The sequence below is a fragment of the Camellia sinensis genome, chromosome 9, assembly GCF_055761805.1.
Source record: "Camellia sinensis isolate YWXY chromosome 9, ASM5576180v1, whole genome shotgun sequence".
In the NCBI taxonomy this organism is placed as follows: Eukaryota; Viridiplantae; Streptophyta; class Magnoliopsida; order Ericales; family Theaceae; genus Camellia; species Camellia sinensis.
Genome location: NC_138969.1, coordinates 52,431,131 through 52,503,219, shown reverse-complemented (window position 1 = coordinate 52,503,219; position 72,089 = coordinate 52,431,131). Strand labels below are relative to the sequence as shown.

At 38.3% G+C, this 72,089-nt stretch overlaps 1 protein-coding gene and 1 long non-coding RNA gene across 5 annotated transcripts; both read left to right on the top strand.

Moving 5' to 3' along the window:
• Positions 1 to 35,153: 35,153 nt before the first annotated feature.
• LOC114263900 (uncharacterized) lies at positions 35,154 to 39,193 on the top strand. 2 transcript variants are annotated; one of them, XR_014341088.1, is made up of 7 exons: positions 35,154 to 35,377; positions 35,521 to 35,643; positions 36,793 to 37,070; positions 37,399 to 37,435; positions 37,540 to 37,777; positions 38,836 to 38,903; positions 38,987 to 39,193. It is a non-coding gene; the product is annotated as an uncharacterized LOC114263900 (long non-coding RNA). The 2 variants fall into 2 exon arrangements; XR_014341089.1 differs by lacking the exon at positions 38,836 to 38,903 and having other exon boundaries at positions 35,157 to 35,377.
• Positions 39,194 to 42,654: 3,461 nt separating this feature from the next.
• Positions 42,655 to 55,455, top strand: LOC145799086 (uncharacterized). 3 transcript variants are annotated; one of them, XM_082888648.1, is made up of 6 exons: positions 42,655 to 42,713; positions 52,664 to 52,741; positions 53,545 to 53,623; positions 53,738 to 53,784; positions 53,907 to 53,954; positions 55,075 to 55,455. In XM_082888648.1, the coding sequence occupies exons 3-6, from the start codon at positions 53,560 to 53,562 to the stop codon at positions 55,138 to 55,140; spliced, it is 225 nt and encodes a 74-aa protein (XP_082744774.1). In that variant the 5' UTR covers positions 42,655 to 42,713; positions 52,664 to 52,741; positions 53,545 to 53,559; the 3' UTR covers positions 55,141 to 55,455. The 3 variants fall into 3 exon arrangements, 2 of the variants coding, with proteins under 2 accessions (XP_082744774.1, XP_082744773.1); XR_014341087.1 differs by lacking the exon at positions 53,907 to 53,954; XM_082888647.1 differs by lacking the exon at positions 52,664 to 52,741 and having other exon boundaries at positions 42,660 to 42,713.
• Positions 55,456 to 72,089: the final 16,634 nt, after the last annotated feature.

The following is a 72,089-nucleotide window of genomic DNA, read 5'->3' as shown; positions in this document are numbered from 1 at the left end:
TGATCCTTTGGAAGAACTTTTGCAAGGCGGTGTAGTGGCCCTCTCTTTCTTTGGACTTGACAATCATGTCGTCCACGTACACCTCTATCTCTTTGTGGATCATGTCATGTAATATTGTGGTCGCAGCCCGTTAATATGTAGCTCCAGCATTCTTCAACCCAAATGGCATCACCCTATAGCAGTAAGTCCCCCATGGAGTGGTGAAAGTAGTCTTCTCCTGGTCTTCAGGTGCCATCACTATCTGATTGTAGCCCAAGAATCCATCCATGAACGAAAGCAAAGCATGCCCCGCTATGAAGTCCACCAACTCATCAATATGCGGCAAGGGAAAGTCGTCCTTCGGACTAGCTCTATTCAAATCCCTAAAATCTACGCATACCCGGATCCTGCCATCCTTCTTCGGCACCGGAACAATGTTGGCCAACCAAGTTGGGTATTCGGATACCAGTAGGAACCAAGCATCAATTTGCTTGGTGACCTCTTCTTTAATCTTGAGGGCCCAGTCCGGGCGGATCCTTCTAAGTTTCTGTTTAACGGGTCGGGCCTCTGGGTCAAGGGGGATCCGGTGCTGTACAATCTCAGGATCGATTCCAGGCATGTCTTCGTAGGACCACGCGAAAACATCTTTGAAATCTTTTCATAAAGCGACTAAGCGCTCGCGTTCCTCTGAAGACAACGTGGACCCGATCTGGACCAGCCACGGGTCCTCCTCAGTACCAACATTAACAGTAGTGATTTCATCAACTAAAGGTTTAACAAATCTTTCCTGCTCTTGATCAATTAAACGTTGCAAAAACAGAGGAATTTCTTCCCCGTCGTTTTCATCAAAATTTTGAAAGTCCTGATTAATACAATAAATCAAGGGCATAGAAAAGGACTCAGAAACCACATCCATTCCATTCTCATTAAGCATTTCCAAATCGTCCGATTCTTCTGTTACAACAGACTCAAAAGAGAAAGAAAAAGATGACCTAGACAGGACTATGGTATCCGGGTTATCACACCCAAGACTACCGGACTCAGACTCAGACAAGCTGGAACTTGATTCCGACTCACAAGACTCGGTGGAATCAGATTCCGACTCACTACCTGACCTGGTGCTGCTTAACAAAAATCCCTCATCGCACTGCCAGATGAGAGAGGGTGCGATGGATGCATCCAAAATGCTTGACGGTGGGCTCGCAGCCGTTTCATTCCTGATCATGGATACCGAGAAGTTATCCCCTAAGCATTTCTGTTCGATCGAAGGATCTGAAAGTAGACAAGCCAATGCTACCCCCATTTCAATTCCAGCGCTTTCGGAATCCACTTCCTTACATTGCTCAACCTCAGCTGATGGGTCTGTCTACTCTTCGATAACATCATCCCCGGATAACTACAGGTCAAAGAAGATCTCAAAACTTGGCACGCACTTCCTCTCCGCATTCAACCATGGCTCTGGGAAGCCGCAAAATGGAAAATCCTCCCCCTCCCAGATGAAGCATCCGTTTAGGGTACCCTAAATGGGTCGGTGCATTAACTCATAAGGCTTCCCTACCCGCTTTGCTCTGGCTCTCCCAACCATCTCCTTACCTTTTCTCACCCAATCCACTTTGGTGGGCAGATAACCTAAACCAAAGGTGTGCGGGTTGTACGGCACTTCGGCCGATATTGCGATGCCCTTCCGGCCACTTCTTCCTAGTCCCATCCCGAGAATATGCTGTAGCTTGTTCATGAGATACACTGACTGTGCGCTGACATACACCCCCTCATCAACAGCCAAGATGTTCTGAACGACCCGAGCCTCGGCCAGGGTGAATCCTGATAAGAAGACGTCCTCCGTGCCGTGCTCGATTTCCAAAACTAGTGTGGACACCTCTGGCGGTGGATGGATTGACGAATTCCCAAAAATTATAGCCACCCCTTTCCCATGGGGGCATTTCAACATCTGATGCAGGGTGGAAGAGACCGCCTTTACCTGGTGCAGCCACGGCCGCCCTAGGAGTAAATTGAAGGTTGCAGGAACATCCAAGACATGGAAGTTAATCTCATGCTGTCCTGGACCAACCTTATTCTGAATTTTCACCGTCCCCATTACTTTTCTGCTTGTGTTATCATATGCCCTTATCACCTGAGCTGTCGGCACAAAGTCTGCGGGCTTCAACCCGATTGCATACGCTGTCCTTGCCGGGCACACGTTGATGGCGGATTCGGTATCGACAAGAACCACCGGTACCAACTTGCCTCTACATTCCACAGAGATGTAGAGGGGTTTGTTGTGATTTGTGCCCTCAGGCGGTAGTTCTTTGTCAGAAAAGGTCAATGCCGAGGAACCTCCTCCCGGAAAAACCAATCCAACTAGCTGCTCCGGCATGGTGTCTATCGAGAGTTTGGCCTTGTCCATGGCTGAAAGGATGGCCTGTCTATGTACTCGAGAAGCTATAAGCAATCTCCAGATGGAGATGTCTACTTGTATCTTTTTCAACTATTTCAACACAGCCTCTTCTTCGAGTTGCTTTTCTTTCTGCTTTTCTGCCTCCTTGTCCTTTCCAGACGCCTCTGGCTGATCTAGATGCGGGGGCTTGAAATACCACCCACTCCTGGTCATATGATCGACTTCGCTGATGTACCAGGTATCATCTGGTTGATTACTCCCCCAATCCTCATCCGTGTGGGCAAGACATAGATCATCGTCTTCCCACAACATTCCATCGGCAGCCGACAGACACCTGTCCGGCTCTGTTACAAAAATCTCTGTGCCCGTAGCACCTTGCGTTCCTGTATTCGCAGTACATTCTGTTCTTGTGCACACAGCACTTTTAACCCCCACAGGAGCTTTAGCCTTTCTAGCTCTTTCAGAATCTTCGATCCCTTCTTGTTCTAACTGCTTCAACACAGCCTGCTCAACATTTCCTGCATTCACAATGCCCAAGTCCCGAGCTAAATTCTTAGCACCGGCGCTCTCCGGCAATGTATTCTGATCCCCGGCCCTTCCGGCCACAATTGATGTCCTTGCCCTTGACGGGCCCTTTTCCAGCTGAGATTCCTCAACAATATCTGGTTGGTCGTCAAGCCACCCTGTGACCTCTCCTGACTCCTCAAAATCGAACCAGTTGACTGTTATGTCCCCCGGATCTTGTTCGTTGAAAATCTGCATGTCAGCAATGTCCCCTTCCAGAACTGCTAAGTCATCTATCCTCTGATCAAGTCCATCCCCCTGTAATACACAAATTTCTGCCCCTGCTGGTAATTCAAAGTTTGGCCTAGCCTGGCCCACTGATGCAATATAGCCGTTCAGATTGTACACCTCCTCAGCAAAGCTCTCCAGTTCCTCAGTCCTTGAATCTACTGTACCACTTTCCTCTGAAATCATCCCTATTCTGTCTTCGACAGCCACCACTATTGGTTCGGGTTAGGTTCGGGAGATGTCCAACATGCATAAGTCAGTGCTGTTAGGAAGGAACACCTCCGGCTTGGGTAGGTGAGATGGGGTAATATATATGCTGGGGTCGTATGACATGACCCCGATCTGGATAAAATTGATGAGTTTGGAAGGTGGAGCTTGGTTGTGTGATGGGAGAGGGTTGGTTGTGACATTGGGTTTCTCTGGGGGCACAATCACCCTATTATCAATGAGATCTTGAATCTTATGACGTAATTGGAAGCATTGGTCGGTGTCATGACCGTGCTGTTGGTGAAAGGCGCAGTATTTGGCTGGATTATGTGAGGGGGGAAGTGGATTCAGCAATGGCCGCGGCTCCAAGGGCTTCAAGTGCCTTTTCCTGATTAATAACCTTAGAGCTTTGGACAAGGGCATATATAGTGGGGTGAAGGTTCTTTGGCCTTGGGGTGCGAATTTGGTTGTTTGTGTATTACTTCCGGACGCACCGGAGAATGGGGTAGCTGCCAGGGTTCTTGGAGGGGTAGTGGTGACCATGCTTACTTCCGAAGCTCTAGTAGTTGCAGCGCTGCTTGTGCTTGCATTGTTGTTTCGGTTGAAGGTTCTCCTAGGTTGCTCTTTGTCATTGTCAATCAAGCCCTGCTTCAAGGCATCCTCGATCTGTACTCCCATCTCATGCAGATCTGAAAAGCTAGGGAAGGGAAGCACGATCATTTTCTCCATCAATTTGGGTTGGAGGTTGCGCACAACCATCCGTATTTGATCCTTATCCGTCGGCCTTATGGTCATCATTGAGGCCTTGGCCCTCCAGCGGGTTACAAATTTAGAGAAACTCTCCTTAGGCTCCTGCCTTGTTGTCTCGAGATCACGGGTTGTAATCTCGATTTGCGTGTTATAGGAGTACTGTGCAACGAAAGCTTTGGCCATCTCATCCCTGTTCCGCTTGACATCATCTTCCAATTTTGCGTACCAGATGGCCGCCACACCTGACAGGGTCCGGCCAAACAATGAAAGCTTCTGTAGTCTGGTGAGGCCCATCGACCTTAGTGTGTCCGAAAACAAACGTAGATGCACCATGGGATCCCCGGACTCGTCAAAGCGGTCGATTTGTGGCATCTTGAACCGATCTAGCAGCGTCACAGCCGCGTCGGTATACCCGTCCTCAATGTCTGGGATGGACTTTACCCCTTAGGATTTCTTGAATAACTTTTCAAGCTTGCTCAACTTTAACGCTGTAGGGTCCACCTCGAACTCAAAGGGAGAGTCCGGTTGATTGATAGGCGTAGGTGCCTTGGATAACTGAGGTAGAATCGGGGGCGAAGTCGGCCCTGTTGGGATGTCTGTATCCTCCTGGATATTCTGGACATTTAGTGTCTCCCTCGGTAGTGGGACCCTTGGTGGGGAAGGAGCTTGATATGAGGCTGATGCTCCGGCTTGCTACTGTAGCCGGGTAATTAGCTCTGTCTGCTGGGTCATGACCACAGCCTGCTGTTTGGCAAATTCCGCTTGATGAGCAGCGTCCTCCTGCATGAGTTTCATACTTTCTTGGAGTTGACGCATCATTTCCTCCATCCCTGCCATGTTCTGCTGTTCCAGCTGACTGACTGGTATATCTATCTCTGTGGTAAAAACTGAAGCCTCAGCCTGACTGTCCATTGACGGGGTAAACCACTGTTATGGCAACCTCTGCTCAGATACACTGCGTCTTCTCGACCTCCGTCTGATAACCGGGGGTAAGGAATAAAATATTGGTTGTCCGTCGACCAGATCCTTAGATCGATTAAGTCGGCGACCTCTAGTCCAGAGTGCTTGGGGAATATCTTCTTGGTCGGAAGCAATTGTGCTAAACTACCCTAGCAAAAAGATAAATAAAGCAATAATAAGGAAATAAACAACCAGACAAACGGATAGCATAACAGCGTAAATAAACACACAACAAACAGTTGGGTATCACAACACACAGTTGATAAGTTGAATAGACTGTACTCAAACACTAATCATTGTTCCCAAATCACTGCCCCCAAAACTGGATCTGATACCCGCAGATAACTGATTCCCAAACACTGATACTGATGTTGATGCTCGCAGGCTTGATACCCAGACTTGCAAACTGATACATGCATTCCTGTAGAGGCCAACTCTAAAGCACATAACAAACAAGTGAGAGCCAAAACACCCCTATGGAGGGGTAGGGTTTCCCTGTCCTAGTTTCGTCAAGAACTAGGGTTTCACTACGCATGCAGCTGTTTCAAACAACCAACAATCGAGTAAGCAACCTGTCCTAGCTTGGAATAGTCCCTATGGATTCCGAATATGCACTAGGTCGAATGGTCAAAAAGGGTGCCCCGGTAAAAATCGAGGTTTGTGTTCCTATCGTGGCAGAGCTCGTAACCGGTCAGTCTTATGGCACGCAGCCTCCGGTAAACCGTTCAGGAATAGCAGATGGCAAACACGGCGTCCTAGGTGCACCAATGCACATGCAATGCAAAGAAACACATAAGTGCAAACAAAACAAGATATCATGAGTTCGAGTCAAGTTCTCTAACTTCCCAGCAGAGTCGCCAGAAACTGTAGACGTCCCCGAACGTCCCGGGAGGGAACCCATTTTGTTCACTGGGGTTTACTACAGTTCGGACTCAAATGTCACGGTCCTGTATCTAATCTCGCGGAGTGCAATACAAGACCGATGAATCATCAAAGAGCCCAAATTCGGCAAATCGTTTTGAAAAATTGATTTTTAGAAAGAAGTGCCAAACATGGACTGCTTTGCCAAATACAGAGTCGCCACCTAAATATTTTATTTTTGGGAAATTTAGGAAACCCTGACTCGTGCCTAAGGCCACGTGTCCGTCATCACCAAAGTTGCCTCGACTCGGGAACTTGGGTACGATTGGAAAAGGTCACTTCGTGAGCACCCCCGCTCGCCCAATCAAAGATCGGCCTCTACTAACCATGATATCGAGTTTTGAAAACATTATGTGCTCTTATTCCAGTTATTAACCTAGAATTACTATGTGATGCGCACAGCATACAAGTATAGACTAGATCGTCTAAGTTGGAACAAAACATCTCATGTTTGTTTTTGAAAGCGGTTTGCTACTCGTAAGTAGGCTAAAATGCGGATTTTGCCACCCTCAAGTGGGCTTAGAAAACATGGTGATTTGCCACTCTCAAGTGGGCTTAAAACTCACAATCAATGAATTATTCCAATTTAAATAATCCAACCTTCACCCACAGGCATTCAGGCAGGTATATCACATAAGCAGTTAGCCTCATGGCAAGCATGCTATCATGGCAATCACTCACACACATGCAAGGATGCTAAAGCATAAACACTCACCGAGTACTCCAAGCCAAAACAGAAGCTATGTTAGAAATCAATGCATGATCCTAGCTATGTCAAGAATGCCTAATGCAATACATACAAAAATGCAACTAAGGTAGGCTTGGCTATTCTAAAATGTCATGTGAGATGCTACAGATAACATGTATTCAACTTGGAATTGAAATACAATGCAGTTAGTATGATGCGTCGAGCCTAGTGCATGCAAGATAGATAAATGGATGCAAACATGCGAGCATAAGTATGCTAATTGAAACGTGCCCTAAACTAACCATCATAAGCTGGTAAATAAAAGGGAGAAAGACGTGGGGTTGGAAGGCATGCATCACACACATACGCACACTTATTACAACATTGCCCTCCTCAGAGGGTCCGAATAAATAATACAGAACCAGTTAGCTAATCTAAGCTAAACTAATTAAAATAATTATTACACAACCCAAATGAATAACGAATTATAGCTAATTATTACACAACACTAGCTAATTAACAAATTTCACTAAGTAGCCAATTAAACTAGCATGCAAACAACATGAAAGTGGACTGCCTCAGCTCCGCCTTGAATGATAAATGATGCATGCATGCTCGAGTCGCCTTGTCGATAAATCCATCGTGATGCCCCAACTTGCCTCTGTTTGCAACTGTTTTCAGAACACTTCACCAAGCTTCACAAAGCTTCAACTCCACCTAGGAGACCTCTAGGGATACTGCCGACTAGTTGTGCTGCAACAGAGAGCAAGAAAGGGCATGGCAATGTATTTGCAAGATATGTGTGCACAACCACGCTCCCTATCATTTCATAAGCTCAAGGGAGTATGGTTTTTGATCCTCGGGCCACCAATCACGCATCTCGATGCATGATAGCCGAGGAGTCGAATTGCACGACTCAATAGGACATGAATGCACATATAAGCAACTAAAACCAACAACTCTATCATGGATGGTCAAGAGTGTCGGCGACCAGGAATTGAGGTACGTTTCGTCACTTTGAGTATGAAACATTCCTCGTTTCCCGTGTTTGGACTAACTCCTATTCCAAACACAATGCAACAAGTATGGCATGCACAATGTGACTCTAGCATGCAAGCTAAAAGTAATGCAACTTGGTCATGCAAGCATGCAAGAGGTGAAACATGCAAACATGTATCTAGCATACACAATGTCAATATGGAATGCAACATGAACAACCTAGCAAGGCTAATGGCATACACATTGCACAATGCTAATGCTAATGTACACATACTCAATGCGAGTCAATCATAAGCATGCAACAATATGACAAAATGAGACTAGCATACACAATGCGAATGTCAAATAACATACTCAATGCGACGAACTACATGGCATGCGCAATGCTGAATGGACTTCAACCAAGGTGGATAGGCCTCAGCCATGTCCAACTCAGTGGCCAAACATGATGAGATTAAGGCAACAACACTTATGCAAACATGCACAATGCGAGGGACCAAACCTAAGGCACAAAGTGCAACTCTACTAAGGCATGGCAAGGGATGAAACATGGCATACAATCACACATTTTTCAGCTCTGAAATGACATGCAAGATGGTCCCAAATCATGTAAATAGCTCACACAATGCATGCTAGAAGGCTCAAATACCGAAACTAGTGAAGTGCATTACACTAGAGGTATGCAAAGCAATGCACAAATGACCAAACCAGCCCCAAACAGTCCCTATGCAAGCCCAAAACAGTAGGAAAATGGACTAAAATGATGGCTCGAAAGGCATGGAAATGAAGCTCATGCAATGACCCATAAATGAGGTATTTAAGCACGACTCTCAAACACATTTAAAGAGTGGAAAACATGAGAATATGGCGCAAGTATAGGCTCTAAAATGACATGCTCAATGACCCCAAAGCACGAAAACACCACTATCCAAGCATGCAAGAAGCTTCAAAACTCAAAGCTAGGCATGGGCATTACACTACAACCATGCATAGCAAGCATGATTCGACCATGAGACATGAAAATAGAGCTAAGCTAGTCCAAAACATGCACAAAATCAGTTTAAGGCATGGCTGAAAAGTGCTAGAATCAATGGCCAAAACGACAACGGTGGCCGACTCAAGATCGATTAAACAAACCCACCCGTACAAAACCGTCGGTAGCAAAAGAGATGTCTCAACAAAGGTGCTACACAGACTTAACGTCCCCTAGTACGAAAGGACGCCCCAAGAATGTCATCAAAACAAACATAATACCACTCGCCATAACCTGATTTCCTAAAATCCGATAACACTGAAGCAAACACACGAAACATATTCTGATTAGTCGAGGATAAATATTCAGTACTGTTTACAATCAAATCAATCTGTTGTCATCGGTTTCCGCAGCATCAAATGAGCAAGAATATGGTAATTCAGAAGCATCGTTTCTTAAGACACCTAATCACGGGATTGTACAATTCTATTCATTTATAACACATATGTCCCAATAGTTGAAGGTCGGTTCTTAATGGCGTTCATGGTTAGATCAATCTGTTGATAGCCCACAAAAGGTCTTTCAAATAAGTCAAGTATTCCAAACGGATTCAAGTTTTAGGTCTATCCGTTTTTTTGCCAAGAATAATCTGGCTATTTATTTACAAGCAATCCTTAATCCCCTTCTACAAAATCAAATTAGATAGAGGGTTTTACCAAATCGATCTACGCAAAGGTCTTATCAAATTAAATCAAACAAAGGTCCCATCAAATTATATCAAATGAGGGTTCTACCAGGCCAAATCAGACAAAGGTTCTATCGAATCAAATCAGATAAACGTTTTCTCAAATAGGGTTCATTTGGTTCTGTAAGGCATAATTCGTTTGCTTAGGTACATAGTCAATAGTTGCACAACTGTCCTAAGTTCATCACTTCCTAAGTCATATCAGAGTCGTTCATCACAACCGTTCATATCAAAGTGTCTCAAGTCATGTACAATACGGCATTGTTCACATAAGTTCAGGTGTAGTTGCATATGCATGCAGTTGTTCACATCAAGGGGTATGTATCATAATCAATATAGCAGTTCTCAAATAAGTCTTAGATGCAAGCACATGGTACACAGTAACACATTAAACAAAGTTCTTCGATTACACATAATATAGGATTTGTCACGCAGAGGTTCCAAATCAGTCACAAAACATAGGTTAACGAGTCAAGCTTAATATAGTCACATAGTCCAGTCAATTTTCTACCAATCAGAATACATGATCTCACAATTTATAGAGTTCATTATTTGGGGTGTTCAACCCGGTCACACAATCACAGAGTCATAATTCCAGTGGTTCAGTCTTTAAAAACAGTAATAGAATAAATTACCCCGAGCATAGGTCTAGATGTACATGTGCATGTACAAGGTTAATCGATATCCCAATACATTCAATGAATATGGTCTCGATCTTGTGGGTCTAACCAATCTATATACACATGCAGCAAATACGAAAAAAAAAGATGCCGATCCGAATCAATTAATATCCCAAGCAAAGATGTGTACACGTACTAATTCAGAATCAATTATCACATAAACATTCGTTTATAAACAGTATAGATACCTAGGATAACGGTCACAGTATTCTAAGTGCTTTCTGGGATGAGTGCAATTACTCTATCCTAATTAGCAGTTCCTACTATTGGTACGAATCTAGCCGAGGCAGAAGATTTATTCAAATTTTGTACAGTTCGGGGATAGTTCCTTACCATATGGTCCATTTCACCACACCTATAACAAGCCCCAGAAATTCGATAACAAACTCCTCGATGTTTCTTACCACATTCATTACATGTTGATATTGTATTCCTTGTAGAGTTTAAAGTGCGCGATGATCCCATATTTCGCCTTTTTAAATGACCTCTTCTTTGAGAAAATGCCTTGTCTCTTGCTCTTCCATTCAGAAGATCGGTTCATGTTAGCTTTGGTCATCAGTGTCCGGTCTGGCACTTCAACACATTTTATGACTTCCAACACATTCATTTGGTGCTCTTGCACTGGTGGTGGCAAAGGTTCTTGCCGTAGCGGCAACCAATACTGTTGTCTTAAGATCTTTGCCATTTCTTGTACTGTTCTTTCCAGTCTATCAAGTCAGGTTGTGGAAGAGTCTGCCAACTCGTATGCCCTTACTTTATCCGTGTTCTACACGAATTCTTATTAAGCCTTGCCAAATACCGGGATGCCCAATACAAAGATAAACACAGATACACATGTGTACATTCACACATAGGCACATTGTTATTTTCTCATTTCATGTATTGACAAGACACAATTAATCACATACGTAACAGATGATTGCATACTTAGTAGATATCGCATGCTAAACATTTACTAAGTAATTATATACTCAAATCACGTTCACATTTCACATAGACACCCGTTGGCATAATCGAATGCACATAAGCAACTTTTCATGATTCATATGTTTATATATCTGCCTCATAACAAAACAAACTTATTGTTCACATTAGTGGAACAATTCACATCTCATATTATCACATGCTCTCAATATTTGATTAAACTTGCATTATACTTTGTACAAAAGATTCACAAGTATGCATATACTAAAAAGCATACGTATTCAAACAATTTGCAATGCAAGCGAATCACAAACTTATAATATATACTTATTCATATTAAACATTTAAGCGTATTCTTGATGCTTTCAGATTCATACTTATCACATGAATGCATCCTAGATCTTATCTAGACGCTTATTGCTCTTTTGGACAAGTGTGTGAGTTATTAACTTGTGCTCTGATATCACTCTGTCATGACCCAAACCCGCCCCCGTGGGTTAAGGACATAACCGGCCAGTAATCATGAGATTACCTACGGCCTGTTACCAAAACAAATGTATTTTAACAGAGTTAACGAGGGCCAAACGGAAGCAGTTCAAAGCTTTGCCCATAGAGCTGTGCTTACATGGCACATCCAAACAACCAAACATATATACATTAATAACTCACAACAGAAATATAATAGCATAAGTTCTGTACAAACAGGATCATCCAAAAACTAAGTCAACCCATAAAAACTATATACAGACATATGCAAAGTCCTCGCCAACATGACAAAAATAACATGGCATAGCAGAAAGGCGAAGATGAGTCTCGTGCGTGAGACACTAGGGCTGACTCTCCAAAACTCGGTCGTTCCACACAGACTTCACTGGGGCTGGGTCTGGACCTCTCTTGGCTCACCTACAAACACATAAATGAGCGTGAGCGATAGCCCAGTGAATAATATCAAATAAGAAGATACAAACGATATGTAGAACAGCATACTCCGAACGGCCTTGGGCCCAATTCACATTTTTATTTAACATTTATATACACAATTTAAGTCAAGTGACTGTGGTTTCAAACATACTGGCCTTTGGCCCATTTATCTTTCATTCCTGTCAAAACGGCCTCCGGCCCACTCATTTATGTCAAAACGGCCTCTGGCCCATCCATCCATGTCAAAACGGCCTCTGGCCCATCCATTCATATCAAAACAGCCTTTGGTCCATCCATTCGTGTCAAAACGGCCTTTGGCCCATCCATTCATGTCAAAACGGCCTCCGGCCCATTTGCTCATTGTTGTCAAAACGGCCTCCGTCCCATTTGCTCATTCTTGTCAAAACGGCCTCTGGCCCATTCATTCGTGTCAACCTGTTGTTCGTATCAGATTATCATTCGTATCAGATCATCATCCGTATCAGACTATTATTCGTGTCAAACTATCACTCGTGTCAGATCGTCAGACTATCATTCGTGTCAAATCATTTGTATCAGATCATTATTCGCATCAGACGGCCTTTGGCCCAAGACATAGCATAACAAATATTTGTCCCCAATTTAGTATAGCAACTTACAAGACTTATATGAAAATAAGCAATGGGACAAATAACATATTTCAGATATCTTTTTTAAGATATTATTCACAGTGATCGGCTGACTGATCTGTCCTAGAGCTCGACCCTGCACATACCATGAACACAAAAGGGTCACTAACAATTCAATCCGTTCTAAATTCACATTTTTCCTCTTTAGGTCTCATTCTTATCTCTTTAACTCAATTACAATGCTCATTGCATGCCTAAGAGTACTTAGAAGTGAGAGAGGGCAGAAAACGAAACTCCGAATATCTTTTCAAAATTTCAGAAAACAGGGTCCCTGCTCGAGCCCCGCTCGAGCAGACCCATGAGGTCTACAAAAGTGCTGGATGCATCAAAATTATGCTCGAGCGTGAAGTCTAGCGCTCGAGCTGAAGGTCTGTCTACATAGCTCCCCACTCGAGCGTGAACTTCCCCCGCTCGAGCAGACGTCAAGTCTGCAGAAAATACTGAGAGCTCGTATTTCCTGCTCGAGCGGCAGTTTCACGCTCGAGCGGACACCAAAAATTCTGGGTTTTCCAGCAATGTTCTTGAGCCAAAATTTGACATTCAAAGGTTCCAAAACACATGATTTCAATTCAACAACATGCAAACACATTACATTACATGGGAGTATAAAAGTATGACACCAAATTGTTCAAAGTCATCATTTAATGCCCACATAGATCGACATTTCTTTCGTATGATCAAAATCCAAACATTCAAACTTCATACCAATTCCATAACTTCTTCAATCATGCATGCATGTCAGATTTTGACTTCATATCTGTTACAAATGGTACAAATGATGCTCCAAATCATGAAGGTACACAAAACTACTCATGCATGTAAGGTTTGATGCTCCATTCTTCATATTTAACATGCCACATGCTAGAACACCCAAAATTGTAACAATTATACACATGCATGTTCATTTTGACTTCAAATTCAGCTCAATCTTAGCCATGAGCTACCATACCACTTGATCTCACAAAATTACATACTGAATTCATAAATCAAGAATTGATTACTCACCTAGAAGCTTCAAACACTCAATGCTCTTTGAGTTTTATTTCCAATTTCACAATCTTGAATCAAAATGCATAACTCCTCCTTCTCTCTCTCTAGAACCAGCCCTCTCTCTTTCTAGAGAAATCTCAGCCCAAATGGATAAAAGAGAGGAATTGAGTGCATTGTGCCCCTTTTTGTAAGTCCCACTAGTCAAAATTATTAATATTAATAATTGGGCACTTAATTAATCGTTCCGAATCTAATTATTTTGATCCGAATCAATTTCTAATTGAATTTCACCGTAGGCTCTAAAAATTATGCCAATCACAATGGCGTAATCAATTTTGGTTTCGGTAGCCGATAGGGCCTTCGATTTAAATCCCAAAGCAGATAATCAAACAGATATTCCTACGGTGAACAGATAGAAATTCAAAACCACATATTTTCACATAATGGCACACAAAATCATATCAAAACACATAATCACATTTGTATTTAGCATAATAAGGGACAAGGTTATCACATATGCTGTTCACATCTCAATGCCCCAATTCCAATCCAAAGCATGCATTTTACAACAAGTATGAAATGGAAGCCAAACAGATAATAAGTGCCCTACAGGCTTACAAATTTATCCAAGAACATTCTTGGTTACACAAAATGGAGTTTCAACTCAACGCAAATACAACTCTGGGCTTACATTCAACAAATAACAATAAAACAAAAATGAAGCCTCAGCTCCGAGTCCTCCCAAGTCAATGCATTGGCGGAGGCATAACACCTGTATTTGAAATGGTTGCCCTTATAAGGTGAGCCACTGCCCAGTAGATATATACTACACAACATATGAACCATGACAAGACTAAAGAGGACTATGCTCATGCCATGCTCATGATAAAACATGTTATCTCTCTTTTTATAAAGCATGCAATGCTGAGATGCAACAACATATATAAAGTCATTTCCATTTTAAACCATATTTGTTACATGAATACAGGCTTTGTGAATCTCTAGGTGAGTGTCTGTAAGTAGGCCCTAATGCACTACCACTGTCTTTTTTACCAATAAACCGAAAGGCTCGATACCTAACCGCGCTGTTCCACACCCCCTACCCAGATTCACCAAGTATTCATCTTTTCGCAAATAGATACATTTCCAAACATTTCTCAAAAACCGATATATTTCCAATGAAATGAATGTAATGCAATGTCCAATGCAACAAATTAGAAATGTGGTTTGATTTACCTAAGTCTCATGCATTTCTACAACAATCATGGCTATCCTCCACCAATAGCCCAAAACAGATATTTTTAAACAGATATTTAAACAATTAAATTCCAAAAAAATTGATAAATACAATCTATTCCACATCTCATCAAAAATGAACAACTACACTAGTTTTCACATCACAATCACGTCCGGTAACCTCTCAAGGTCCATTTCTAACCATGTTGGTTTTATTCCAATAGATATATTAAGCAAAATAATGCCGTTAATGCCCAAGAAAACATCATTTTCTTTCCAAACTCATTCTCCAAGCATTATTCAACTATGACATCCTATTTTGATCAAAATCCCCAAAAGTTAAACGTAATTCCTTTGTTTTCTTTAAAAATGCTCTTTTGGTCACAAACCGGTAAAAATTTCAAAACCAATCGAGTCAAAGTCCGTTTTTGTTCAAATTTAAAACATAGCTCATTCATAACCTTACAAACATATTCCAAGTTTACACTTTCACAATTTGGGCATCAACTCTTTATTTTTCTCAAAATTTCCTTTTTAAGCAAATAAATCACAAATTTTCTAAAAATTCTAATTAAATTATATACAACTCTAAGTTCCATATAATCAAGTAAAAGTACATAAAGAAGTATAGGAAAAATCCCTACCTCAAGCCAAGAAGCTTTCAAATTTTTCAGCAACAGAAATTAAATTTTCTTGGAGCCAAACGACGCCTTTTCCACCCTCTACGTTTTGATCCAAAGCACTAGGGGTCAAAAATGACTTACACTATATCAAACCCATCAAAAACCAACTTAGAACTCTTTTTCTTTCTTTTCTCTATGGCAAGAACTAGGAAAGAACACCCAAAGTATAAAAAAATATCTTTTAAGGTCTATTTATAGATATTTCATTTTCTTTGACTAAACAAATATATAACTATACAACTATCTAACCATATATGTAAATATATATATATATATACCCCTACATATATATATATATATATCAATTTAAAAATATATTTCAACATCTTTAATAATAAAAGTAAATATAATATTTTCTCACTACAAAATATATTTTGTTTAATGGTATACATCATAAATATTCACAACTCTTTTATGGTAATCAAATAATAATAATAAAACCACAACAATATTTCATGGTTACTAACGGGTCACGATTCAATCAATTGGGTCCAAAATGAATTTATTTTAATAATTTAAAATAAATCCTCAACTGAGATTAAAGTATAAATTCAATTTGATTCAACTCATTATAGTGGCAGCAATTATTGATTGACCACGACATACTTTTGTGACAGAGGTGCACAGCTTTCTAGGACTTGTTGGATATTACAGACTGTTTGTGGAAGGATTCTCCCGTATTGCTTTGCCACTTACCAATCTCACTAGGAAGGGGTAAAGTTTGAGTGGAATGATGATTGTGAGCGTAGCTTCCAAGAGTTTAAACAAAGGTTGACATTAGCTCTAATCCTTGCCTTACCTGCAGATGGGGGGTGGTTTTGTGATTTATAGTGATGCTTCATGATAGGATTTAGGATGTGTGCTTATGCAGCATAGGAAGGTGATTGATTATGCGTCGCGACAACTGAAGGTACATGAGAGAAATTATCATACGCATGACTTAGAATTAGCAGCAGTGATTTTTGCTCTAAAGATCTGCCGACAATATTTGTATGGAGAGTCATGTGAGATTTACACTAATCATAAGAGTTTGAAGTATATTTTCACATAGAAAGAACTAAATTTGAGGCAAAGAAGATGGCTTCATTTGCTAGAAGATTACGATGTCAATATTTTGTACTATCCAGGGAAGGCAAATGTAGTGGTAAATGCCTTGAGTAGGAAAGTTAGAGATGTAGCTGCTTTGTCTATTGAGAGTTGTTTGGTGGAAGACGTGAGACGCTTGAGGCTTGAGGTTGTTACACTTGGTGATAGGGCATATTGCAGTCAATTGACAGTTTAACCGACCTTGAGAGAACAGATTCGTTTAGCTCAAGAGATTGACCCCCAGTGTGAGCGTATTAAAGGAGAGATGGCAGATGGTAAGCATGTAGACTTTGTGGTTAGTGATGATGGGTTGCTTAGATTTCGTAGCCGAGTTTGTGTTTCTGCTGGTGGTGATTTGATAAAGGAGATTATGACAGAGGCACATAGTTCAAGTTACAGCATTCATCTTGGAAGCACTATGACATATCAGGATCTTCCTAACATTTTTGGTGGAATGGTATGAAGAGAGATATTATAGAATTTGAGGCTCAGTGTTTGGTATGTCAACAGGTTAAAGTAGAACATCAGAAACTTGCGGGGAAACTACAACCCTTACCTATACCAGAGTGGAAGTGGGATCATATTACCATGGACTTCGTGTGTGGATTACCTTGTACTAGTAGTAATCATAATGTAGTTTGGGTAATTATTGATAGATTAACCAAGTCAGCACATTTTATTGCAGTACGAATGAACTATTCTCTAGCTCAATTTGCACAGCTGTATGTAAAGGAGATTATTAGATTACATGGTGCACCTGTGTCGATATTGTCAGATCAGGACCCTTATTTTGTGTCTAAGTTTTGGGGTGCATTACAGTCAACTATGGGTACTCGTTTAAATTTTAGTTCAACTTATCACCCTTGGATAAATGGGCAATTAGAGAGGACTATTCAAACCCTTGAGGATATGTTGAGGGCCTGTGCTTTAGAGTGGAGAGGTAATTGGGATGATTATTTGCTGCTCATGGAGTTTGCATATAATAATAGTTATCATTCTAGTTTGGGAGTAGCTCCTTATGAGGCTTTTTATGGGAGAAAGTGTAGGTCTCCTTTGTGTTGGAATGAGGTTGGTGAGAGGTAAATGTTGGGACCTAATTTGGTAGAGGATGCTACACAGAAAATTATCACCATCAGAGAGAGATTATTTACTGCTCAGATTTAGAGGGTACACCTTAATTCACACACATGAGAATTATGAGCACTAGAACACACTTGATATTTTGCACCACCATAAGTACTATTCTTCATGACATCATAGAATATTGCTCAATAAATGGTTCGTGTGCATGATTAATTTAATGTGAGTGTGTGTAGCGAGGGTCTATTTGATTGGTTGTGATAATTCTATAGTTTGTCTTTCATTGCAATATTGGTTATCTAGGATTGTGTTCTTGACTCATAGTGTGACTAATCCTTTTGAGTTAAAAAAAAAAAAAAGAAAAAAGAAAAAAAAAATAGAGGATAGAGAATTCCAATTGCATGTTATGGAAATGAGTGGGGAAACATGTGCTTTGACATTATATTTTATTATCACTCGTGTTTCATGGGTATTGTTTGCATATATTATTGATATGTGCAGGACGTGAGTCGACGTGCACCATTCCAGGTTTTCAAAGTAATTTGTATAATGGACTAATTTGGTTCACTATCAAACCAAATTATTTGTTTGCATTGGAAGATCCTAATCTTAATTGAGCATTGCGATTATAAATAAAAACTCAAGGTATGTAAGACCTTGATGCAAGAAGCAAAAACATAGCTATTAATTATAGGCTTATGTATAGAGTGGTTAATACAATTAATCCTCATAGTATACTTGTTCTTGAAGTAGAGCTATTTGAAAAAACAAGTGTTCACATTCAAAAATTTCAATCCAAAAAGGTTAATGTAAAACAATCATCATGGCCTAAGAAATGGATTCTTGGAGAAACTCCAGATCGAAAAAATCTCAAAAATTTAACAATTCGAGAAAACAAAGATGTTATTTATCTAGACAAACCTAAATGAAAATCAATTCATTGTACTAGATCTAAATCTAAAAGTAACCTAGAAAGAACAAAAACAAAGATAAGGCTATCCTTGAAAAATCTTATGTACAAAAAAGTTCAGATGAAGAAATAATAGGGATACAAAACAGTAAGTATCCCTATTACCAATAAATCTTCATCAAAGATATCGATCAAAGAACGCCAAAACCTAAAAATGGTTTCTCTTGATAATCTTTCCATCACTTTAAATGCGAAATTAAAGGAAATTATTAGGAGAGGAACTCCAAAAATGAGTAGAAGAAATAATCGAAAAAATAAATGAAGATATGAGTAAAAAATCTTATGATTTTATTTTTGAAAAACTGTTGAAGTTAGCCCTACAAATTCATATGTCGGATTATTGTTTAACTTTTCGGACTATCATTCTTACATTGTTGATGCATTAGTTGACACTGGTGCTTCATATAGTTTGGCAAAACTTAGAGTATTATTGTGATATTTTGTTCCAAGCACCCGCTCGAGCATAGAAAGTTATGCTCGAGCGGAGAATTGCAGCACTCAGAATCTCGCGAGTTTGCAGGCAAGTCCCTCGAGCGCAGGAAGTTGTGCTGGAGCAAAGAATGTTAGCTCCTAGTTGTTTCACTGTAGCTTTGCAAAACTACTGGGACTTGTCATTTTATGCTCGAGCAAAGGATTTGTCGCTCAAGCGAGACTTCTGAGTTTGTGTCTTGCGCTCGAGCGTAGGAAGTTGTGCTCGAGCGGTCTGCACGATATTAGCACTTTAAAAAGTATGATTCTAGATCATTCTCTCCACTTTTCTTTTCTCTATTCCTCCTTATTGTCTCATGCCCGAAAAACCCGAAGTTACCACTTCAAAATACTCCTCAATCTCTGAAGATCCGACCAAAAGCTCTTGCAAAGGGTGAAGAACACTTGAAGATCATCATCCTTACCGATTGAAATTTTGTTTGGTGAAGAGGTCAACTAGAAGCTTGATTCTTAGACTCTTAACTTGAGGTAGGGTTACCTTTAACCTTGTATTTCTTTGTTTTGAAAAAGTATTGGTGGTATTGTTGTGGCTTATGATGAAATGTTGATGTTGAGTTATACTAAACCCTTAATTTACATAGAGTAGATTTGCCCTCACTTTTAATTGAAATTTCCTAAACTCCTTTGACCACATATGCATATTATGGTAATGGAAGCATGTGTAAGTGAAAGAGTGGAGAAAGCCCCAAATGTAATAAACCCTAATTTTAAAATTAGGTAGAGAATGGTATTTAATTGAAGGTTTTCTTTAACGTATAATATTTTATCTTTGGTTAATTAAGGAGATCTAGGATTTTAATTAGTCGTTATCCTAATTTAATTTGGGATTTATGAGAATTGTGGAAATTGATTCGTATATGATTCTATTAAACATTTATTTTGGAATTAGAAATTAAGGGTCCAAGTGGCTTAAGGAAGTGAAATTAAGAAGTTGAATTAATTTAATTTTAATTACGGATCCATTTGGGAATTTAATTAATATTTAGTTCAGTTTAGTACAATCAAGATTTGATTAATTGGGTCCAAATCGGAGTTAATTAAGTTAATTATGTTATAAGGTTTGAGAAATTATGATTATTATGAATTAAATCTATTTTTAAGATATCTAATTTGAATATGTAATTTATTGACGAAAATTTTGAGTCTGATTAGATATTGAAGGCCTAAACGATTTGGGAAATCAAAATTGATGATGGCAATAAGTTTAATTTAATATTTGGAACCTTTCGGGAGTTTGATTAAAAATCTTATTCAAATTGGTAAAAATTAAATATAATTAATTGGGCCTTAATTGAAGTCAATTAGACTAATTAAATTTAAAACTAGGCATAATGAACTAAGATTAACAATTTATTAATTAAGTGAAATAATCTAAGCGAGTCAATTAAATAATATGAGAGAGAGAACTTCTTGACTTATATACATGCATTATAGTCATTCTCGGTTGGAGCAAAAACAAAACTGTGGGAGGAGAGAGAGAGAGTGTGTGTGAGAATTCAACAAGTTTTTGCTAGAAATTCAACTCTAGAGAAAGGGTGACCAAGAAATTGAAGACAAAAGGAAGAAATTCAAAGCTTGATCAAGAGACTCAACAAATTGAAGATCTTAGGTAATAAATTAAAGCTCAAATTTTGTAGATAAATCACCTAAAAGCTGAAATTGAGAGACTATTGGGTTCAATTTCATATAATTAAATGGAAATTAGCAAGATGATGAATAAATGGAATTAGGTTCAAATTTATGGAAGTTAAATTGGGAATCAATTATGTTGAGTTGATTTTTGTAGTCTTGCATGAATTTGAGTTTCATTTCTACATGCATGAACAAATTTTGTAAGTTTTAATACTCTAATTGTACATGCATCATAGATTTCTTAGAATTGATTTCATGTTTTCATGAAATAAGAACCAAGCCTCGGAAAATTATGAGTTTATGAACAAATGAGTTTAATTTTAAATTAAAGGAATTTTGATGTAAATGATTTAAAAATTGATCATATTCTTTTTTATTAATTAAGAGTTTGTGTGTTTTTAGACAAGCCATATATGAACCCAAGTTTTGAGATTATATTTTGAAAGTTTAATTCATATTTTAGAATTTATGTGTTTGAAAGTGGGTTCGATATGAAAAAACTTAATTTGGATAAATCAAGAAATTAATTATGATTTAGAATTTGGCAATCAAGAATTGACTTGATTTTGATTTGAATTTCATACTTGCAAATATTTCTCAAAGAGCTTGTAGCTTAATTTTTTGTTTTGTAAGAAAGGAAGAAAAATATTAAAATCATTAAATTCATGGAGATTTGAGCTAAGAGTTAGAAATGACCTTATATACATGTTTTTGGAAGTGTTTTTGTACATTAGAACATGTCATGCATGAAATTTGGAACTTTAAATGTGTGTTTGAACTTCAAACAAAATTCTCAAAATTTCCAGAATTCGGCCTGTCCACTCAAGCGAAGAAAGTATCGCTCGAGCATAAATACCAAGCTCCCAGAAGTTTTGCAGAGTTTTACAGATGCGCAAGTTGCGCTCGAGCGGAGTGCACTGTTTCAAAAAATTTTGAAAAGCTGATCATATTTCGATTTCCATTCTCTTTCACTTCTAAGCACTCTTAGGCATGTACTGAGCATTATAAATGAACTATAGAGTTGGAAAGAGCCTAAGAAAATTAAACGAATTAAAGAACATAATGAATTGAATTGTGACCCGATTTCTATGTGTATTACGAATTGTGTAGGGTCAAGTGCAAGGACGAATCGTGCATCGGAACACTATGAGTAATATCTTAGTAAAGATATTTTCATGTATATTGTTTTCCAAATGCTACTCATGTTTAAGTTTTCTATACTTGTGAATTTGAATTATGAATGAGCATTCTATCCATTTGATATGTGATAAGAGTATGAATTGGGCCTAAGGCCGTTTGATACGTTTGATATGTCTAAATTGGGCCTAAGGCCGTTTGTCGTTTGATAAATGGGCCAAAGGCCATTTGAATATTATGATGGGCCAAAGGCCGTTTGAATAATATATGATGGGCCCAAGGCCGTCTAAATACGAATGCAATGGGCCAAAGGTCGTTTGAATATTATGATGGGCCAAAGGTCGTTTGAATAATATGTGATGGCCCAATACCGTCTGAATACGAATGCAATGGGCCAAAGGCCGTTTGAATAATATGTGATGGGCCCAAGGCTATCTGAATACGAATGCAATGGGCCAAAGGCCGTTTAAATAATAGGTGATGGGCCCAATACCTTCTGAATACGAATGCAATGGGCCAAAGGCCGTTTGAATAATATGTGATGGGCCCAAGGCTTTCTGAATACGAATGAAATGGGCCAAAGGCTGTTTGAATATTATGATGGGCCAAAGGCCGTTTGAATAATATGTGATAGGCCCAAGGCTGTTTGAATACGAATGCAACGGGCCAAAGGCCGTTTGAATATTATGATGTACCAAAGGCCGTTTGAATAATATGTGATGAGCCCAAGACCATCTAAACACGAATACAATGGGCCAAAGGCCGTTTGAATGTTATGATGGGCCAAAGGCCGTTTGAATGTTATGATGGGCCAAAGGCCGTTTGAATGTTATGATGGGCCGAAGGCTGTTTAAATATCGTGATGGGCCAAAGGCTATTTGAATATGAATGTAATGGGCCAAAGGCCATTTGAATGAAAAGTGATCATGACCATGAATATGAAATACGCATTGATACGAATATAAAAATAATGGGCCCAAGGCCATTTGATACGTTGAAGTGTTTGAATTGGGCCCGAGGCCATTTGATGAGTTCAACAAAGTTATGCAATGGGCCTGAGGCCGTCTAATATGTTTGATGCAATGGGCCCGAGGCCGTTTGATATGTTTGATAAGGATCTAAAATGGGCCTGAGGACGTTTGACATGTACAAGAAAAACACAGAATGGGCCTAAGGCCGTTTGTATATGAAATTTACGGGTTCGATGTACTTAATATGAATCTCATTCATATAACCTCTTTACTATGGTATTATTCATTGGGCTTTTGCTCACTCTTTGTATATATGTATGTAGGCGAGCAGCAGGATGCCCAACCCCAACTGTAATGAACCCAAGAAAGAATGTCAAGTTTGTGGAGTCAACCATGACAAGCCTCACGAATGAGGCCTTAGTTTTAGAACTTTCATCTCGACCCTTTTGTCTTCTTTTGATGGTTATGTTTGACCTTATCTGTATATAAGTTATGGTTTTGCATAAATATTATGTTGCATTTTATGTGGGTATGTTTGGTGTGAGTTATTAATATAAGAAATGTTTTTGTTCATTCCATTTATGCAGAAACTCATTGGACAAATATTATCTTTGTGCTTCTGCTTTTGGCCCCATGTGATTATTTAAAATTTGTTTTCTGTCTGAGGCCGTAGGTAATCTAATGATTACCGGCCAGTTATGATCCTAACCTTTGGGGATGGGTTCGGGTCATGACACAGTGGTATCAGAGCACGAGTTAATAACTCACACACTTGTCCAAATGAGCATTAAGATGTTTAGAAAAGATTTAAGGTGTATCCATTTGATCAGTATATGCTTAGTTTATGCTTGTGTGCATTAAGAATATGTGATAACTTGAGACATGAATTGTATATATGTATGTTCAAGCAAGTTTGGGTTTCGCTAATATGCAAGTATATGAATATGTGAATATGTGATTATTATGCCTATGTCTATATATATATATATATATGCTAATATTCTGTGGTTATTATGATATGAGTTCATATAAATTAAGGTGAGAACAGGGGCACATGAAAAGTTTAGTATTGTAAGAATTCGATATTGCAAGAAATTTGAATTTTTAATAGAAGTATCGCTGGTTACAAGTGCATTGATTGTGAGAATCTAGTATTATAGGGTATATTTGGAAGTATCCGAAGGGACAACATGGTTTCAAATCGCATTAAATGAACGACGGGTACGAAGGGGCGGGAAATTGTAATGATTTATAAAACGTGGACATTCTGACGCCTCAGTATTTGAAGGAGTGCAAGCGCCGTATTTTGACTTTCCATATATAAAACCAAACATGCCGACTAACTGGTGTTAGTCAGATGTTCGGGGGGCAATTGTAGGGGCTGAATAATTTTTATACTAAGACACCAAAATAATTTGAAGATTAGGCCAAAGACAATTCAGCTCTATCCAAGGGCTCTTGAAGTCAAATATACAAGTCGGCCGTGTAAGGAGCCGAGTAGGTACCGACACACAACCGGAAGGCCGAATAAGCAATCATGCACTGGATTAAGAGTGGGCCCGACCCTTGGGCCCAGAAGGTAATATAAATAGAGGAATACCAACCAAAGAAAGGTATGTGAGAATAGATAACATAACTTGAGTTTGAAGTATACTTGAGAGCATACTAACTTGACCGTCGAAGTGCTAATTCCGGCACCCCCGACCAGAGTGTTCATTCTTTTTTCAGGTAGCAATCAGAGGATCAAGGACGTCTGACTGGATCCATGAGTATTTCCAAACCATATCTCCACAGCTGCTAATATGGCATATGAGTCAATTTGATAACATGCACTCTAAGCACGTATTCAACGAATGTTTAAACTTACAATGCAGTTTGAATGATGAATCGTGCCTCGGTGCATGCAATACAAGTGGATGCAAACATGAAGTATGCTAATTGAAACATGATGTCCCTAAACTAACCATCATAAGTTAGTAAATAAAAGGGAGAAAGACATGGGATTGGAAGGCATACACATTATTACATTGCGCTCTCACGAAGGAGAGTCCAAATGAATAAGCTAACTAATTAACTAAAGCTAAACTAATTAACTAATTATTACAAAATGAAATGAATAAACTAGCTAAGCCACTTAACTAATTATTACAACAACATATGAATTAACTAACTATTCTAGTGAATTAATGATTACAACATCACAACTAGCTAACAACTTTAACTAATTTTATAATTATAACACAATAAATCAACTACCTATTCTAGCTAATTAACTAATTACAAAACGAAATTGAATAACTAATTGAACTAACGAATTAATTACAACACATTACAAAATTAACTAGCTACAACTAATTAATTACAACGAATAGCTAAGCTAAGTATTTAAACTTAAAACAAGCTCGGAATGCAAGGAATGATCATGCACGTGCCCGATTTCCACCCAAAAAGCCACTGTTTTGCTTCCGAAGAGCCTCTGTTGCACAATAGAACACCAACACTGTTGCCCACTTCCAGAATAACTCTGCTTTGCTTGAAGAACACACTGCCAAATTTTGCATCAGTGGCCGGCTGGCTAGTGATGAGGGTTACCGGCCACCAGTGATGGCTGGCCAGCCATCAAAGGTGGTTTGCCGACCACCTGCCGACCACTGCTGTCCAGTTCTCCTTGTTGTAACAGAGGACAAACAGGGCATATACAAGGTATTTCAAGGGTTTGTTTGCACAACTCACCCCTCGTTTTCATGAACAAATCAAAGGAGTAGTGAGTTTAAGCCACAAACCACCACTCAAGTAATTTCATTACATGATGGCTTGTGAACCAAAGTGTGCAAGTTCAATAAATGCAATGAAATGAGACTCTCAAAACCACCTCCTTATCATGGAAGATCAAGGGAAGTAGTGACCTTGGATACTTGAACCATTTCATCACTAATGAGTATGAAATGTCTCAAGCTTCCATGTGTTCAATTAACGTCCGATTGAATACAACACTTTTCATTATCTTGCACCATTTTTAGTCCCAAGTTTTAATTACTCCATTTTAAATTACCAACCATTCTTTAGTTCATTGAGTCCAATGGTGAGTTTAAGTCCTCTGAATGAAAAGAGGGCTCAAACCAAAAGTTGACTTAAGACATGAAAGAGATGTCATGCCGTTGGTAATGAACCCAAAGGGATTAAACCATTAAGCATGACATCTCAATCTCATGCTTTAAACAAACAAGTAGTTTGAACCACTTTCAAAGAAAAATAAAAAGCCAAGAAACGAGGGAGGTTGCAGAGATTATTAGTGCTGAAAATGAGTGAGAAAAGCATAAATAAATGCTATCAACTCTAATAAGATGGTGTCTCAGGCCTAAAACACCCAGCTCATGAGGACAATTACACTATAAGCATGCAAAACAAAGCTCAAATGCAACCATCAACCAAAAATAGTGCTAAAACAGGTCTAATGCAGTCCTAAAACACGCTAGAATTAAGCTAACAAAAGCTAGAATAATAGGCTAAAACATAGAGCATGCTAGGCTAGTAAACAAAACACAAGGAAGGGAGGCTACCCTCTCCATTTTTGGACTTCAAAACATGATTTTAGCCATTGAAATGACTCTGAAAATCAGTGTTAAAAATCTCAAAAAAAGATAGTAAAGAGATGGGAAACACAAGGGCAAAGGCCTTGAAAGCTAAGTATAAAGAATGGTGGAACACCCCTCAACCCTTATTGGCCTTAAACCACAAGTTTCAGCCAAAAAATATGGAGTTTTTACAGCTCAAAAATCAGTAGAAAAGATGGAAAACAAGTGGTGCAAAGATGGTACAAAGGCAAGAGAAGGTATACCTCTTGAAGAGAAAAGAACCCTTAAGTCATAAACCACCAATTTCACACTCTCAAGTGCTTCAAGAGCTCAAATTCAAGCTCAAATCATCTCAGCAAGATGCTCTCTAGGTTTGGTTTAGAGTGTTTGGGCAAAGGCTATGCAAGTTGTAAAAGAGAGAGATAATTGTAGAGAGAGATGATATTTTTCAAAATTGTTTTCACTCCTAAATGTTTCTGACCTTGAAATATGAGAGGGGGGTCATCTATATATAGAAAACATGAGCCTTAGGTCAAAAATATCAAAAAAGGGATAGCTGGAGCTTTGTGGAAACAGCTAGCAAAAATATCTGGGTTTTACACCAGTGGTCAGCCGACCAAAAGTGTGAATTGTCGGCCACCAAAAATCTGCTTCTAGGTCCAACTTCAAATGGGCATATCTCCCTCATCCGGACTCGGTTTTAGGTTATTCTTGAGTCTAAATTGAAGCCCAGGAAGTCTACTTTCCAATGGTGGCACCTCACATCTAAATTCTAATTGTGCAATGAGATATGCCTATTTTAGTGAAGGTTGCTCATTTATGTCTTAACCGGATTGATGCCTAACTTCAAACGGCCATATCTCTCTCATCCGGACTCGGCTTTAGGAGATTCTTGAGTCTAAAATGAATCCCCGGAAGTCCACTTTCCAATGGTGGTAGCCTCACAACTAAAGTCTAAGTGTAGAAAGAGATAGGCCTGATGTAGTGAAGGCTACTCAGTTCTCTCTTAACGGTTTGATACCCAACTTCTTCCCCAACTAGTTTTCTTCCCTCTCCTCCGATTTTCTTCAACTCCAAACCTATAAGTAGGATTTTTAAAATATTTTTCAAAGATTTCACCTCTCCTCCATTTATTTCCACTTTGTCCTTGCTCGATTTACCGAAAAGTGCAATTTTTAACGAAATGCGAGCCTCGGAACATCGTAGAAACATTTTCATAAATATTTTGAAAGAAAGGGTTTTAAGGACTAAAATAGTTTCAGTCCAAAATAGTTTTGGTCAAAAATAGGGTGTAAGGTTGGTATTTGGAAGCTCTTCTTACTGAAGAAATCAAACATTTGCACCGCATAACTTTCATCATCGAGTGATCAATTAGTGGCGCCCAAGTCTTAAGAGCGGTCAAAAATGGGGTGTCTACACTTATATACATGCATTATAGACTTTCTCTACTGGAGCAAAAACAAAACCGTGGGGAAAGAGAGAGAGAGAGAGAGAGAGAGAGAGAGAGAGAGAGAGAGAGAATTCAACAAGTTTTTGCTGGAAATTTAACTCTAGAGAAAGGGTGACCAAGAAATTGAAGACAAAAGGAAGAAATTCAAAGCTTGATCAAGAGACTCAACAAATTGAAGATCTTAGGTAATAAATTAAAGCTCAAATTTTGTAGATAAATCACCTAAAAGCTGAAATTGAGAGACTATTGGGTTCAATTTCATATAATTAAAAGGAAATTAGCAAGATGATGAATAAATGGAATTAGGTTCAAATTTATGGAAGTTAAATTGGGAATCAATTATGTTGAGTTGATTTTTGTAGTCTTGCATGAATTTGAGTTTCATTTCTACATGCATGAACAAATTTTGTAAGTTTTAATACTCTAATTGTACATGCATCATAGATTTCTTAGAATTGATTTCATGTTTTCATGAAATAAGAACCAAGCCTCGGAAAATTATGAGTTTATGAACAAATGAGTTTAATTTTAAATTAAAGGAATTTTGATGTAAATGATTTAAAAATTGATCATATTCTTTTTTATTAATTAAGAGTTTGTGTGTTTTTAGACAAGCCATATATGAACCCAAGTTTTGAGATTATATTTTGAAAGTTTAATTCATATTTTAGAATTTATGTGTTTGAAAGTGGGTTCGATATGAAAAAACTTAATTTGGATAAATCAAGAAATTAATTATGATTTAGAATTTGACAATCAAGAATTGACTTGATTTTGATTTGAATTTCATACTTGCAAATATTTCTCAAAGAGCTTGTAGCTTAATTTTTTGTTTTGTAAGAAAGGAAGAAAAATATTAAAATCATTAAATTCATGGAGATTTGAGCTAAGAGTTAGAAATGACCTTATATACATGTTTTTGGAAGTGTTTTTGTACATTAGAACATGTCATGCATGAAATTTGGAACTTTAAATGTGTGTTTGAACTTCAAACAAAATTCTCAAAATTTCCAGAATTCGGCCTCTCCGCTCAAGCAAAGAAAGTATCGCTCGAGCATAAATACCAAGCTCCCAGAAGTTTTGCAGAGTTTTACAGACTGCTCGAGCGACAAAAGTTGTGCTCGAGTGGAGTGCCCTGTTTCAGAAAATTTTGAAAAGCTGGATCATATTTTGATTTCTATTCTTTTTCACTTTTAAGCACTCTTAGGCATATACTGAGCATTATATATGAACTATAGAGTTGAAAAGAGCCTAAGAGAATTAAACAAAATAAAAAACGGAATGAATTGGATTGTGACCCGATTTCTATGTGTATTACGAATTGTGTAGGGTCAAGTGCAAGGACAAATCAAGCATCGAAGCACTATAAGCAATATCTTAGTAAAGATATTTTCATGTATATTATTTTCCAAATGCTACTCATGTGTAAGTTTTTTGTACTTGTGAATTTGAATTATGAATGAGCATTCTATCTGTTTGATATGTGATAAGAGTATGAATTGGGCCTGAGGCCGTTTGATATGTTTGATATGTCTAAATTGGGCCTAAGGCCATTTGCCGTTTGATAAATGGGCCAAAGGCCGTTTGAATAATATGTGATAGACCCAAGGCCGTCTGAATAAGAATGCAATGGACCAAAGGCCATTTGAATAATATGTAATGGGCCCAAGGCCGTCTAAATACGAATTCAATGGGCCAAAGGCCGTTTGAATATTATGATGAGCCAAAGGCCGTTTGAATATTATGATGTACCAAAGGCCGTTTGAATAATATGTGATGAGCCCAAGGCCGTCTGAACACGAATGCAATAGGCCAAAGGCCGTATGAATATTATGATGGGCCAAAGGCCGTTTGAATATTATGATGGGCCGAAGGCCGTTTGAATATCGTGATTAGCCAAAGGCTATTTGAATATGAATGTAATGGGCCAAAGGCTGTTTGAATGAAAAGTGATCATGACCATGAATATGAAATGCACATAGATACAAATAAGGAAATAATAGGCCCGAGGCCATTTGATACGTTGAAGTGTTTGAATTGGGTCGGAGGCCGTGTAATGAGTTTGACAAAGTTATGCAATAGGCCTGAGGCCGTCTAATATGTTTGATACAATGGGCCTGAGGTCATTTGACATGTACAAGAAAAACACAGAATGGGCCTAAGGCCGTTTGTATATGAAATTTACGGGTTCGATGTACTTAATATGAATCTCATTCGTATAACCTCTTCACTATGGTATTATTCACTGAGATTTCGCTCACTCTTTCTATATATGTATGTAGGTGAGCAGCAGGATGCCCAACCCCAACTGTAACAAACTTAAGAAAGAATGTCAAGTTTGTGGAGTCAACCATGACACGCCTCATGAAGGAGGCCTTAGTTTTAGAACTTTCATCTTGACCCTTTTGTCTTCTTTTGATGGTCATGTTTGACCTTATCTGTATATAAGCTATGGTTTTGTATAAATATGGTGTTGCGTGGACCTAGACATAGAATGTCTTTTATGTGGGTATGTTTGGTGTGAGTTATTAATATAAGAAATGTTTTTGTTCATTCCATTTATGCACAAGCTCATTGGACAAATATTATCTTTGTGCTTCCGCTTTTGGCCCCATATGATTATTTAAAATTTGTTTTCTGTCTGAGGCCGTAGGTAATCTAATGATTACCGGCCGATTATGATCCTAACCTTTAGGGCGGGTTCAAGTCATGACACAAACAGTCAATCGGTAACTATGGAATATGAAAGTTATCATGTTCCTATTATTCTTCATCAAAAATAATTTATAATGGACTGAATAATTCAATTTCCATTTTTAGATGGAGATTTTTTAGTATTTTAAAACAAGAAGAAAATAAACATTTTCTTCAAGATCAATCATATATTTTTCTTTAAATGCATGAAATCTCATTGCTAAAATATGTATCTCAAAAATATAAATTTGGTTTTAACCCTGTTAAAATTACAAAACCAAATTTATTAACACAAATTGAACATCTCTACACAACCCAGCGGGGTGAGCTTAAAACAATTGACAACAACCAAGAAAAAAACTTGACAACAACTATTTGAAGATGAAATTAGTAGTAAAAATAATACTATAACTGATAGTGAATATAAGAGTGATAGTGAATGTAACGCCCCAAAAATCTGGAACATATTAACAAATAAATACATGGTTTTTCTAAGGTTACAAGTCTCGGAAACGTCACTAATGAGTCCTTTAGTCAATAACCAAGTAAGGTCCCAAGAAAGATCGGAGGAGTCAATATAGCCTTCCTTCAAACTCCAATCTCCGTAGATAGCAAACCTACCTTTTTAACAAATCTTAACAAGGTATTAACATAAAGTCTACATAAGTTGACAAAGGATAAGGATAAGTTCACAAAAGATATATGCACATATAAGTAAAATAATAGTTACAAGATCATATCTCAATTATTACAAGAGTTTTAACACTTACAATCCCAAAATATGACTACAAATTTCTAGTTCTTCTAGGATATAGCCATATGTCTTCAAATGTTTCCATTTTACTGTTATCCGCGTAAATTTCATCAACACCTAGCATGAAATGCCATGAGCTTGGAATACCTAGTAAACGCACACACACCCCGTCCCTTTCCCAATCCAATACACAATCACAATTATAACAAACAAGCAATGAAGCATGATATTCAAGTCAATAACAAAGGATTACAAGGTTAGATGTTAGTAACCTAGAAATCCTCCAAATAGATTTCATCCTCCCAACCGCAAGAATTGGACTCGAATTATTCAGTATGCTCCCTCTTTTGCTTCTTTGCAAACCTTATCTGGATGCCTACAATGGTTACCTAATGCGTAGCCCAACCGAGAACCTCAAAAGAAATGGTAAAAATATATAACCTCTTCCAACCTTATCCATCATAAGTACCTAGAGTCTGAATACAACCAATCCATTCAAGGGTTCCGAAACCACCACTTGTGCAAGACTTGACCTTCAATTAGGGAATACATCCTATCAATCAATTATCATCTCATCATTATTCTACTGATCGAAAACAAAATACCTCCCCCATTTAGTTTCCCCTTAAGTTAGATGTTTTTAAGTTAAGGTTAGAACAAGCTATTAAGACAATAATTTCTACACAAGTATGAGCATCATCAAAGCAACATGGTAAAGAAATATTGGAATAACAATGTAAATATCATACTAAGGCCGAAACAAGAGATAAGAAGCACATTCACAAAATTAAAAGCATGAAATGATCAACAAACATAATTTCCAAATTAGATGCACTTCAAATATCACAATTAAAGAGACATTTTTATATTTTTTTCCGAACATGGCCTTCTCATGGCTTTTACAGAATTCTATCTAATTTTCAGAACATATTTTAGAAGTGGAATAACTTTCCTAACTTTTTAGTTATTTAAGAAATACTCCAGCGCTGTCTAGATTCGTCAACTGTTACGAAATTGGATTTTCTCTCAAACCGCTCACTATTTTTCGATAAATTTTTTTTTTTTAATGAAAGCCAACACTTAAAGGAAAGTTTCGACATAAAAATGAGATTAAGGAGATTCTTCTACATTTTTTGTAGAATTTTTGCAATTGGGCTATAAATATCGGTTCTTTAAGCACAAAGCTTGAAAAAAGAGGATAATTTTGATTTCTATTGTGATGAAAACATGCTAAGTAATATATTATAAACTCAAAATTTTAGATTCAAGGTGTGCCTTTGGAATTCATGTGAGATAGGTGTAGAAAAGAAAGTTTTGCATCTATTAAGAGAAAACACAAGTAAAGGTTGAACAAGGCTTAACTCTTTTCATTTTTAACACAAAAATACCATTAAAACACTTATGAAAATAATAGTTAAAAACTACAAGAACATCTATTTGAAAGAAGAAATAGAAGGAATGGTGGTAATGTGGCTTACTTGTTACCTAGGTGAGATGTTTGCATAATTTTCCTTTCATTTCCTCTCCACCACTACCAAGCTCTCTCTCTCTCTCTCTCTTTTCATCTCCTTTAGCCATGTATGTGAGTGTATGAGTGTGTGTTTGTGTTCAAAATGTGGAGGCCAGTGGTATATTTATAGAGAAAAAGTGATAAAAATACTATTTTACCCTTGGTTCTAATTCAATTGAATTTTTTTTATTTAGTTAGAATGAAATAGAATATTAGATGATTATGGACCTTAATTATGTACTTAAACATGATCTAGTTAGACTTTTCTCTTAATTAAACTATTCTAGTTGCAAGTACGACGCATATATATATATATATAATGGGTACCAAAGTCAAAAAATTTTCCATGATTTTAGGGATATGTTTCAAAAAAAGTACCCCATAATTGTAGCCTTGGCCATATCTCCTAGATTTGGGAAATTTTTCTTTATTTTTTTGATGTACGAATTGTATATTTTGTGGAGATTTTTGTGTACAAACCTATTTGTTTAAGAACATTGGTACAAGTATGTACATATATAATGGTACTATCATGGGGTCAATTTGTAATTCAACTAAAATGTGAGGGCGAAGGCCTTAATTTATGAATTGGAACATTTATTTAAGTGTAGTATTTAATTAAATTAGTATTTGAGAATTCAATTCAGTTAAAGTTTATTCATTTCGAATTAAACGATGAATCATAACAAGAACCGCAAACCTAGAGTTTTGAATAGTAAATCTATAATTAAGGAGTTAATTAATTATTATTAGGGCTTTGGAAATGATTCTTGAGTTCCCACGTTCGATTAGGGTTTTCTAGTTTTCGGTTGGAGTGCATTTTTTACGCTAGAGTTAAAATTGAAATGAAATAAGGAATCGAGGGTCTTTATTGAAATAATTCAAAAGTAAGGATCTAAAAAGAATTTACGAAAGTCAGGCCTCACAGTGAAGAAGAAAAAGATTAACAATGGATCACTGATACTGCAAATCACTATCAAGGAAAACAAGGAAAATATATTTCAACACTACAAGAAATTGCACTTTTGGCGACTACTTTTGGCGACGACGTCAATTTTTCATCGCTAAAAGTATATTTTTGGCGACACAGTGATCAATTTCGTTGGTAAAAGTATACCTTTACCGACGCAACTTGTTGTCGTCGCTAAAAAGGCATAACATTATTTTAGCGCCAATTTTTTTGGTTGGCGCCAAAATTTCAAAACTTTTATCTACGAGGCTTATGTTTTAGCAACACAATGAGCGTTGCTATTAGTGTGCTTACTTTTGGCGACGACAAGTTGGCGTAGGTAAAGAGTTAACCATTTAGCGACGATGACACTATTCGTCGGTAAAAGTTTTGCTAGTGGAATGATGTGATTTAGTGATTTGTGTTTTTTATTATAATTTTTGAAAGAGTTTTAAATATTTTAGTTACTTAATTGTAAAATTAAAATGATCATTGAATTAGATCACAAAATGAACCCATTGAACACAGTTTTAAGTTGAGATGACTAATTTGAGATAATTTAAATTTTTTCAAAGAATATGGTTAGATTATCAATTTCAATATGTTTGTTTTTATTTTCAGTAACTAGGTTCAAAATTTTTTTTCCTAAAAAACTAAAATCAAATTGGGTGAACAAAAAAAAAATTATTATTTTTATATAATTTTATCTTTTAGGTCATAAATACTTTTTAAAATTTTAAAAATATAATTTTCAACCACAACAATGGCGTCTCTCACCCCTGGCATCCTCTCCAAACTTCTCCAAAATCTTAGCAACACTGTCGCCGGAGGGTATTGACAAGAAAGTGGGTGTGAAAGGAGAGATTGAGGGTTCGGGAAAAGATGGGTTAGAGAGAGAGAGAGTCTGCCTTCTCTCTAGAAATTGCCTAAATTTCTAGGGTTTTCTCATTCAATATTTCGTTGATAATGGCTGATCTCACATCTGATTTACGCAATTTGGCTACGATGGCTGATGGGTTAGTGACTGAAGGTTCTCCTTCGCCTAAGGGGAGTTCGCACATCGTGAAAGATTTACTGTTGGAGAGGGATTTGTTAACATTGATGGACATTGTGAAGCGAAATGGGGGTAAAAATCAGTCTTCTGCCTCCGAGATCGTTTTGGGTATGAGCCCTAGGGCTTCGATTGGGGTTCAGTCCGAGGTCCCTACTCCTAGTTCCTTTGTCGAAGCTATGGGTGGTCTCTGTTTCGAGATCCGAGACCTTGCTCATCAACAAAAGCTTTGTTTTGGGGGAGAAGTGGCGTCGAGCCCTGGCGTTGTTCATTCGCAGGTATGGCTAAGGACTTATGGGTCAATTGCTTGGGCTGTTTGAAATGCCTGATCATTAGATTTTTCTTAACTAATTCATGCATTGAATCAATTTTACAGCACTGCTACAAATGTTGAGATTGAGTTGCCTGTTCCAGCCGATGCTACCAACCCAAATGTTTGGACATCATTGGGATCTGCTTCATATGCACCAGAAAATGATGCTTTGATCTGGAAAATTAAATCTTTTCCTGGTGGTAAGGTGAGAGTTTACCTCAATTTTTTCTCAGTGTATTGTTTGCTAGTAATTTCTTGTTCATGGCTATTGGTTATGTGGGGCTACAGTATCTTTTCCACTTGCAATTTTGACATGGAATTTTGACACTCTTTGCAAATTCAATTTAGGAATATATGCTTAGAGCAGAGTATACTCTTCCTAGTATAACATCTGAAGACGCAGCTCCTGAGAGAAAAGCTTCTATACGTGTGAAGTTTGAGATACCATATTTTGTTGTTTCAGGAATCCAGGTTTCCCCTCTCAAATACAATTTTTTTTTATTTTAATTTTTTATTGAATAGAAAATTCAGATATTGTTGCATGTATATCTGCAATGCTTCATTCTTTCTGTGTCTGCTGTGTTTGCGTCTTTTTTTTCATTTTTTTTAATCTATCTAGACAAAGGTGGAATGGATAAAACCAAACCTTGTGTTCCTATCAGGAATGATAAACCAAAACCAAACCAAACTTTGTGTTCCAATCAAGTGGGAGGATTCATACTTGATGTGGTTGAACACTCAAATCTGATGCAGGATATCACTCCCTGTTACGTGCATGTAGCCATGCACCTACCATTACTGCCCTGCTCTCCTTGATTAAATCAACAAATATAAAAAAAAAATAATAATAATAAAAAAAGGTTGGTTGTTGGACTGAGAATACTATTTCACTCACTTCCCAGGATTGCATGATACATAAATCTGCATTTTGTATGACTCTTATTTGGGTTTCATTATGCCCTGAAATGCTTGTCCTCCCAACAGAGGTCATGAATGACTCTGAACGACTGCTCCTCTGTAACTACCTATTCCAATATTACTTTCTTTTGACTCTGCATTAAAAGGGCCAACCTGCTTTTTAAATTCACAGATGTGGATACGAAAAAAGGCCAAACTACTCTCTGTCTGTCTCAGCCATTTTGGCACTGTAATTTGTCATTAGCCATTGACAGAAGCTGTGCTTGTTGAAGTGGTATTCCTGCTCCTGCACTGTATTTCCTTTTAGAATAGAATAGCATGTTGAACTTCTTAGAGATGTGGTTTTCCACAGATGTTAGTGATTGAGCATGATTGAACCTATGTATTATAATTATTCTGATTCTTGCTTGCTGCTTTCTACTGCTGGGATGTGAAACTTCTAAACCTTAAGCGAAGGGGTTGATGCCTACTTGCCCTAGTTCTGGTCTTGTTCTTGTTCTGAGGAGTGAACAGTGCCACTGGTTTTAACTTTGAAATTTATTTTATTTTATTCAAGTTGGTTGGGGAAACTGCTTTGGTGACTCTTCATGATGATGTATTCCTGCTGTTTGGTTCTTCTGGATGCTCAGTTTGGTTCTGAACGTAACGTAACAACCATAATAAAATAATATCCTTTATTTATGTAAATGTTGTGTTTTGTAGGTTCGTTACCTAAAGATTATCGAGAAAAGCGGCTACCAGGCTCTTCCATGTGTGAGATACATAACCATGGCCGGCGAGTATGAACTAAGACTTATGTGAAAATCTACTTCCACCTGTTGGTGTTCTCAATCTCTACAAACTCGCATGATTTTGCACTTTCGTGGGCAAAATGAGCCTATAGGAGAGTTAAATTGCCCCTATCCAGACAAATAGCTAATTGAGCAAATTCTTGTGCGTCCGTTTTCTTTGTTGAAGTCATTGTTGATTATCAAGCAGAGGTTTGTAGAAGTTGATGTTTACTAGCAAAGTTTATTCATACACTTGTGAAAATCAAGTTAACTTTTGTGAATTAAAGTTTGTTTGTTCGTGATATTTTTTTGAACTCGTCCGCTTTTTATGTTTTTATTATTAATTCAAAAAACCGAAGGTATATGCATCAGCACAAGATGATTGTCATGGTAATTTATGTATGATAGAAAAGCCTTGTTCTTGTGATGTCAGAGCTTCATGTGTTCACTTACATGATCATCTGACGTCCACTTGCATTACAACCTAAACTGATTGATGTGCTCTTTGACATCAAGGCATTAATCTTTCCTTTGGCAGGTACGCATCTTTTGGACCCGAATATGCCTACCCACAGGTCAGTAAATTCAAACCTCAACTGCTAATGGGTATTTTGGTACTCCAGTTAGTTCTGGAAAGGAATATGTGCACAATCGTGATGTGTTCTGTCTATTTTTTCAGGGTGTCTACAATCCTCACATGGGTCAGCATTACCTTCAAATATATGGCGTACCAAGCACAGTTAACACAAATATTGTCCCATATGGACAAATGGGTCATCCTCTCTCTGGCAACCATGGGTATCCAACCATTCAGGGCTATGTGACACCAGGTCGTCATGTTCTGCAATATGGGGGACCCCTCGTTAATGGAGTAACTACAGACACTATTACCATAACTCAAGCACAATACCTTGCAGGTAACTCTCTCTCTCTCTCTCTCTCTCTCTCTCTCTCTCTCTCTCTCTCTCTCTCTCTCTCTCTATGCTTTGAGCTGGGAAATGAGTGTGAAAATGATGCATACCAGATTTGGCATATAGCCAAAAAAATTATCAACCTGGAGTTGCTACTAGAATTTTGTTAACAATACATATTTGCGTATGTGCATACGCCTAAGTATATAAATGTCCATCCATGTTACACACAGACATGCAATTCTAGAAGCATTACAGTTTTGATTGTCAATACAATGATCATTAAGTAGAGACCAATTCATTCTTGCACAGATCCAGGATCATGTGAGATGTTTAGGATCAATAAAGATGTGTGATTATGGCTAAACTGAAGGTAGCTTGATGAGGCATCCTTTTGGCTGCTGTATGGCTGATCTAGCAAGTTTTTTTCTTCTTTTTCTTCTTACAAGCTTCCAACCAACCATACAACTTTTGGTTAATACCTTCCTATATGATGTTTAGCTCCTGGCAGGAGCTATTGTTGAACTAAAGGGGTTAAAAAAAAAGAAAATGTTATTTCAAATCTGCCTTCTTAGAAGAACATATTGATGAAGAAGATATTCTCTAAGCAATACTATATCCTATAATAAGGTTATTTATGTGATGGTTGGCACTGCTTTAAGGGTGAAGTTTTAGGAATTGTTGGTTTGATTATGCTCCTCAAAGTTGTTACTCTGACCTTGTAAGGATTGGTTAGGACAGAGATGTTAGTGGCTAATATTGTCAGTATTAGTAAAGTGATTGTTCTCTTGTCAGTATTGGAGCTTGAGGATTTGTTTGAATATTTGCATCCCCAATAGCCAATATGAACAACAATGCCTTTCATCTTGGCTAATTGTATTCTTAAGTATCTTGAATTAGATGTCTACTAAGCGAAGTTATCTCCCAACAGCAAAATAATAATAATAATAATAATAATAATAATAATAATAATAATAATAATAATAATAATAATAATAATAATAATAATAATAATAATAATAATAATAATCTAAGAACTAATTTGATTGCTGTTTTTTTTTTAGTATCCTGAACTACTGGCATCTGCAATGCTTGCTTTATGTTGATTTATGATTATTGATGCAGATTTTTGGTAAGATTTCTCTCCCTCCCTCCCCCCATCTCTTTGTGTTTGTGTGTAACAGAAAATGACATCTAATTTCAATTTGTTTCCAGTGATGCAAATCTCCAGCTTCTCTTCACTGTTGGGGAGAACGCAAATTTCCAGCTTGAAAATGATATTGGATTTCTATCAGGTTTTTTGCTCATACCTTTCAGTAGATGTTTCGTGTAAATAGTGAATTGTGCATATTTGCTGGCTGCATACAGGTATTTTCACAGGACAAATCCATTTATGAAGCTGTGGAGAATGCATTCATCACAATATATGTAAGGAAGATTCCAGTAGAAACTGCTAAAAACCTTTTACATTTTGCTATAGATTCAATCATTGGTGATCTTGCAGCTCTGGGGTTTATAGTTGGTGCCTTGGTATCCAAAGGTGATATAACTACAAGCACGGTATGCTTCTCTCCTCGTCTTTCAATAATCTTTTACAAATCGTAAGTTAGTTGAAATCTTTTGGTTGAGCTATTTTTGATGATATTCATAGGTGGACAAAGAACTACATTTTTGTCATACTATTCATGCATGCTTGGAGCATAAGAAGTCTAGCTCTTGCCAAGATTGAGCTAGGGTTGCAATTGACCTGAGTTGAACCAAACATTTGGCAGTTTGAGCTCAGCATGAAACAGTTGGGTTGAGCCATACTATCTTTTATTTCCTTTCAATTTGAACCCTTTCCAAGGTATGCTATGGATATATGCTATATCCTTTTGTTTTATCCTTCTGCTGAAAAATCTGCAATTTTGTCATTGATATGCAAATTGAAAAATAATGATGTTAAATAAAAGGATAAAAATGATTTATACCATTGTAAAACTTAAATTAGTAGATATCGGACAAATATGTTGTTTACATATATGCTTTTCTGATTTTGAATGATCTGTCATGCTTTAAGGCTTTTGCCTTTTCAAAATTGGTGAGGAGAGTGCATCACATATTTATTTAGTTCATTTTTACTCACAACAAAGTTTTTATATCATTATAAATACATGACTCCCCAGTTATTTTCAAGTGTATCCACTGAAGATTCGGAGAAATGAGGTAAAAATTGAAATCTATTACTTACATGTTTGAATTAAGTATTGTTTCTTGCATTGTTTCATTTATCATCTGGGAATTTTTTGTTTTGCAGGTCTTGATAGATACAGATCACTGCTATTGTGTAATTCTAAATGCAGATGGTGGGGCAGCATTTCCTAGTGAAAAGACTGCACAAGATTGCAGTTCTAGTGATATTTCTTCTTTGAAAATCAACACTAGTTCTGGAAAGACAGAGAAGACAAAGGTTTGATGTATTCATTAGTTTATGCGAAGAATACTAGTATTTGTTTCATGATTTGCTTGAGTTTCTGATTTTTTTTTTTTTTGGTTGTTGTTGTTTTTCTTCGTTATCCCTAACGTGAAATAATGTTCTTAATTATGAGCTGAATAATTGTACTGTGTTTCTATCCAGTTGCTCACCTAGGGATGTGCTATTGTTGTCTTAAGAAATCATGACTATATGTCGTGCTGGACGAAGTATATTGTGACTATGTGCTATTTGTTGTTCTTCACACCATAGTTTGAGTAGCAGTTGTCTCCAACTATATCTATATATCTCAGGAGTGATAGTTTTGTTTGCTTTACATTCCTTAACTTATCCAGGGTTGAGCCTACAACTTGATCTTAGTATTTCTATTATTTATTGTGTATGTTTTTCAGTTGCCACTTTGCTGCTGATGAACAATCACTAAACTAGTGTTTTAATTCTTAAAAATTGATGGGATTTTGCTTATATATTATATATAAGGGTCAGAATTTCATTTCAATACATTATTTTAGTTAGCTTGGAAATAGAAACATGAGGAAAGCATAAAAAAATGTTTGTAAACAAAAACCAAAACCTACCTTAATGGATAATTGAACATGGCTACACCAAACAAGGTTTACGAATTGCACACACACACACACACACACACATATGTATATATAAAAGAAGAAGAATAAACATAGACAACAAGAGGGTGATATGCACAGTCTTATGCGTAATTGTTTACGATCTAAAACTAAAGCAGATGAGAGAGGTTGAAGAATAAAAAACTAAAGCAGTTGCCTACTTGAATATAAAACTCAAGTAAAGCAAAGTGACTATTTCCTTAGTCTGCTCTTGCCATAAGAATTATTGACACGGCTTCAACAAGGAGGGACAACAAATATATATATATATATATATATATTGTAAGCAAATAAATAAAAAGAAGACCCAACCCTATACACTAAATCTATAGATTCTATATTGAGGTTGTGGTACTACTTGAGGAACTTGGACACCATGCTTCATTCCAAGGCCCTGCTGTAAGTGTGAGCCTTGTGCACTGGGTATAACCTTTTTTGTCTGGATTGCACTCTCCTCTTGTTGGTTTAGCATTAGGCATGGCTGGCTGAGATGCAAACTAGCAGCCTCTTGATAAATATTTTGGTCAAAGATAAAACTTGAAAATTTGAAATCTTAACTTTTGTCAAGTGTTTTCATAAAATGCTAATTGATTACACCCCCAAACACATAACACACAATTTCTTCCTCATTTAAGAGAGTGGAGGGCTTTGGTTTGTTCTAAAGTAATAGCATCTTAATGGGTTGGTAGCTTGTGATTGCAGAGTTCTTGCCCAAGTTGCATACTTTGGTTCTCACTAACAATCAACTAACGAATTTGGTTGAGATTGATCCTCTTGCATCACTCCCTAAGCTGCAGCTTCTTAGTCTTCTTGATAATAATATCACTAAATGCTTTCAATTTTAAGTGATCATGGTCAGAGCACAGGATCCATTTCACAAGAGCTGACTTGAGATACCTCTAAATGAACGATCAGGCACAAAAATTTTGGCATGATCAAGCAACTCAGATTATTATGTTCTTCCTCTTCCATGATTATGTCTTATGTTATTTTATTTTGCAGGATGTAACTCTAAATTAAGTTAATAAAGTTTGATTAAGTAGCATGTACTTGTTATTTTGAAATGATAGTTGAAATGGGAGAATAAATGGAGGGAGCAAAGTCATCATTGGAGCAACATTGCTAATATATAGCATTTTGTCTCTTTTTATTGCTAAATTATAACAATATTCAACATGTAGCTATTGAACCATTGGAGACTAGAAAATTCACAAGACAGCACTAGGAAACCATAGGAGAATTTTTTTACTTGACAGGAATACAAGAACTGATAGGCTGCTTCTTAGTAGTGATATGGCTTTGATAACATGTAAATATTGAAAACAAAAAGTGGAATTAAAATTTGGTTAAAAAAAAAACTAATGGCTTTGCGCAGAAAACAACACCTGACCTAATATTACACTAGTGATTGTGTAAACCAAGTCAAATCTAATTTACTATAAACTTACAACTAAATGATTCTTGAATATTCCAATACAAATTTAAGTAATTTCATATCTTTGAACAATGCTTTTCAAATGATAATTTAATTTTGTCTTGGTTGTGCCACTTGATAGTAAATTTGTTTGTGCTAGGTGTTTAACCCAATTTAACAGGGATTGGCACAGGGGAATGGCCCTTTTTCTTTGTTTATTTATGTTAGGTGTTCTAATATCATATTAGATGATGTTATTGTTAATGTCTAATTTTCTTTTTTAAATTGCAGCAAAATTAAAATGGTAATAGAGCTGCTTGAGGGCATTCATTTTGTTTCTTCTGTGGAGGCCATTTCTCTTGGTGCCCAAGCTAGTATTCATCCATGGATAATTTATGACATTATTTCTAATGCTGCTGGAAATTCATGGTAAATTATTGTTCACAATTCTTTACTGAGGATTATGTTGTGTGTTTACAATTTAAATATTTCTAGTCCTGAAGTGTAACGCCCTCAAAATAATAACATTAAACCCCACAAATAAGACAGGCATTGATATTCAAAAGTTCCACATTCATTCATTTCTCAGAGTTTCATTACAAAAAGTATTACATGTTAACAACAAAAGCAAATGCCCTACAGGCTTACAGCTTTCCAAGTTAACACTTGGTTACAACAAAAGAATACTAACTCATACACATTAAGCCCTTGGCTTGTATTTACATGTAATACATCAAAAAGTAAAACAACAAAAGCGTGCCCGCCTCTAGCCTCCCAAGCTATGTCCTTGGAGGTGGCATGCTTCCTGTACCTGAAAATGATATTCCCATATAGGGTGAGCCACAGCCCAGTAGAAATATACTAAACCAACCATGAACATTGACTAAAACATTAGCAATTGATAGATGGCCAACACTGATACAGTCACATAAATCACATATTTATGTCATACGACTTATGAGTCCAAATTTTCTTTCATTTTCCCTTTTTCAACAGATAGGCATATAAGTACTACCCACATTCTCAACAGATATGTATAATCATAGTATCCACATTTTCAGATAAGCAATTGAGCTATATCCACATTCTACAACAGATATGTATAATCACAATATCCACAGATAAGCATATAAGCTATATCCACACTTCTCTAGATAAGCATAAGAGCTGTATCTACGGAGTTCATCCCCTATCTTCTCCCAACACTATCCGGTTTAGAGGTACATCCCCTATCTTCCCCTAAACCGCGGAGTACATCCCCCATCTCCTCCTCTACACATAACGTATACAAACACATTGGTTCTATATACAATCATTCAATACATGTAATTAATGTATTCTATCAACCGTCAAGTTCCATGACACATTCCATTGATTAGTTTCAGTTTGCCTAATCATCATGCATTGTCTACAACAATCACGACTATCCTCCACCGATAGCCCAAGCAATTATTTCTAAACAAAAAATAAATGCACAATGGTTATTCAATCACCATTTCATTTCCTCATTCTTCTCAATTAATTATCCCCATTAATTAAACAATGTAATTAGGTCAAATTCCATAATTAACATTTCAACCCTTAGGTCCCATTTTCATCAATGATTCAACATTTATTCCACTTCTCTATGCCAAACATGCATCTAGGTTTATTATGAATAAAACCCCAACTTTTGTAAATTTACACAAAAGCCCCAAACTTTCACAAGATTACCAAACCAACCCCAACATCTCAAAATACCAAAATTTAAAGACAAAATCCATAGAGAGGAGTAGGATATCCCTACCTCAAATTCGGAGCCCCAAAGGAGATGAAGACCAAAACCAAAACGCTCCAAATCTCGAAATTTTCAGATTAAAATGAAGCTCTCGACGATCAACAACTTTTTTTGTAAAGGCCAAAGGTGAGCAAATCACTCCTACTAGATCAAAACCTAGAGAGAAGGTAGAGTCTAGAGTGAGAGGCTCAACAATGGTGATTTTGGAAAAGTAAGAGAGAGAAGAGAAAGCAAAAAGTGATTTAAAAAGTCACAATTTCGGGACTTAAACCCAGTCTCCCGCTCGAGCGTAAAACACCCCGCTCGAGCGGCCACTCACAGACTCCCGCTCGAGCGTCCAAACACCCGCTCGAGCGCAGAATCCACTCTCCCAGCACTTTTACAGAACCAGGCCTCCGCTCGAGCTTCCAACTCTACGCTCGAGCGTCACTCAGACAACCCCGCTCGAGCGGCCAATCCCACGCTCGAGCGTACAACGCTGCACAGGAAAAATACTGAATGGGTGTAATCTCCGCTCGAGCGCAAAAACCTCCACTCGAGCGTACAGGCCAAAATCTGGGCAACTAGTTTTGGTTTCTAAACTCAACCAACCTGTAACAAACCCGCCCAACACATCCTATAACTCAAACACGAAGTAAAAAGGATGTAAACAAGATAATACACAACTACTAACATCCACGGACACAAGTCCGGATCACGGTATAACAAGGGTAAACCCGGGATCGCTATAACCTCCCCCCCCTTAAAGAATTTCGTCCCCGAAATTAAACACAAGTTTTCCTCCATTTTAAACAATGTTACACTTTAACACTCAACAATCCGACCCATTACCGGTCACCCCCTCCCTTTAACAAGAGGCTTTTCACAATATGTAAACAACATATGTACTTTCAACATGCATCAACATTATGCATTATCGTTCCAATTTCAACAATATAATCAACATATATAGTGTCACATTCAACTTCCATATGAGGCAAGTTCCAAACATACGTCCCATAAACCAAACATTTTCAATGTTTCACAACTCAAGACATATATAAAAGCTCTTAAGTTCAACAATTGTTCAAAATTTAAACACAAAATTACATATCAACAAACAAGTCCGAATATTTCTCTCGGACTTCCAACTCACGTTCCCAAGTGGCTTCCTCCACTCCGTGATGTTTCCACAAGACTTTCACCAAAGGAATAGTCTTGCCACGCAGGACCTGATCCCGCCTATCCAAGACCCGAACCGGTCTCTCCTCATACGAGGCATCCTCATCTACCTCTAAATCTGTCCAATCCAACACATGTGATGGATCTGGCTCATACTTCCGAAGCATACTCACATGAAACACGTCATGCACTCCGGACAACTGTGGCGGTAAGGCTAACCGATAAGCAACCTCACCAATCCTCTCAAGGATCTCAAAAGGACCAATAAACCGAGGGGATAACTTCCCACTCTTCCCAAATCTCATCAAACCTCGCCTAGGTGATATCTTCAGAAAGACATGATCACCTACCTCAAACGCCAAAGGCCTCCTCCTACGGTCAGCATAAGATTTCTGCCGACTCTGGGCTGTAACAAGCCTCCTACGGATAAGCTCAACTTTCTCCGTCGTCTCCCTAACCAACTCCAGACCCAACAAAGGTGCATCACCCACCTCGGCCCAACAAACTGGAGACCTACACGGTCGGCCATACAAGGCCTCGAACGGTGCCATACCGATGCTAGACTGAAAACTATTGTTGTAGGCAAACTCTACCAATGGCAAGTGCCTCTCCCACGTCCCACTGAAATCCAGGACACAACCCCGAAGCATATCCTCGAGGATCTGAATAGTACGCTCGGACTGCCCGTCAGTCTGAGGATGATAAGCCGTACTAAAGGTCAACTTAGTGCCCAAGGCACTCTGCAAACTCTGCCACAACCTAGCAGTAAAACGAGGATCTCTATTTGAGATGATCGTCACTGGGACCCCGTGCAATCTCACTACGTTCCGAATATACAAGTCGGCAAGATGATCCACCGAATCTCTCACGCGCATAGGCATAAAGTGCGCCGACTTAGTCAACCGGTCTACAACCACCCAAATAGCATCACTACCCCGCTGCGTCCTCGGAAGACCTACAACGAAGTCCATAGTGATATGCTCCCACATCCACTCGGCAATAGGCAAGGGTTGCAACAAACCCGCTGGCCTCTGATGCTCGGCCTTCACTTGCTGGCAAGTAAGGCACTTCGATACGAAAACCGCCACATCCCTCTTCATACCCCGCCACCAAAACTGGCGACCCAAATCCTGATACATCTTAGTACCTCCCGGATGCACCGCAAGGCGCGAATGATGAAACTCTCGGAGTACTTCCTCTAGGCAAGATTCTTGTACAAACAAACGGTCTCGGTATCTCACACTCAGGTCGGGATACACCGTCAAACCCTTCTCAACTTTCCCACTAGGAATTTTCTCTCGGAGAGATTCTACCTCATGGTCACCTTTCTGTGCCTCTAACACTCTAGTCACAAGTGTAGGCTGCGCAACAACGGAAAACAAGGCCGCAGCCTCAACAGATTCGCCTAGTAGCAAATCAAACTCGCCAAGTGCTCCCAACATCTCCCATTCCCGGATGGCTATACTAGCTACATCACTAATGGATTTCCTACTAAGGGCATCGGCCACAACATTGGCCTTTCCCGGATGATAGTGCAACTCAAAATCATAATCCTCAATGAACTCCATCCACTTCCTCTGCCTCAAATTCAGGTCTTTCTGTGTAAACAGATACTTCAAACTCTTGTGGTCCGAGAACACCTCGAACCTCTCACCATAAAGGTAGTGCCTCCAGATTTTCAAGGCAAAGATCACTGCTGCTAACTCTAGGTCGTGTGTGGGGTAATTCTTCTCGTGTATTTTCAACTGACGTGAGCTATAAGCTACCACTTTTCCTTCTTGCATCAACACACAACCCAAACCCTCTCGTGAGGCATCACAATAAACCGCATAACCCAACCCTCTCTCCGGAATAATCAACACCGGAGCGGTGGTCAATCTAACTTTCAGCTCTTGGAACGACTTTTCACAAGTCTCACTCCACACAAACTTGACTCCCTTCCGAGTCAGTCTAGTCAACGGTGAGGCTAACCTGGAGAAGTCTCTTACAAACCGACGGTAATACCCAGCCAATCCCAGAAAACTGCGGATCTCAAACACACTCTTAGGCTGTGCCCAATCTTGCACTGCCTCAACCTTGGATGTATCAACAGACACCCCTTCCCCGGATACCACGTGGCCTAAGAATTTGACTTCCCTCAGCCAAAACTCACACTTCCCAAACTTGGCATACAGCCTATGGGCTCTAAGTAATTCAAGCACCACTCTCAAGTGTTCCTCGTGCTCCTCCTCTGAAGGCGAATAGATAAGGATGTCGTCCACGAAGACGACCACAAATCGGTCTAAGAACTCCCGGAAAATCCGGTTCATCAAGTCCATAAAGACTGCCGGTGCATTGGTAAGCCCAAATGGCATCACCAAAAACTCGTAATGGCCATACCGCGTACGGAATGCCGTCTTAGGAATGTCCTCCTCCCTGACCCTCAACTGGTGGTAACCCGATCTCAAATCTATCTTAGAGAAACAACGGGAACCCTTCAACTGGTCAAACAAATCATCTATACGGGGCATAGGATACTTATTCTTAACCGTAGCCCGATTCAACTTCCGGTAGTCAATACACAGTCTCAAGGCACCATCTTTCTTTTTAACAAAGAGGGCCGGCGCTCCCCACGGCGAAACACTAGGGCGAACAAAGCCCTTATCGAGCAATTCCTGGAGCTGAACTTTCAACTCAACCAACTCTGCTGGAGCAAAACGATAAGGTGCCATAGAAATCGGTGCCGTGCCGGGCACTAAATCAATAGAGAACTCTATCTCTCGGTAAGGTGACAAACTAACAAGATCTTCGGGAAAGACATCCGAATACTCACAAACCACCCTCGGCAACACAATCTGTGTCTCAACACACTCACTACTCTCAAAGCTAGCAAGTAGACCACTAAGCTCACTTCGCCCTCGCGAATCATACCCCGGTGGCAAAACACTACCAACCCGGTCTCCCAAGAAATGGAACCACTCCCCGCTCAAGGTACATAACGTGACCCTCTGGCGGTAGCAATCGATAACAGCCCGGTATGACGATAGCCAGTCCATACCCAAAATAACATCAAAACCCTTCATGGGCATGACAACAAACGGAAAAGGAAGCCTATAATCGGCGACCTCTATATCACATCCTCTAACACCTTGTTTCAGGATCAACTCACCGCCCAAAGGCGATACCACACAAATAGGAGATGCTAACTGTGCTAACTCCAATTCCAAAACAGATGCAAATGCAGCAGATACAAAAGAATGAGATGCACCCGTGTCTATCAACACATTAGCAACCGAGTTGCAAAACAGAAAAGTACCTCTCACTACTGATGGAGCTGGTACTAAATCCTGCGCGGTAACAGCATACACGCGCCCCGTAGGCCCCTGGTCTACCTGCTCACCTCTCGGAGCAAAAGACTGCTGCACAGACTGGGATGACGAAGCTCCCGGATTGGCCCTCGAGGCCTGCACAGACTGAGCTGGCTGAAAACCCTGCGTCTGCCTAGAACCGGACGCTTCCGAAGTGGCACTCAACTGCGGGCAAAACCTCTTCAGGTGCCCAGGCTGTCCACACTGATAACAAGACAAGGGCTGCCCCCTGCCCGAACTCTGACTCAGCGGTCTAGCTGAAGAAGAAGCAGCTCTCTGACCCCCACCCTTCTGCGGGAAAACAGAAACCTTGCGACCCAACTGGCCACACTTGTAACAGGTGAAATCCCCCTGACCACCTCTCCCAGAGCCTGCACTCGGCACTGGGAAGGTCGATCTAGCAACACCACCCTGCGACTGCTGAGGGTTAGAACCCCTCTGCCTCTTGCCATCACTCTGACCATCTTGGCTCCTCTTGGAGCCTCTCTGCCCCTCATCCTCCTCCTGCATCATGAGCTCCACATGAGCTGCAGCGTCCACTAGGTGTCTATACTCTCGGATGTAAGACCCACCAACCCTCAACTTGAGGCCCCGCCTCAACTTCCGCTCAAACTCATAGCAACGGCGTTCCTCAGACGCCACCAATTCAGGTGCAAACCTGGACAGACTGGTAAAAGTAGCCTCAAACTCGGCCACTGACAAGCCCTGCTGATTAAGCCGGCTAAACTGATCCCTCAGCTTCTCCCTAGCTGCTGTAGACAAAAACCTCTCCTGAAAAGCATTTACAAACGCCTCCCACGTACCACCAACACGAGCCTTCTCATACTTCCACCATTGACCCGCATCTCCCTTCAGTTGGAAGGATGCCAAGGTCACTTTCAGTGCTCCGTCCTCGATGCCAAGCATCTCGAACGTCTTACTCATCTGCTCAAGCCACTCATCAGCCTTCAATGGCTCCTTAGGATCTCCAACAAACTCATCCGGGTTAGACCGGAAGAACTCCCTCTTTAAAAAGGAAGGCCCTGCCTCAGCTGCCTGGTTCCCAGCTCTAAGAATACCCAAAGCTCCTGCTATCTCTCTGGCTAAGGCACCCAAGGCCTGCTGACCCACTGGCTCGGCCACATTGGCCTGGCCAACTCCCTCCTGCACTGCCGGAATCTCACCCTGTAATGGTACTTCCTGCCTCGCAGGTCTACCACGCCTAGCACCTCTTCCTCGTCCTGACATCCTAATAAAGGTAACACAGAACATTAGCACATTCATAAATGTGCCGAAACTAAACACTCACGTCCTAATGCATGGACAACTGTAATTCACTCCACATAAGCACATAAACACATAAGCACTTACGAATTTCATTTCCGGATAATGATAGTCCTGAGGCGTTACTAGAGTTCCGGTTAGAAACAGCATTGATCAAGTGCTTTTCCAACAAGACTCCCAGAAACCCAAGGATCCAATCAACATCCTAAAAATTAAATCTCATACCCACATAGTCACATAAGCATGTTATCAGGTAAGCACATAGCATATGATACTACATCTAGGTCTCTATCAAGCGAGACAAACCCATTGTGATACTAATCACTTCCCACGTACCCAAAGTATTCGAACCCGGTACGCTCTGATACCAAGTTGTAACGCCCTCAAAATAATAACATTAAACCCCACAAATAAGACAGGCATTGATATTCAAAAGTTCCACATTCATTCATTTCTCAGAGTTTCATTACAAAAAGTATTACATGTTAACAACAAAAGCAAATGCCCTACAGGCTTACAGCTTTCCAAGTTAACACTTGGTTACAACAAAAGAATACTAACTCATACACATTAAGCCCTTGGCTTGTATTTACATGTAATACATCAAAAAGTAAAACAACAAAAGCGTGCCCGCCTCTAGCCTCCCAAGCTATGTCCTTGGAGGTGGCATGCTTCCTGTACCTGAAAATGATATTCCCATATAGGGTGAGCCACAGCCCAGTAGAAATATACTAAACCAACCATGAACATTGACTAAAACATTAGCAATTGATAGATGGCCAACACTGATACAGTCACATAAATCACATATTTATGTCATACGACTTATGAGTCCAAATTTTCTTTCATTTTCCCTTTTTCAACAGATAGGCATATAAGCACTACCCACATTCTCAACAGATATGTATAATCATAGTATCCACATTTTCAGATAAGCAATTGAGCTATATCCACATTCTACAACAGATATGTATAATCACAATATCCACAGATAAGCATATAAGCTATATCCACACTTCTCTAGATAAGCATAAGAGCTGTATCTACGGAGTTCATCCCCTATCTTCTCCCAACACTATCCGGTTTAGAGGTACATCCCCTATCTTCCCCTAAACCGCGGAGTACATCCCCCATCTCCTCCTCTACACATAACATATACAAACACATTGGTTCTATATACAATCATTCAATACATGTAATTAATGTATTCTATCAACCGTCAAGTTCCATGACACATTCCATTGATTAGTTTCAGTTTGCCTAATCATCATGCATTGTCTACAACAATCACGACTATCCTCCACCGATAGCCCAAGCAATTATTTCTAAACAAAAAATAAATGCACAATGGTTATTCAATCACCATTTCATTTCCTCATTCTTCTCAATTAATTATCCCCATTAATTAAACAATGTAATTAGGTCAAATTCCATAATTAACATTTCAACCCTTAGGTCCCATTTTCATCAATGATTCAACATTTATTCCACTTCTCTATGCCAAACATGCATCTAGGTTTATTATGAATAAAACCCCAACTTTTGTAAATTTACACAAAAGCCCCAAACTTTCACAAGATTACCAAACCAACCCCAACATCTCAAAATACCAAAATTTAAAGACAAAATCCATAGAGAGGAGTAGGATATCCCTACCTCAAATTCGGAGCCCCAAAGGAGATGAAGACCAAAACCAAAACGCTCCAAATCTCGAAATTTTCAGATTAAAATGAAGCCCTCGACGATCAACAACTTTTTTTGTAAAGGCCAAAGGTGAGCAAATCACTCCTACTAGATCAAAACCTAGAGAGAAGGTAGAGTCTAGAGTGAGAGGCTCAACAATGGTGATTTTGAAAAAGTAAGAGAGAGAAGAGAAAGCAAAAAGTGATTTAAAAAGTCACAATTTCGGGACTTAAACCCAGTCTCCCGCTCGAGCGTAAAACACCCCGCTCGAGCGGCCACTCACAGACTCCCGCTCGAGCGTCCAAACACCCGCTCGAGCGCAGAATCCACTCTCCCAGCACTTTTACAGAACCAGGCCTCCGCTCGAGCTTCCAACTCTACGCTCGAGCGTCACTCAGACAACCCCGCTCGAGCGGCCAATCCCACGCTCGAGCGTACAACGCTGCACAGGAAAAATACTGAATGGGTGTAATCTCCGCTCGAGCGCAAAAACCTCCGCTCGAGCGTACAGGCCAAAATCTGGGCAACTAGTTTTGGTTTCTAAACTCAACCAACCTGTAACAAACCCGCCCAACACATCCTATAACTCAAACACGAAGTAAAAAGGATGTAAACAAGATAATACACAACTACTAACATCCACGGACACAAGTCCGGATCACGGTATAACAAGGGTAAACCCGGGATCGCTATATGAAGCATTCCTTATAAGCATTCTGATCTGAAATTGCCAATTCTAGATCAGGCACAACCTTGATAGATGAGACTGCTAATAATCTGATTTGCACCATGGGCACCAGTTGAGACCATGGCACTGATTGGCACTTTCTGTTTCTGACAATGAACTGATTTTGTAGAACCCATGCCTTTAAAGAAATTAGCTGCAAAATTTATTGAACACTGAAAGCCCTTCTTGTTAGGTGCTTACATGTATACACATACATGGGAACATCTGTTTACTTTCAAAGATCTGTGCATTTTTATACTAACTCAGTAGGTATTCAAGGCTTTGGTGGTTGGTGTTAGTATATGTAAATGCCGTAGTTAGTTTTTTTTTCATGACATTCCTGGAATTTGCTAGCGTTTTCTTAAGCAGATACTGTGTTACCTTGCTACTAGACATCCTTCTGTTGGATTCAATTTTACAGGGTTTTCAAGAATCATGTTCCCCAGTTGCTAAGGGATAATCAAACCAAACATCTCCTGAATACTTTGTTCAAAATTTGGTAAGTCTTCTCATGTTGTAAGTTTCTTAGTGTTGTTCAAGTGTATTATGAGTAATTTCTTTACTTCTTGACTTTGAAGTTAAGTTCAATGGAGATTTTGGGTGAATTAAATGCTAACTGCAGTTTTATAATTCCATTCAAATTATGCTTCCTTTCTTGTGGTGGATTTAGCATTTAGGACATTTACTTGAGGACCATCTGCTAAATGCATACTAAAATTTTAGACTTGAACACCACTCGGTAATCATTTCTTCATCAATGAATTTGGACACATTGAGACTTTCAATAATGATTTTTGAGATATTGATACTGTAAGGTAGACCTCAATTCAGAATCACATTCTTAAATGGGTCTCTTATCCACTTATTTTTTTAAGAACTCATTATTGATAAAATAAAGTAATGTACGAAATAAGTTCACATTAAGAAAACTTATGTTTTTATGAAGTAGAAAATAGAAAAGACTTATTTGGCTAGGCATTGAAGTGTAGAAGTGCTAATGTGAGAAAAAAATAAGCTAGTTATCTTAAATACTAGAATCCTATTCAGCTTAATCACTTTATTGGAAAGACCTTAAGTGGACAGCTTTGTCATTCTAATCTAAACAAATTCTTGTTCAAATCTTTGAACTCTTATTCAATAGAGATCTCTTTGTGAACTGCGAAGCTAAAACTAAACCAAACCAAACTAAGCCTTGTGTCCCCAATCAAGTGGCGTCAGTTACATGAATCATTTTCCTCTATTTCGCTCTATCAAGAGCTGGATGAGTCAATTATGCCTGATAGGTTTTTGTCCAACTTGAAGGGTATTGTTTTGGATATGGCCAAATCATGTACATTTCCTCTTCCACTTCTGGCAGTTGCTTTTCAACATCTAATAGCAGGTATGTATCTGCATGATTTACAGTTTCTCACAACCATAATCTGTAGGTGGCAGCTATTAATGTTTTGGAGCAACCTGATACTCACTTTGTTAATTTCCAATTGTCCTTTCACAGGCTCCTCTCATGGTCATGGAAATGATGGTGATGACACATTGATCAAGGTTGTTCTCATGAACTAATTTCTTTTATATAAAAGTTATATTATGTGGCTTTTTTACTTGCTTTGAGGTTATGTAAATATTAACATGCCATTTGCTAAGTAGACACACCTATTCTTGCACAGGCTTGGGAGAAAGTATATGGGGTGAACATTACCAATGCTGTCAATATGGTACAAACTTATTTATGAAAAAAAATATTAATAAAATGTCATTCCGAGTCAAGTCTGCTGCATCAGATGGTCAATTAGGTATCATATATTACACTGCAGAACAGCATCTACTGTCTCTCCTAAAGTTTGTGCTGACTAAAAGGCATTCTACTGGTGGTCTTTTATTTCTTTGTAGTTGAGGTAATAATGCCATTGTCGTATATCTATTATAGATGTAGTGTAATAAGTTGCTTGTTGCTTTGATAATTGTTTCAGATATGTTGAAAATTTGCTGCCGAAGTCTGGATACGACTTGTATTGCTCATCAATAAATTACATCTCTAGATTATGCTGGTCCATTTTCTCTTAGAAGTGGGAGTTGTTTTCTGACTACAGATAACTATATATCAGTTATAGAATAAATAGAAAACTTATGTTTAGTAAAATTTACCCAAATCTATATGTCGTTTTCAATCTATAAGTTTAGTAAAAACATATAAGATTTACCCAAATCTATAAGTTATTTTTTTTTATAACCTTTTTTATAAGTTTAGTAAAAAAAAAAAAAAAAAAGAGGTGGCTTCAACTAGATCATCATTTATTATGAATGAAAAATGAAGTACAATTCAGAAATTGAAATAGTTTCACAAACACACAACCAAATCGATTTCAATTAACCCATTGTGGTGTACTTGAATTGAGTGTTTTTATATAACTTACTCTCCTAGTGTAAACATGACAGCCAGTGAATTAGTTTGAATTTTTACTTAACTTAACTTCTGTTAACCTGATGGCTTAAAAGTTACTAAGAATTGTATAGTTTTGAGGGTTGTTTGAACAATTGATGCAGCTTGTTTGGTGGATACTTTTGCGGCATGATGCTGTGTTGCGTTGAATCTGGTGCTGATTGGCTCTGTTTTGTGTGCTCTGCCTCTGATGCAGCTTTTGATTGATGCGATCTATTTGTCCTGATTTCTGATTTGGTTGAGTTGTTTTGTTACTGGTTTTGTTTGATTTGTTTTCTGACTGTTTTAGTAAATGAGGTAAACTGTTGCGTCAATTCTGATTTGGTTATATGATTTTGTTTGGGTTGCCAAGTTGAAATGGTTTTCTGAACTGGTGATGATCTGTGTTGAATCAGTTTGCTGATCTGCTATTCTTCTGGTTCTGCTGTGATGTTGCTGCTGTTGCTGAGATGTTGTGGTGATGCTGCTGTGATGGTGTTTGTTACGATAAGGTGCTGCTGTGTTGTTGTTGGATGTTTGCTGGTGTTGCTGGTGTTGTTGATGTTTGGAAGGGTGCATGACTTTTTGTCCAATCTGTAATAGATCAGGTTTTCATTAATGGGGGTTGTCATTAGGTGTAAGTTCGGGCAACTGCTGGTGTTTTGGCTAGAAGGGTATGGAGGGGGTATTTTGTGTGATTTCATATCCATGTTATTAGTTTGTTATAGTGGTGCCTGAGGGATGCCTCTTGTAAATCTGTAAATTTTTTAAAAAATTATAAATGAGTTTCAATTATTTTTGCCGTTGCAAATTTGTCGTTGTTAAAAAGTGAAGCTTTCTCGACAAATAATTAGTCGGTAAATGTGTAGCTAAAAGTTTATTTTTGCCGACTCATATTGTGTTGCTAAAAGTGTATTTTTTGCCAATGTCAATTTGTCATTGCCAAAACTAAAGCTTTATCGACAACCAAATCGTTGGCAAATGGCAACATTTACCGATGTAAATGTGTAGCTAAAAGTTACTTTTCCCCACTCATATTGTGTTGGTAGAAGTGTATTTTTTGCCAATGTCAATTTGTCGTTGCCAAAAGTAAAGCTTTAGCGACAAACAAATCGTCGGCAAATGGCAACATTTGCCGACGTAAATGTGTCGCCAAAAGTTTACTTTTGCCAACGCATATGTTGTTGCTAAAAGTATATTTTTTGCCCATGCAAATTTGTGTCGCGAAAAGTGCCACACAATCATCCTATTTGAATGACTTTTACCAACGCAAGGTAAATTGCCGACGATGGATGGAGGCTTTTAGCGACGACTATGTTCGTCGCTAAAGGCATTACTTTTACCAACGCAATCATAATTTCGTCGGCAAAAACTTTTGCCAACTCACTTTTGCCTACGGGTTGCCAACGTAGCTTTGTGTGTCGGCAAAACTATTTGCCAACGAATTTTCCCTTTTAGCAACATATTTTGTTGCGTTGTGAAAAATGCAATTTCTTGTAGTGCAAGTTTAGATAATATTAAGAAAATGCTAAGAAATAACTATTGTGACAACCCACAAAAAATTATGAAAAAAAGAAATAAGAAAAAAAAGGCAAGCCATGGGCAAAAATAGTGTTTGAGGATCCAAACTATATAATCAATGTAAACCCATTAGACATAATCTTGAAATAATTAAGGAATTCGAAAAACAAATTTCTAAATTATTAAAATAAGGGTTAATACGAACAAGTAAAAGTTTTCATTCTAGTCCTGCATTTATGGTAATGAATCATGCAGAAAAATTAAGAGGAAAAGCTCATATGGTAATAGACTATAGAGGTTTAAACAAAAAAGACCATAAAAGATGGATATAAATTGCCTAACAAAGACATTTTAATTAATAAAATTCAATTAGTCAATTTCTTTTCTAAATTTGATTTAAAAAGTGGTTATTGGCAAATTCAAATGGAAAAATTCTATTCCTCTAACTGCTTTTAGTGATCCGCAAGGACATTATGAGTAGTTGGTTTTACCATTTGGCTTAAAACAAACTCCACCTCTCTTTCAAAGAAGAATGGATAATATTTTTCAAAAACATGGAGAATATTGTATGGTATATGTAGATGATATTTTAGTTTTCTCTAAAACTAAAGAGCAACATCAAAATCATCTCAAAATAATAGCTCAAGAATTCATAGATTATGGATTAGTGCTATCTGAAAAGAAAATTGAATGGGAAAAGAATTCTGTAAAATTTTTGGGATTAGTAATTGATGACAACAAAAAAGTTGTGCTTCAAGATCATTTCTGAAAAAGTCACAGAGTTTCCTGAAGAGATAAGAGATGTCAAACAACTTCAACGTTTTTTAGGAATAATTAACTATGCTAGAAAGTTTATTCCAAACTTATCTAAATTAGTAAACCCATTAAAAATCTTAGAAAAGGAAATTGGAGTTGCAATCCAAAAAATACTAAAAAATATCTTCCTAAGTTAAGTTTACCTAATCAGGGAGATAAATTAATGTTAGAAATAGATGCTTCTGAGAATAATTGGGGAGCAGTATTAAAATCAATATCTCCTAATAAATCTAAAGTACAGATATGTGGATATTGGAGTGGTAGTTTCAAAGATGCTGAAACAAGATACCACATAAATGAGAAAGAATATCTTGCTTAAAAAATGGTATAAAATCTTCTTATATTTTCTTAGTCTCTGAACATTTCATTATTAGAACAGATAATAAATGTTGTAAAGCTTTTTTGAAAAAAGATTTAAGAGATGTAAGTCAAAGCATATTATATAGATGACAAAAACGGTTTCATTATTTTCGCTTTGATGTTGAATATATTTCTTCTGGGAAAAATTCCATTGCAAATTCTCTAACTAGGGAATTAAGTTTTTATAAGTTTTATTGTGCAGGAAATCACAACTTCAGTTGACAAAGAGAAAAGACCCATGTTATTTTGATGGAATTATAACAAACTAGGCCATAAAGCTTAAAACTATTGGTAGAAGGATTCAAAAAAATGCTTCAGCTAACAAAGCGCGTACGGCTAAAATCGCAATAGCAAAAAGAAAAATTTAAATGTTAAACCAAAGAATACAAAGTGATTTTTAAAAGGAGAATCATTAAAGAAGCGAAATGGTGAGGTAACCTCTGAACTCGCCGAACTCGAAGACATAGATATAGCAGAACTCCCTGTTATAATTAAAAAATCTATTTTATAATCCTAGACTAGCACCAGAAAGTAACAAACTTTTCAAAGAATTTTGGTCTGCTCTATGCAACAATAAACGAAAAGATATGCATAGAATAATCAGTGCTCTTACTGATTATGTTAGGTTTCTGGAAAAAGAACTTAACATCATCTGCAATGATCAAAAAATAATGGAAGAAAGAGAAAAAAATAATATATGTTTTAAAAGAAATAGAAACGTTTTTTCTAAAAGAGTTGGCTGGAAAAAAAAATTAAAAAAAATTTGCCAAAAAACAAGATGAACATGAAGAAATACTTCGTATACCATTCTTAACAGAATCCTTAAACTGGAATTACAGTTGGCCAATGTTGGGTCGGTGGACCCTGATAAGTACTGTTCACTCAACCTTATTGTTCACTCAACCCTATTGTTCACTCAAACACTGGTTCCCATGTTGCTTCCTTGTAACCCCAATTCCATACTTATAAATAGATGAGGGGGCGCCTCTTTTAGGTTAAGAGAGTTGTATTTTTCCTGATCATAGTGAAAACCGTAGTAGCCATGGACGTAGCCCTATTCGAGGATGAACTACATAAATCCTTGTGTTCTTGAATGTGTGATTTGTTTGATTTATTTTTTCTTCCTTGTTTGGTATTTCGCGTCTCACCGATCTTGGTAAGGGAGGGTCAATGCCTAACAACTAGTATCAGAGCATTTGTTCGAATAGGTGCGATGGCTACAGATGAAAAGGTTAGAATCGATAAATTTAATGGCACAGATTTTGGATTTTGAAAGATGCAAATTGAAGGCTATCTATATCAGAAAAAATTGTATGAGCCCCTTTCAAGGACGAAACCAGAAAAGATGAAGGATGATGAGTGGACTCTACTTGATCACTAAGCGCTAGGTGTTATTCAGCTAGCATTGTCTCGTAACGTTGCGTTTAACATAGTGAAGGAGACTACTACAGTGAGTCTCATGGCAGCACTCTCAAACATATAGGAAAAACCCTCCACCTCAAATGAAGTTTATTTGATGCGTAGATTGTTTAATTTGAGGATGACAGAAGGTGCTTCGGTGGCTGAGCATCTAAACGAATTCAATATTGTGGTAACACAAATTGAGTTCTGTATCTATCGAATTTGATAATGAGGTTAGGGCTTTGATTCTTCTATCTAGTTTGCCAGAAAGTTGGAATGGTACTGTAACGGTAATGAGTAATTCTTCGAGAAAAGAAAGTTGAATTACAATGATATTTGAGACTTAATTTTGAGTGAAGAAATTTGCTAGAGGGAATTAGGGAAAACATCAGGTTTTGTCCTGAATGCAGAAGCTAGAGGAAGATCAGTAGGAAGAAACCCAAACAACAATAACACAGAAGCAAGTCAAGAACTGAAGAGGGACGAAGTTGCTGGAACTGTGGAAAGAAGGGGCATCTAAAAGGGGATTGCCCGACGTTGAATAAGAACAAAGGTGATTAAAATCAGAAGCCTGCTAATGTTACAATGGAGGAGATTTATGATGCTTTGATCTTGAGTATTGACAGCCCCCTTGAATCTTGGATTTTAGATTATGAGGCATCATGCCATTTGTAGACACCCCATTTTTGACCGTCCTCATGACTTGGACGTCATCATTTGAACACTCGATGATCATCCATGTTCGTGTTCATTTTGAGTTCTCGGAGGTCTCGGCCGCGCGCCTTGCCTCAAGATCTCTCAAACTAACTGTTTTGTGCTTGGTTGTGCACCAAACACTTGTGTTTTTGGCTTCTGAGGGTAGGAAGTGGCCTGTTAGCCATCCCCTCAACCCACTGACTATGGCCTGAAGCCACCGGCCTTATTTTCTTGCCACCGGCCAAATGTATTAGTCGATCGGCACTGTATTTGGTCGGCCGGCCATTGTGTTGGTCAATCGACCATTTTTTCTGGCTGAACCCTATTCATCTGCTTTATGCGGATATTTTGTGCCAGATGGCACAGCTGGCACGCACAATTCACCCCCTCCATACACGTGTATGGAGAGATTTGCTCCTTTTCTTAGCTTCTCTTAGAAGCTTTAGAATTGAACCTCTACAAAGAGGGAGCTTCTCCTCCCTCCTCCAGGGTTCAAAAAAATTATTCTTGAGAGGATAGATATATCCTTGTATCTATATTTCTTGTTTTAGCCTTGTTTTGTACTCAAAAGTGTATTATTGTCTTACCATTGTACACAAACACACACTAGAACACCATCCTTGGTTGTTGAGGTACTAGGAGGTTGATTTCAGAGTTCTTGGGTTGGTTTAAACTTAGAAAACTTGTTGGAGCTTCAATCTTGAAGAGGTTCTACAAGGGTGAGCATTCTTGCTTTAGATACCCTATTCTTGCATAAGCTTTTAACCCTTCTTGCTTATTGTTTTAGGCTCAGCTATAAACTGATAAAAGTTCTGTTTTTACATACTTTTGATCTTTGTTTAAGATCACTTTTGTGTTTGGGGTTGTTTACCCCCTCTTAGGCCTTGTTTAGCCTCATTTTTGTGCCCCTTTTGTGAGCTCCGGGACCACCTTGTGTTGACCTTTTCACCACTGAAATCCAGAGGGCCATCCCTTCTTCTTGTTGTCTTCAATACTTGTCATATTTGCCTCATATGTGAGCACCTTTGTTAAGTTCATGTTGGCCATGTCTTAGCTGGTATTTGTGATTATTTTGCTGTGATATACCACGTTTTTTGCCTATCTTGGTCATTCCATGCATGGTCTATACACTTGTAGTGTAAATTTTGCAAACTAGTCTTATCTGCTTCATGTTTGAGCATGTCTTTCTAGCCTATGTTGACCTCATTTCAGTGGGTTTTTGGTGTTGTTTTAGCATGCCATGACTCTGTTTTGGGTGGGTTTAGTTGGCTCTTACATGCTTCATATACTTGCTTTGCAATTCCCTCATTTGCCTTAACATGCACCTAGTGTTTAGACCACCATGCTTACATGTTTTGGCTTAACTTTGAGAAGCTTTTAGCTTTGTTTTACCATGTTTGAGGTCTGATTTTGGTTGCTTGGGTCATATATGCCATGCTTTGTATAACCACCATGCAATCTAGCTTGTTAGCTTTGAGTGTTCAAGTCGTTAGCATGCTCTATTTCGACCATTTCAGTGATTTGGCATCACTTGTCATGTTATTTCAGTCCATATAGTATACTCCTATGGTTGCACTTGTGACTCCTTTAATGTTTTAAAGAGTTGGTATGTTGTGCCTCATGAATGTGTCATTGTGTATGCCATCATGTTTAGGCCTTTGGGATGCCATCTAAGCGGGTTTTTGGGCTCATTCTAACATGCCATAACTCTGTTTTTATTGGCTTAAAACATGTTATGTTTGGTTGTCTTAGGTGTAGTGAAATACCTCTTTGGTAGCCTTACATGCCTCATGTTTTTGCCCCTTTGCTTTAGCTTGTTTTGGCTTTGGTTATTGCATGTTTTAGGCTTACTTTGCCATGATTTAGGACTGTTTTGGGTCATGCTTTCCATATGCTCTTTGTTTCGTGTAGCTTTGGTTCAAGTCTCTTTACTAGTCTTAGGCTTTAAGCCTTAAGCATGCCATGCTTGACTTGTTTATGTGATTTGACATCACTCCTAGCATCACTTCAGAGCATGTAATGTTGTCACATTTGCATGCTTTTCTTTCCTTTTAAGTGTGCTTAAAAGTGGCCCTTTTGTGCTTAAGTGTTAGGCCAAATGGCATGCATGCTTGTATGTACTTTTGTCCTCATTTCCTTAGCATTTTGGCCACTGATTTGGACCTATTTGAGAGCTGTCCATTTTGGTTTAAGTCCATCCCCGCATGTTGTTGCATGCTTGCCTTGCATGTTGTCGCATGCTTGTTGCATATTTGGTAAATTGCATGTTGTAACATGCTAGTTCAATTGTGCCTTGTTACATACTTAGTACATAACATGTTGTTGCATGTTTAAGTGGTATTGCATTTGGCATGCTTTTGTTACGTAGCTTTGCATGTTGCATATCTTGTCCCTTTACATGTTGTCACATGTTTGCCTTACATGCTTGAATGTCCATGTTGCATTTTGCATGCTTGTCTAAGTTGCATTGCATTTGGCATGCTTGTTACCATTAGCCTTGTATGGCATTGTCATTAACATGCTCATGTTGCATTAGTCTTGCTTGCATGCATGCACCCCTTGCCTCTTGATCAATCATGATAGAGGTTTGGGGGGGCCATTATGTGTTATGTGCATTTCATTTGATATTGAATTGCACATTCGGCACCTTTGGCCATCATGCATTGAAATGCGTGATTGATGGCCCGAGGGTCGAGAACTACACTCATTTGAGTCTCAAACATGATAAGGAGGGTGGTCGTGCTAACATTGCCTTGTAAATGTATTGCCATGCTCTGTTTGTTCTCTGCTGCAGCAAAACAGGATTCTGCAGGAAGGGATAGTCGGTCGACCATCTTCAGTGCCGGCCGGCTATAAATTGTTAGCCGATATCCCCACAAGTGGCCGATGGCCATTATTCACTGGCCGATGGCCACCTCTCTTGGTCGGTAACCTCCCACAACATTCAGGGAGTAATTCAGAAGCATCCTTGAGACTTGTGCAGTTTTCAGAGGTGCAGAGCAGTGTAAACAGAGGCAGCATGAGCATGGCGACAGATTTCTGAGCGAAGCCGAGCAGGCATGCATTTGTCTCTCTTCCTGAGGCCTCTTTACTGCTTTAGTAGCTTAATTAATTTGTTTAATTAGTTAAGTGTTGTGTAATAATTAATTAGCTAGTTAGTTAGTTAATCAGTTGATTTGTATTATTCTTTCGGACCCTCCGTCGAGAGGGCGAATTTTGTAATAAGTGTGCGTGCGTGTGTGAATGTCTTCCAATCCCACGTCTTTCTCCCTTTTATTTAAACTGCTTACGATGGTTAGTTTTAGGGCATGTTTCAATTAACATACTTATGCTTGCATGTTTGCATTCATTCATGTGTATTGCATGCACCGGGCTTGGCACATCATACTAACTGCATTGTATTTCAATTCCTGTTTGAATACATGTCTCAAATTGCATCTCACATGACATTCTAGAATAGCCGAACCTATTTCTAGTTGCATTTTGCATGCGTTGCATTAGCCATCTTAACATGAACTAGGATCACGCATTGATTACTAACTAGTTTTTGTTTTGGCTCCGAGTACTCGGTGAGTGTTTATGCTTTAGCATCCTTGCATGTGTGTGAGTGACTGCCATGATAGCATGTTTGCCATGAGGCTATTTGCTTATGTGATAACTGCTTGAATGCCTGTGGGTGAAGGTTGGATTACTTGAATTGGAACAATTCATTCATTGCGAGTTTTAAGCCCACTTGAGAGTGGCAAATCACCATATTTTCTAAGCGCACTCGAGGGTGGAAAATTCACATCTTAGCCTACTTGCGAGTAGCACCTTCAAACCATTTTCAAACAAAAATGAGATGTTTTGTTCCAACTTAGGCGATCTAGTCTATACTTGTATGCTGTGCGCATCACATAGTAATTCTAGGCTAATAACCGGAATAAGAACGCATGTGTTTTCAAAAACTAGATATCATGCTTAGTACAGGCCGATCTTTGATCGGGCGAGCGGGGGTGCCCATAGGTGACCTTCCCCAATCGTACCCAAGTTCCCGAGCCGAGTCAGGGTTTCCTAAATTCCCCCAAAAATAAAATATTTAGGTGGCGACTCTGTATCTGGCAAAACAGTCCATGTTTGGCACTTCTTTCTTAAAAATCAGTTTTCTAAAACGATTTGCCAGATTTGGACTCTTTGCTGATTTATGAATCTTGCATTGCACTTTGCGAGATCAAATTAAAGAACCGTCACATTTGAGTCCGAACTGTAACATGAGGCCCTCGGGACGCGTCTACACCATTCTACTTCACATAGGGAAATCATGGACAATTACATTGGTGGTGATTTCAAGAAGGTTTATCTAGCTGATGGTGAACATTTGAGGATTGTGGGTAAAGGGGATGTAACAATCAGGTTGCCAAACAGATCTGTTTGGAAGATACAGAGTGTCAGACATGTGCCTGGTTTAAAAAGAAACTTGATTTTTGTTAGACAACTTGATGATGAAGGCCATGTTGTAACCTTCATAGGTGGTTTATGGAAAATCACCAAAACAGCCATGGTTGTTGCTCGTGGTAAAAAAGAAGGCACCCTTTACATGACTACAAACAATAGGGATGCAGTAACAGTAGCAATTGCTGGTGGAAAGGAAGACTCAAATCTGTGGCACCAAAGGTTTGGGCATATGAGTTAAAAAGGGATAAAGGTACTTGCATCTAAGGGGAAACTGTCAGATTTGAAATCGATGGACATTGACTTTTGTGAGTATTGCATCTTCAGCAAACAAAAGAGGGTCAGTTTTTCAAAGGAATGCAGGAAACCGAAGTCAGAAAAGTTGAAGTTGGTTTGTACAGATGTGTGAGGACCTGCACCAATTTTATCTCTTAGAGGATCATCATACTATATTACCTTTATCGACGACTTAACGAGAAAAGGTATGGGTTTATTTTCTGAAACATAAATCTAAATTTTATACTACTTTTAAGAAGTGGAAAGCCTTGGTGGAGACTGAAACAAATATGAAAATTAAGTGCATGAGATTAGATAATGGATGAGAATATGAGGACAATGAGTTCAAGAAATATTATGTAGAAAGTGGAATTAGAATGGAGAAGACTGTTCAAAAAACACCTCAACAGAATGGGGTTGTAGAACTCATGAATAGAACTCTGAATGAGCGTGCTAGAAGTATGAGGATACATGCTGGATTACCAAAGATGTTTTGGACAGATGTAATTAACACTGTAGCATATCTGATTAACTGTGGTCCATCTGTTCCACTGGATAGAGAGTTACCAGAAGAAGCTTGGAGTGGTAAAGAGGTAAATCTTTTTTTTTTTTTTTTTGAATGTATTTGGCTGTGTTTCATATATGCATATAGATTCTGCTGATAGAAGTAAACTTGATCTGAAATCTATTAAATGTACTTTTATTGGATATGGCATTGATAAATTTGGTTATCGGTTTTAGGATGATAAAAATTAGAAAATAATCAAAAGTAGAGATGTCATATTTAATGAGAAAGTAATGTATAAAGATAAGGATAAGTCTACATCTGAATCTGAATCTGAATCTGTTACTTGTCATGAGCATGTTGAGTTAGAGGAGAATAGTGAGAGTTATTTGAATAGTAGAATTCAGAATAATCTTGAAAATCTTATTCAACAAACTGTGCCACATACTCCTACTTCTAAGTTGAGACGGTCAAAAAGAGAGTCTAAACCTACACAGCATTGGCCTCCATCTTTAATTATTTGTTGTTGTTAGATGGGGGTGAACCCAAAAGTTATCATGAGGCTTTATAGGTTGATGATTCGATTAAGTGGGAGTTAGCTATGCGGGATGAAATGGATTCACTCATAACAAACCAGACATGGGAGTTGACTGAATTACCAGTGGGTAAGAAAGCTTTACACAACAAGTGGGTTTACAGGGTCAAACAGGAACATGATGGGAGTAAACGCTACAAGGCCAGATTGGTTGCAAAGGGATTTCAGCAAAAGAAAGGGGTTGACTACACTAAAATTTTCTCTCTAGTTGTGAAGTTGACCACTATTAGATTGGTGCTAGGAATTGTGGCTGCTGAAGATTTGCATCTTGAGCAGATGGATGTAAAGACAGCTTTTCTCCATGGTGATTTGGAGGAGGAAATTTACATGAAGAAACCATAAGGTTTCTTGACATGTGGCAAAGAGGAGTTTGAATGCAAACTTCGAAAAAGCTTGTATGGTTTGAAACAGGCCCCAAGGCAGTGGTACAAAAAGCTTGATAGGTTTATGTGTAGCAGCGATTTTACAAGATGTCATGCAGATCATTGTTGTTATTTCAAAACGTTTGACAAAAGTTATATTATTTTGTTCTTATATGTTAGTGATATGCTCATCACAGGATCTAGCATTGAAGAGATAAAAAGATTTAAGAAACTTTTGTCCAACCGATTTAAGATGAAGAATCACGGAGTTGCAAACAAAATCCTTGGTATGAGGGTTCACATGGACAAGGAAAATGGTACTTTGAAGTTGTCACAAGCTGAGTATGTCAAGAAAGTTCTCAAGAGGTTTAGCATGGATGGTGCAAAACCAGTGAGCACTCCATTGGCTAGCTACTTCAGACTTACCAAAGAGCAGTCTCCAAAGACGAAGAAGAGCAGGCTTACATGGAACATGTTCCATATGCTCCAACTATCGGTCGCATAATGTATGCTATGGTTTGTACTAGACCAGACATTACACATGCAGTGGGAGTGGTTAGTAGGTACATGAGTAATCCAGGCAAGCAGCACTGGGAGGCAATGAAGTGGATCCTTAGATACTTGAGTGGTACTGCAGACATGGCACTTTGCTTCAGACGAACCGACATCGGGTTACATGGTTATGTTGATACAGACTTGGCTAGTAATATAGATAATAGAAAGAGTACTACTGGTTATGTTAACACATTGGGTGGTATAACCGTGAGTTAGATTTCACAGTTACAGAAGATTGTGGCCCTTTCTACAACAGAGGCTAAGTATGTTGCTATTACTGAAGCTAGGAAGGAGATGACTTGGTTATAGAATTTCCTAGCAGAGTTAGGTAAGACGCAAGAGATGAGTATTTTGCATAGTGACAATCAGAGTGCTATTCATCTTGCAAAGAATCTAGTTTTTCATTTTAAGACGAAGCACATTCAACTGCGATACCATTTCATTCGTTCACTTGTAGATGATGGAGTCTTGTCACTTGAGAAGATCCAAGGCAGTAAGAATCCAGTAGATATGTTGACCAAGGTAGTCACCATTGACAAACTGAAGTTGTGTGCAACTTCAGTTGGCCTCCAAGATTGATAAAGTTGCGGCATTCCTCTATGTGATGAAAATGATGAAGAGCTTGTGTTATCAGGTTCCAAATAGGAGATTGTTGGGTTGGTGAAACCTGATAAGAACTGTTCACTCAACCCTACTGTTCATTCAAACATTGGTTCTCATGTTGCTTCCGTGTAATCCTAATTCTATACTTATAAATAGATGACGGGGCACCTCTTTTAGGTTAAGAGAGTTATATTTTTTCTGATCATAGTGAAAACCACAATAGCCGTGGACGTAGCCCTATTCTAGGGTGAACCACGTAAATGCTTGTGTTCTTGTGTGTGCGCTTTGTTTGATTCGTTTTTTCTTCCTTATTTTTTATTTCGTGTCTCACCGATCTTGGTTAGGAAGGGTCAATTCCTAACAACCAAGTCTTAAGTTATTCGTGGATAAATTTGATATGCACTAGATTGAATTTGGAATTATTGATTTTGTAGAAATTTATAGAGAAGATTCTCAACTCTTAGACAAATTTCCAGCAATAGTTAAATATGCTATTACAATTATGGGAGTAAGCTCGTTGCTTATTACAGCACACATCTTGTCCACTCTGGCTAAAGTAACTGAATCTCAGCTTTATCAACCATATCAGATCTAGTATCTATACCCAGTATAACCAGTCAAAATTCTTTCTATCATGGTAAAAACAAAAGATCATGGAAGGGATATAATCCTACCATCGACAAAATTGATAGGTTTATGTTTTTCCATCATACATTGGAAACTCTTCTCCAACATTCTGAACCAGCAATCTTCTGTGATAGGAAAAGAGTTGTGGTGGTAAGATGTAAAAAAGTTTTTATTGAACTATCTAAACTAGGAGAAGACAAAGCAAATGAAATGCTCAAGATACTTGAAGAAGAGATAATTGAAACATCAAACATCTCTACAACCGTTTGGGAACTCTATAAAATCAAGAGGAGAGCTCAAATTCAGTATGAATCAATGCAAGACAAGGATCTCTACATTTCTAAAAAATAGGCAGAACTTCACATGACAAATCAAGCCAAAAAAAGGCAAGAATCCTTCATAATAGTCACATGAAGAAGAAAGCCAAGAAAGACTCACATGACAGAAAAAGCCAAGAAAGAATAAGCCAAAAAAGAGCTCACATGATAGATACAGCCAAGAAAACACAACAAAGTGGATCACATGGTGAATGAAAACAACAGAGTCACATGCTAAATAAAACCTAAGTTGTTAGTTTCAAAAAATCATAATGTAAAAGGTTTCTTGTCTTGTTACAAGAAACTTATCTTTTAATTTTATGCATTTCAATTCCGGAGTTGAAGTCCACTCTTTGCCTATAAAAGGGTGTGGTTGCGTCTTGTAGAAGTAGGGACAAAAAAAAAAAAAAAAAAAACAAAGTCTTATAAGTAAGCAAGAGTGTTCTCTCTATCTTTCTTTTTAATCTCTGTAGTTTTTCAAGTATTTAGTAAAAGTTTTCCATTTCCATATATACTTTGTCTACTGTCTTTTAATTTTCTAGAGGTCTGAGAGTAATGATACTGGTAGCAGTTATATTCACCAAGAGTGAGACATTACGCTTTCTACTCATTGAAAGGCTTGAAAAGTATTTGCAGTAGACGAAGCAAGGTAAGCATAAAAAAGCAAAATCTTAAGGTAATTTTTTAAATAATCAGTATTTTATATTTTAATTTCAAATATTATTATTGTGATTATTAAAAAAAAATCCATGTCATCTAAAAAATATTATTTTATTCCACATCATCTTGCCTAGTCATTACTGCATAATTAGGGGTCATAAAAATGGTTGGGTGTAGCATCACCCTACATATAATAGTGTAGTCTCACTAGTTTATGACTGTCTTATACTATTTTAAAGAAGGTTGTAAATCCCAACAAAACAAATAAAAAAAATATGACAAATTACATTGATAATCCTTATAATTTTTTCTGTGTCATTTTGATCTATGTAGTTTTAATCAGCTCAATTTTACTCCTAAATTTTTTATTTTCAATCACTTTGGTCCAATAGACAACGAGAGTTACATTTTCTGACAAAAACTAAACGAGCTGCATATGTATTACTTTTAGGGGCATAATAGTCAATTCATCATAAATAAACAGGAAATTTTATTTTCACACACCTAGTTAACTCAATGTACATCATTTCTTAGTGCACATATTTATTAATTTGGCTATTGATTATTCTTCTCATTCCACACACTTTATGTTCTAATTATTGAAGAAGTTTTATCAACTATTCATCTTGATTAAACAATCAACGTATTACATCAGCATTTATACAAGTAACCTGCTGCACTAACTAATTAACCATACACTAACAAACTAACTACTCTTCTAACAAACTCTATTATCTGTTATACAACTATACAATATAGCTAACATACATCACTCAAGATACACTTGCACTAGCCCTTCATCTGATCTGATGGTGATAAATCTGATCTGATGGTATATCTTTATCAGGCCCCCTCAAACTCAAGGGAGCAGGGGCAACATTGAGTTTGGAAGTGAGAAAAGAAAATCGAGAAGTCGACAATGGCTTAGTAAAAATATCAGCAAGCTGTGAGGCAGTAGGAACATGACGCAGAAGCAATTTATGAGCTTGAACCTTGTCGCGAACAAAGTGGCAGTCCACTTCAATATGTTTAGACCGGGTATGAAACACAGGGTTGGCAGCCAAAACATGGGCAGATTGACTGTCACACCAGACAACTGGAAGAGAAGATTGAGGGATGGAAAAATCTTGAAGCAACATTTGAAGCCAAGTGAGTTCGGCAGTGGTATTAGCCAACGAACCTATTCAGCTTCAGTAGAAGAACGTGAAACCGTGGTGTTTCTTGGAAGACCAAGATATGAGATTATCACCCAAAAAGATACAATAGCTAGAGGTGGAGCGTCTGTCAATATGATCTCCAACCCAATTGGAATCAGTATAAGCATGAAACTAAAAAGAGCTAGGAGTGAAGAGAAGACCATGAGATAAAAATCCTTTAATATAGTGCAGAATTCTTTTGACAGCAGAAAAATTGCCAACTATGGGAGAATGCATGAACTGACAAGCTTGATTGACTGCATAGGACAACTCAGGTCTAGTGACAGCAAGCTACTGAAGGCCACCCACAATACTGCGATACAAAAAGGGATGAGGACAAAGCAAAGAATCAGAAGCAGTCAAGGAAGGCTTGGAAGAAACAGGTGTAGAGCAAGGTTTACACCCAATCATGCCAGCCTTAAGAAGCAAATCAGAGGCACATTTGTGTCGATTAAGAAAGAAACCATTACAGTGAGACTGGACAGAGATGCCAAGAAAATAAGAGAGGGCACCAAATTCCTTCATGGAAAAGGCAAGATGCATATGGGATAAAAGAGTTTGGATGTAGGTAGCATTGGTGCCAGTTAGAAGGATATCATCAACATATATCAAAAGGAAGGTAAGAGAGGAAGAGGTTTTGTGAACAAACAAAGAGGTATCACACTTACTATTAGTAAAACCTTGAGAAAGAAGAAAAGAGAAAACTGGAATACCAAGCTCGAGGAGCTTGTTTCAAGCCATAGAGGGCTTTATGAAGCTTACAAACCAAAGAAGGATGAGAGGGATGAACAAAGCCTGGGGGTTGTTCCATATAAACCTCTTCTTCAAGCTTGCCATGTAAGAATGCATTGGAGATGTCCAATTGTTTAATGGGCCAATGATGATGCAAGGCCAAGCAAAGGAAAATGCGAATTGTAGGTTGCTTAGCAACAGGACTGAAGGTGTCCTGAAAATCAACTCCATATTGTTGAAGAAAACCTTTAGCCACAAGTCGAGATTTGTGACGAGCCACAGTACCATCTGAATTTTTCTTGATTTTAAAAACCCATTTGCATCCAATAGCTTGTTTAGAAGGAGGAAGGGAAACCAAAGACCAAGTACCTTGTTGTTGAAGAGCAGAAGATTCCTCCATCATAGCCTGAAACCATATGGGAGAAGCAAGAGCAGATGAACTAGAAAGAGGCTCAGTGGACCCATCAGTGGTTTGAACAGTGAAAGTTGGATGCTTAGTATGCTTAGTTTTAGATCTGGTTTGCATAGAATGAGTATTGATGGTAGGAGGAAGAAGAGGAAGAGGAATAGAAATAGATGTAATAGAGGTAGGAGGAACAGAAATAGGCTGGTCTGAAACAGCAGCAGGAGAAGCTGCAGCAGCAGCAGCAGGTTGAACTGGAGCAGCAACAATAGGAGAAGCTGCAACAACAACAAATTGAACTGCAGCAGCAACAGAAGCAGATTGAACTAGAGCAGCAGCAGAAGAAGCAGCAGCAATAGCAGGGGAAACAGAAACAGATTAAGCTGAAGCAGATTGATGCAGAGCAGGTGAAGACTGAGGTGGTAAAGGCTGAACTGAATCTGATGCAGGCTGGGCTAGAATAGGTTGAGTTGACGGAGCTGAAGCAGATGGACCTAAAGTAGACTGAGCTGAAGCAGAAGAATTGGGCTGCAGGGGAGACTAAAATGAAGCAGAAGTAGTGGACCAAAAGAAATTCTGCAAGACAGGTAAAGAAGAAGGGACAGACACAGATGTAGAAGAGGCAAATGGAAAAATATGTTCTGCAAATCTAACATGCCTAGAAAGAATGATATGACCAGTGAGAGGATTCAAACACCTATAACCTTTAAATGCAGGATGATATCCAATAGAAACATGAGGAACAGATTTAGGAGACAATTTATGAGATGAATAAGGCTGAAGCCATGGAGAACACAAACAACCAAAGACTTTAAGCAAGGAATAGTCAGGTGGCTTTTGAAACAATTTCTCAAAAGGAGAACAATTAGAAATAGCCACACTAGGTAGCCTATTAATTAGAAAAGTAGCAGCAGCCACAGCATCAAACCAGTAAGTAAGTGGTAAGGCAGATTGATGTAATAAAGCAATGGCAGTTTTAGTAATATGGAGATGCTTACATTCTACTACACCATTTTGTGCTGGTGTATGAGGACAAGAAGACTGATGAAGAATACCATGTGTAGTCATGAAGTTATGCATAGAATGATTTTGAAATTCACCACCTCCATCAGATCTCAAACTTTAAGAGGATAGCCAACTTGTTTTTCAACAAACATTTTAAACTCAGTAAATTTGACATACACCTCACTCTTGTAAGCTAAGGGATAAAGCCAAGTAAAGCGACTAAAATCATCAACAAACACAACATAATATTTGTAATCAGAGGTAGCACAAGAAAAGGGTCCCCAAACATCAGTGTGAATTAAAGCAAGAGGTTGATTAACAGTAGAATTGGACAGTTTAAATGGTAGTCTATGAGATTTAGACATAGCAC

Bases quoted from the DNA above. Each gene is read 5' to 3' on its own strand.
- LOC145799086 (XM_082888647.1), top strand. The intron at 53,785-53,906 runs GTTGTTCTCATG...ATTCTTGCACAG, and splicing joins GTGATGACACATTGATCAAG to GCTTGGGAGAAAGTATATGG. The intron at 53,955-55,074 runs GTACAAACTTAT...GTGTTGAATCAG, and splicing joins TTACCAATGCTGTCAATATG to TTTGCTGATCTGCTATTCTT.